Below are 72089 nucleotides of genomic sequence, written 5' to 3'. Positions count from 1 at the left end.
TTGTCGACTATATATAAGCATTTTATGTGAAATATCTTATTCAGGTCAGTACTAAACAAACAATAACATGTATTTTGTATGATCCCTCTTATTTTAGCAAAATAATTAACATTTTGCAGATTCTGAAAGGAGGATGTAAGCTTTTGAACTGTAAATGCTAATTTGCAGATCTGATTGCTCAAAAGTTGCTCTTTTGAGCTCACTTGCTCACCAATGGATCCTCTGCGGTGAATGGGTGCCATCATCAGAATGAAAGTCCAAGCATCTGATAAAAACATCACAATAATCCACAATTAATCCACACCACTCCAGTCCATCAATTAACATCTATTGAAGAGAAAAGTTGCATGTTTGTAAGAAACAAATCCATCTTTAAGATGTTTTTAACTTCAAAACGTTGCTTCTGAAGTCCATAATCCATAACAGCTGAAAAAGTGCTCTTGTTTGAATCAGGAGAGAAATCTGCAAACATCAAGCAACGTTTACAGGCCAAAACAGCTCTAAACAAATATTTGACCCTGGACCACAAAACCAGTCTTAAGTCGCTGGGGTATATTTGTAGCAATAGCCAAAAATACATTGTATGGGTCAAAATTATAGATTTTTCTTTTATGCCAAAAATCATTAGGAAACTAAGTAAAGATCATGTTCCATGAAGTTTTTTTTGTAAAATTCCTACTGTAAACATATCAAAATGTAATTTTTGATTAGTAATATGCATTGTTAAGAGCTCAATTTGGACAAATTTAAAGGTGATTTTCTCAGTATTTTGATTTTTTTGCACCCTCAGACTCCAGATTTTCAAATAGTTGTATCTCGGCCAAATATCGTCCTATCCTAACAAACCATACATCAATAGAAAGCTTATTTATTGAGCTTTCATATGATGTATACATCTCAGTTTTGTAAAATTTAACCTTATGACTGGTTTTGTGGTCCAGGGTCACATATGTGTGTGAATTTGGATGTGAGAGACAACAGGAGACGTACAGTATGGATAATGAATTTTAGCCTGAAACAATGGTTTTATGTAAAAAAAAAAAAAAAAAAATGTCTCAAATGTGGATTTGTTTCACATAAACATGCAGCTGTTTGCCTTTACAAGACTTTAATTGATGGACTGGATTGGTGTGGATTACTTGTGGATTATTGTGATGCTTTTATCAGCTGTTTGGACTCTCATTCTGACGGCACCCATTCACTGCAGAGGATCCATTGGTGAGCAAGTGATGCAACACTGCATTTCTTCAAGTCTGGTGAAGAAACAAACTCATCTACATCTTGGATGGCCTTATTGCAGTCTAGGAGAAACAATTGAGACATTAAGTGAGATCTCGACAGGTTGTGCTGACAGACGAGTGTGTTTCGAGTGTTTCCAGGTGAGGCATGTAACAGTAACTATAAAGAACACATCATTTAGTGAATGACTCGGCGGTTTACTAACAAGTAGCGAAGACGTCCTGTTGATACGCATCGTTAAATCATCACTCAACGACAGAAGAAAAAGCTGAAAGCTACATGCTGATCTCTCTAATGTTTCATCTGAGTGTCACTTACGGAACCGACGACGTCTCCGCGCTGATGTGATGCTGAGGGGAGCGATGCGTCTTTCAACACATTAAAAGAGCAGGATGAAATGAAGCCATGCCGCGCTGTCATAAATGAGTAACGGTCCTGTTAGATAACGCCCCGTGGGCTCGACTTTAGTTGACGGAGCGCCGGTGATTTGTTCACTGAATATCACCACACGGATAGTTTCTCATTCATGATCGTTAAAAATTCTTTGTTTGCATTATTTCATAAGGCAGATGTCAAATAAATCATTAATCCTGACTATTTCATGCGGCCTTAAAAGAGGACAGCTGCTGTAAAGTTAAATTAATCTCAAAGGGTAACACATTAACTTTCTAGTGCTTTCAAGCACCGTTTTAGTGCACTAAAATGCTCACTACAAAGACATTTTTCTGCCTTAGTGCAGTCTTTTTTTTTTAAACACATTAAATATTGATGACTTTTTAAAACTATAATGATAGATTAACCATAGATAGATATATCAAAATATAGTTAAATCTTGAAATATAAATACAAATGGTGAATATATAGAAGTAAATCTGAATATATATATATTTGCCTGAATATATAAATGCAAATCTTGAGTATGTAGTTATAATTTTGAATATAAATGTCAATAAATCTAAATAAAGTCAAAATTTATAGACACAAAACTAAATATATAAATGTGGATCATGAAAATATCTACAGAATTAGAATATAAATGTACAAATCTGAATATATAAATGTAATTTGTATGTAATTCTGAATATAGGAATAAAATCACTATACACACACACACACACACACACACACACACACACACACACACACACACACACACACACACACACACACACACACACACACACACGTTGGGTTTACATGTTTTATGGGGACATTCCATAGGCGTAATGGTTTTTATACTGTACAAACCGTACTTTCTATCGCCCTAACCCTACCCTACACCTAAACCTAGCCCTCACAGGAGATTGTGCAAACTTTTACTTCCTCAAAAAAACTAATTGTGCATTATTTATAAGCCTGTTTCCTCATGGGGACCTGAGAAATGTCCCCACAAGGTCAAAATTTACTGGTATTCCTATCCTCGTGGGGACATTTGGTCCCCACAACGTGATGAATACCAGGTACACACACACACACACACACACACACACACACACACACACATATATATAGTCTGAACATATAGATACAAAACTGTAAATCATAAAAATAGAGAGTTAATCTAAATATATAGAAGCTGAAAATATAGTTGTATGTTTGAATATATAAATGTAAATTGTGAATAGTTATAACTACATAATATAATATAATATAATATAATATAATATAATATAATATATGTAAGTCTGAATATATAGGTATGAAACCGAATATATAAATGTAAATTGTGAATATTGTTATAACTATATAATATAATACTACATAATATAATATACTATAGATATAAACCTGAATATATAAATATTAATCATCAAAATATTACTAAATCTAAATATATAGCAACAAGTCTGAATATAGAAGCCAAAAGTATAGTTGTAAGTTTGAATATATAAATTGTGAATATAGTTATAACTATATAATATAATATGATATAACATAATATATGTAAGTCTGAATATATAGATATAAAACTGAATATATTATAAATGTAAATCATGAAATAAGTAAATTTGAATATATAGCTATTAGTCTGAATATAGAAGCCAAAAGCAGTCCAATCAAAAGTTATAATGACAAAAAATAAGTATTCAAAATGTGCCATTTTAGTTATTATTAAACATAAACAATGTCTTAATCATTACTTCTATGTGAAAAGATAAGAATTGAACAAATAGATCAAAAATCCAAAGGCCAAAAATCATGTTCAATTAAGATTAAGAAATAAAACAAGACTTCTTCGCCATATAAATGGTTATAAAACCAAAAGCGTAATGCATAATTTTGTTTGATATACCAAAAGCAAAACTGACACTATTTTTATATTCAGCGCCTCAAAATCTTTTAGAAACAATCATTGGATTTGGATGATTGGATTTCATTCAGCAAATATAATGCAGGGCTTTTCAACCCAACACACTTTACAGAAAAAACTGCAACTTCATGTCATTTGAACAGGCTGCTGACCTCTATTTCAGGTCATCAGACTCCAGGAGTGCATGCATTATGTGACCCGTTAGTCCAGCATGGAGAAATACTGCCTGACCACCTCTAACCCAACAACGCTCTGACTTCACACCTATTGACTGACCTTGCTTTTGGCACAGACTCTCCCTCAGCGCTTGACCTGTTACTTCATTCTTCATATGCCTTCTGCTCGCCATCTGAACTAACTTTACCATAAAGAAGATACTTTAAAGGATAACTATTGCCAAAATGCAACCTGGGCTGTTTTTTTTTTTACTGTAAACGAGACAAACTTATATCTAAAAGCATAATTACGACAAACAAGCCGTTTTTGAGATTGACCGTGATTTCGTTTTGTGGTCAATGGCCGGTGAATGGGAATACTAGGGGCATACATTTGAACGCATCAAAATCGATATTTTTACAACACTAAGAAGGCTCAACACACCATGAAACTTTGCTCGAAGTATCGCCTGGGTCTCTGCACATGAACTCCAGCATTGAGAACATTGTTTGTGTACACAGAGTTTACTAAAAAGAAAGGTTTTGAACAACTCACTTTCACTGTTTGAGTTCTCGCGGCCGTCTTGCCAGTCAAGAAGTGTCGATCTCCGAATGCGAGGATGGATAGCTCCTAAAGCATATTTCCATATAAATGCACGGCTAATTCGTTGTTTTGTCGTAAGTGAAAAACAATATTAACCTTCTAGTTGTAAAAAGAGCCTCATATAAGCCTAATATTTCGTCCTATGGAGTCCATTCATTCGCATTCGGAGATCGACTGACTGGCAAGACGGCCGCGAGCGGAAACTCAAACAGTGAAAGTGACTTGTTCAAAAACTTTCTTTTTAGTAAACTCTGTGTACACAAACAATGTTCTCAATGCTGGAGTTCATGTGTAGAGACCCAGGCGATACTTCGAGCAAAGTTTCATGGTGTGTCGAGTCTTCTTAGTGTTGTAAAAATATCGATTTTGATGCGCTCAAAGTTATGCCCCTAGTACTCCCATTCACCAGCCACTGACCACAAAACGAAATCACGGTCAATCTCAAAAACGGCTTGTTTGTCGTAATTATGCTTTTAGATATAAGTTTGTCTCGTTTACAGTAAAAAAAAAAACAGCCCAGGTTGCATTCTGGCAATAGTTATCCTTTAATGGCATCTTTAAAATGTTAGGGTTTCATGCACTAAAAATGTTCTAATTTAATTTTGCATGTGAAAAAAAAAAAAAAAATCATTCTGAATCATTTAAAATATAAGCTTTACTCAGCAATATCTAGACAATTAATTTAAGTTTTGGAAAGAAATTAATATTTTTATACAGCAAGAGTGCATTTAATTGTCCAAATTGGCATTAAAACTATTTATGATATAACAAAAGATTTTTATTTCAAATAAATGCTGTTTTTTTAAACTTTCTATTCATCTGTGAATCCTGAAAAATAAGATGTATAATTGTTTTCCACAAATACATGAAACAATTCAACATTAATAAATGTTTTTGAGCAGCAAATCAGCATATTAGAATGATTTCTGAAAGATCATGTGACACTGAAGGAGTAAAGATGCTGAAAATTTAGGTTTGATCACAGGAATAAATTTCATTTTACAATATATTCAAATAGAAAACAGTTATTTTAAATTGTAAAAATATTTCAGAATATTACTAATTTTACTGTGTTTTTAATTAAAATAGTAAAAAAAATAATCAATTATTTTTGCAAAAACAAGAAAAATCCTATACTGGTCCTTAACTTTTGAATGGTGAAGTACTGTATATAAATAGATAAATTATTATTGTATTAGAATACATACATTTATGTAAAATACAAATGTTTTCTAACAATACAAAAAATGTTTTCTAAAAATAATCATTTTTTAAAATTAATTTAACACATTGTTGGTGAATGAAAGCATTAAAAAAAAAAAAAAAAATACTGACCCAAACTTTGAACTGTATATTGTTGCAAAAGATTCAGATTTTAAAGAAATTCTGTTCTTTTATCATTTTATTCATCAAAGAATCCTGAACACTCAGGACATCACAGGTTCCAAAACAATTTTTAGTAATGATGGTGAAAATTAAGCTTTGCATCACAGGAATAAATTCTATTTTAAAGTATATTAAAATATAAAACCACTTTTTCAAATTGCAATAATATTTCACAACATTACATTTTTTTCAGTAATTTTATTCAAATAATCGCAGACTTGATGAGCAGAAAAAAATATGAAAAATCTTACTGACCTCAAACTTTTGAACAGCAGTGTGTGTGTGTGTGTGTGTATAAAATTAAAATTTCATGATAATCCCAGGGTTTTCATGATTATTTTAACTCAATAAGTCTAAAAAGAGATGGAATAGAACAAGAAACATCCAATTTCCCATGACCTCTTTAAAATCACGACAATCAAAAAACAGGTTATTTTCATTCAGTTTGATTACTAAATTACACAAAATTACACTCTAGTTACAAAAACCTCTCAAACCTCAATTTCTTATGATGCTGCCCATTCAACACCAAAATTATCATAAACAGAAGACTAACAACCACTTGCAAATGTTCACAGACTTGTTCCTTATAAGGAACCACCTCGCTGCTTAGCATGCAGCAGTTCTGGCCGAAGCGTTTTCTGTCCCGTCCCTCGCAAATTTTATTCGTAATGAAGTCGGTGGACTTCAAAGCAACCGTTTGATACCACTCGCTTGTATGACTGCGAAACCAGCTCATTAACCGTGGCTTTGATAGGAATCAAGCAAGTTATTAAAGTGTTAACCTTGTAACCCAACAATGAAACATAGTGCGCCTCAGTGGAAGAGGAAACACTGTTATGAATCACACCTTTTCCTCAGTTAGAAAAACGTGATTCGTTTTCTAGTACTAAAGTAATGCCCACGGCAGAACACATGCTGTTAGAGATAAGAAGATGCTTGATCAAATGGATCTGTCCTATGAAAGAGCATCTATAGCCAGTGAAGTGTTTCCAGAAAAGCTAATAACCGTTGCATTTCTTCGGCAGGAAATCTTTTGATAAGCGTGATTAAACATGAACTGCATGAATACAGTCTGAACAATAGGCTGGTGCTAAAACCTTGATGTTTTTTATAATCAAAAGCAGTTTTGAAAAAAAAAAACAAGTGCTTGCTCATGCAAATCTCGCCATAACAATTCTGGTGTTTTGTAGGAGTATAAAGCATTTAAATGTGGTTGCTAGGTGGTTGTATAAAAAGTCTACATGCCTACCCTCATATCTTTGTAATATTTTGGTCTCCAGATATGGCTCAAGTCCCGCTTTCAATGCACGTCATTGGGATTTGCCTGCAAATCACACGTAGAAAGGTAATATCACACCTAAAACCTTTTTATAACATCTGCACAGTTTGAGGAAGATATTGTTATCACTAAAAAAAAAAAAAAAATCTAAAGCTATTAATAACAGAAAAAAAAATTCTGAAAATAACTTTGTTTTTGCTTGAAACAAGCTAAATAATCTGCTAATAGTGTAAGAAAAACAATCTTGTTTTCTGTTTGAAATAAGATTTTTATTTGCTTATCCCATTGGCGGATTATTTTGCTTGTTTGAAGCAAAAACATACTTAATTTTGACTTAGGGTCTAGAAAATCCTTCTTTATTTAATAATTTTTAGATATTTTGTCTGGAAACAAGTAAGTAAGAAAAACATTTTTTTACAGTGCATTGGGGGGCTCTTTTAAAGGTCCCATATCGTACACATTTCTGGAGGTTTATTTTATTTGTTGATGTCCTTAAGAATATATATTTGCGGTATAAGTGCCAAAATCCATCTCAATATATTTTTACAGCTCCTTTTTTATGAGCTCTGTCAAAAACATGTCGATTTTGGCCCATCTAATTAATATTCATGAGCCTCTCTTCTGATTGGCCTGTTGTTTTCTGAGTGACGCACAACCATGTATGCTGTAAGCGTAAGCGAGCTCAGAGCAATAGAGAGAGCTGATACTCAACAGGATATTTCAGAATGACCATTAATGTTTTTTCTTTTACAAACACCGAATGCAGTAGGCTACATAACTGTTGCTTTAGTAAAGCCCCTTTCACAATGCGCGCTGATTCTGGAAAATTACGGGAACTGTGTGAACCAAAGCCAGAACCTAAAGGCAGTGTTGTAGTAATGATGCACGTTATCAAGCGACTCTTCACAACGAAAAATAACGTTACGTGCAAAGTGGAATGAAGCAGCGATCATCAGGCAGAGCCAGCTCCTCACTATCAGCGCTGAAGCACAGTTTGTTCAGGTTAGTTTCAGTTTAGTGAAACGTACGCGTCGCATTACATCTCACATCCAAACGTCACATGTCTTTATGGGTTGTGTGTAAAGCACGCACAGATTCCGGAAAACAACTGTGAATGAACCAAATTAAACAATTCCGGAACAAATCGTGGGACACATTATCCGTGTATTTACCGGAATCGCTGTGTGAAAGAGGGAAAGTTGACGTGCCGCTGGTCTCTTATATTAACGTTGTTCTGAAGCCTGTGTAATGATCGTAGCTTGACATCTATCGACTGAACAGGGTTTTCTCCACTTGTTTTCCTGTTGTTGTTGCTCAATGGAATGGATGCGTTGTTGTCTGGGGGTTTGACAAAAGGAGGGTGGGATGTTGGTTTGTGACTGAAGGCGGTGACTTGAGTCGATCGGACGTCACATCGTTACGGAAGTCACAGCTGCTCGTGAAAATGAACAGCTACTTTAAGCAGGCTGTGTGCAGTTTACTGTGGATTGACTGTTTTGAAACTCATATGGTAGTTAGATAGCCCCTAGACCTTAGTTATCATGAAAAAAGCCAGGAAATTTTGATTTTGACGATATGGGACCTTTAAGTCTAACAAATGAAAAGTTCTGCAATAAAGTCTCTAACTAGAACTCTTGTTGCATAATACAAATCAATATTACATCATGCGGCGATGTTCAACTGGTTAACACAGCTTCACTGATTAAATTATTTGATTTAACCTGTAGTGCTTTGTGTGAACATTTTAAGACACACTTTTAAGTGTGCGCTAAAAACATAAGCAACATTCCTTCTATTTCACCGTAGAAATCCGAATCTGATGCAACCTGAGAAACAGCATGGCTATTCCTGAAGCCCGCACTGAAGGGAAAACCCAAGACAATGCGGGCTTTCAAGTGTTGTCAGATACTGTTCTTACTTCGCTTCTGTTGGCAAGTGCGGCTTTCTCACTGTCAGCGTCTGACCTTCTCTTAGCGCAGCCCATCAGGCAAAGAGCGGAAAGAGTAGCAGATGGTTGTGGAAGGTCCCTCAGGGACGTCTTCATATACTGTATATGAAGCTATTAAAACCAGCGTGCTGAGGAGGAGAGGATTGTTTTTGAAATGATATAGCTCATTTATTTTGTTTGTGTAGCTGTCTGGCAAATGCTAATGAGTGAGCGCTAACCAATAATAAACAACGATGGGATCTGCTGTTGCATTTGAGTTAGGACTGAAAAGCAACCTGTACAAACATGGCGCTGACAAAAAACTAATTTACAATACAGATAATGCATCCCATCTGATGGTACAGTAATTCATTTGTGAAATAAAATGTTTTTCATAAGAATACCAAAACTTTTTTGTCAGGCAAACCCATCTGATCTAAAATATTTACTGCAAGCACCCACTGAGATTTTATGTTAATATTTTAATAATTATTAATCAAAACATGCAAGTAAGCAAATTAAATATATTTAAATATTTCATATATTATAATATTTTTTGAGTGTTTAATTTTAATTGTACTTTTTTGTGAATTAATTTAATTTACGCACATAGAGCTGTTACAAAACCACAAACCCCATGCAATACACTTATCAGATTAGGCACAGAAATCTGGCCTAAATAAATTTAAAATTAATTGGATAATAACTTCAGCATTAAAATGAATTAAATAACTCATATTCAATTCCCATGTTTTCCTGCAATTTCCATCCTGCACAATTTTTTTTAAGTCAAAATCAGGGATTTTTTTAACAAAACCACAAACTATTACTTGAATAATAACTTTAAAATTAAATAAAAACAAATCATAAGCTTAAATCAGAGATTGACAAAACATTAATTTGTCAGTTAAACCTCTTTGACCTAAAGTATTGTAAGTTGTATGGTCACATGACATGCAATTAAGTAATTTTGATGTTTTTTAAAATTGCATTTTTTTTTATTATCATTTAATAATTTATTTATTCATATATTTTTTCACTTTTTTGTGCACATTACATGCACAGAATCCTGACCTTAAAATATATATATATAATAATGTAAAAATGGAAAGTAAAATAGTTTGGATAATAACTTAAAATAATAACTCGCCCTCAATTTTAATTTTGCCTGCTATTCCCTCATGTCTTTTAACCTCATTGTGAATGGGTCCATATGGAAATGTATAGTTTCTATTAACATTAAAACACAAATAGGCAAGCTGGTTTCTGTTGGTTTAGCAAAAATGGACCAGCACAGGTTCTCTCACCTTGGCCAAGTCTAGGAAACATTCAGAAATACTCATCTACGATCTGGATTCTTAGTTGAATCAAGCAGTCAAGACCTAAAATAGTAGAAAAGATCTACTCCATAAGACATTTTGTTGCCCGATTAACAAAAGTGTCACGTCAGAGCTGTTGAATGTAGTTGGAAAGGCTTTTTGAGAGGACTGAAAAATGCCTACAGCCAAAACAACCACGCAAGGCAAAAAGGAAAATGCTCTCCGTTTTTAAGTGTTTAGTGCCATTCTCTCAACATCATGATGTGCCTATGCATTAAGGAAGATATTGCAATAATTTCCCAGGAAAAAGCTTGCGGAGTGGAAAGCGAACGGTTGGGTCCATTAGCGGTGCGTTTCTTTAGGAATGCTGATTTTTAAAACATAATCACCTCATTCATTTACACCGCAGACACGTTTCAACGCCTGATCAAGTATTCCGAGCCGGTCATGGTTTGTAGGGAAACTCAAAGGGCATTAGCTCAAAGTGACTGCATCCAGAAAGCAAAACAAAGGGGGCAGCATATTTATCCCAGTGGTATTCCAGGCTGTGTTGTCCCAGACACAGTGAAGTTTCCAGCTGTGAAGAAGCCATCTGTTCTCCTCTCCTTCGTTTTTAATTAGCGGCGGTTCTTTCCTTTATCAGCACACGCCTGACTTTCTCTCCCGAGTCTCAGAACACAGGATTATGACAAACAGGTCATGCGATCCATCGAGGCCTCCACACAAACACGGATTAATATTTCAACGCCCCTAATTGTGTCGTCAATGGAAATGGAAAGGACACGCTCACCTTTTGTCCTAATTTGTATTAATGATGCTTATGCCGTTGGATGCATGTGTGGAGTGCAACAACTATATTGATTTAAATGATCGGAGGCGGCATGTTGGGATGTACTTGTGATGATCTCCTTTTAAAGGTTGGAGAGCAAAAATACCACCAAATCTGATCTGTTCTGATCGCGTACAGTAAGGAAAAACATTGGCAAAATGAAAGTTTACATTGCATACACAATATCAAATAAAAACAATATTTACACAACATTTTTGATCTGCATTTTGAATTGACTAGACATTTGCTGACTTTTCAACCATTTAAAGGTGAAGTTCACATTCAGAATAACAAAAAGTAGATATAGCAACTTATAGCAAATTCCTGTTTCATGGCGAAACATTGAAATTCAATGAAAACGCTAGATCTTCGCAATTTAACATCACAAAGGGCTTTAGATTAGACTGACCAAATTTGATGTTTCTCTGAATAAATCTCTAGGAGGAATTCATTAAAAGTACAACACCTAAAATGGAAAAAAAAAAAAATACACAAAATTTGCTGAGAAAATGAAAAATAACTGGCTTCCTGTTGGGTTTCGGATTTTGCTCCAAGAGACTTTTTTGTGTGCATTGGTGTCTTACATGTGTGTACCAATTTTTGGACATGTACGTGAAACATAGCTGGAGGGGCACTTCATTGAATGTGAACAAGTGGCGCTATTAGGGGCCTTTGAAGCTGCATTGGAAGTCCAAAGTCATGGGCACCATAGAAGTCTATTATATGGAGAGAAATCCTAAAACGTTTGCCTCAGAATACATAATTTCTTTACGACTAAAGAAAGAAAGACATGAACATCATCATAGAGGGCTTTAGATTAGACTGACCATTTATAATGTTGATGTCATTAAATCTATCAGAGGAGTTGGTTACACCTTAAAACATGTCACTACCTGTTGCCAGCAGGTGGCGCTATAACTATAACTGAATATGGGCATGTAGATGTTTTCAGGTCAGGAGTCTTATCAAACGTGAAGTTTGGGGCAGATTGGTCATTGTATGCCTGAGTCATAGCAACTTCCTGTTTCATGGTGAAACATTGAAATTTTTCAGGCCACTACGGACACCCCTTTCAACAAAAACTCTACATCTTCACAATTTAATGTCATAAAGGGCTTGGTTGGTGTTTCTCAGAATAAATCTCTGGAGGAGTTTGTTAAAGAACACCACCTGAAAATGGCAAAAACTGCAGAGAAAATTAAAGATAACTAATTTCCTGTTGGGTTTCGGATTTTGCTCCAAGAGACTTTTTTGTGTGTATTGGTGTGTTGCATATGTGTACCAATTTTCGTACATGTATGTGAAACATAGCTGGAGGGGCACTTTTTTTAATTGAAAGTAAACAGGTGATGCTATAGAGCCATTTTGTCACACCCACTTCTAAAACCCATATCAGACATGCATTTTCACCACTTTTGGTGTGTGTGCAAAGTTTCATGAGTTTTCAAGCATGTTTAGGCCCTCAAAATATGATTCATTTTGGAGATGAATATTATGAAGATTGCAAAACTAATGACAATCTTTATGGCCAAAAAAAAAACATCATGATATTATCATAATTTTATATCTCCAGCAAAATCATTGCAAATGTTCCATCTATTAAGGATTAAAGGATTCTGACTTAACTTGTGAGTAACTTGCAGTGCACCACCATGTTTGAACATCAGGTGGTCTAGTTTGGTCTGAAGTGTGTGGTGCATCATGCTGAGATTAAAAGAGCTCTTAGTGGCCCTTAAAACAGATTGCACATGAGTCTGGGAAGGGTTTTTTGTTTCCAAGTCATTTTGTAGTCAGTCCACTCAACATCCGATTTCCAACCACTGACAGTTTATCCAGGCCGTCCCAACGAATTCAGCCAGAGGGCTGAAAATAGCAGATTACCAAACACTGTTTATGACTCTTCAAACATCCTGTTCACACAACACAATACAAGAGCAGCTCAAATAATGTCAAAAACACTTTTAACAAACAAAATTGGGTGACATCCATTACCAGAAAGGACACAACTTGCACAACATTATTATTAAATGCATCCATGAAATCTTTACTAACTGATTGAAATCGTCCATGCATTTTATACTGCTCAACTTGAGCAGTGATCCATCAAATTTAAAATAAATTAACTGCAAATTAAAATTACTAAATATTTCTAAGATGATAACTTGGATGCAACTGCTAGATTACACAAGCAGCATTATGCATTCCATTTCACGATTTAAACATAGACAGAATTCTGTTTTAAATAGGAGGCAGTGTTGCATTCCGAACATAACCAAGGTCTTGAAGAACCCCAGGATAATGTAAAAGGGATTTATAAGCAAGGCTTGCCTCAGTTAATGTCAAATTGCATGAATCAACAATCCAAAAGAGACTTCATAACTTTGCCGAAGATGCAAGGTCAGACTCTGAGAATATAGATACACACTGGAGTGTGTCAAACAACATTTAAGATCAGATCAAGACTCAATGTGCTCTGAATATAAAAGGCGAAGAAATGAGTATGTCTACAATTGTGCATCATATTTAACTGGAGCATGTAATGCAACCACCTCAACAGAGCTGATAAATGAGCCTCGAAAGGCCAACCTGAAGAGTAATAGCTTTGAAGTTTGGAACTTTAAAAAATAAATCCTTTGTTTAGTTCTTGCTCAAATCTAGGGTTTGGGATTTGGGGGATATAATAAAGTATGTATTAAACATTGGCATCCACACTGTCTGTGCCACTTCAAATCATACTTTTCTAATATATTAGACTAACAGATCAGATCAAAAGAATATTACTTGAGACAAAAGACACCTGTCAAACATGCTAAAACACCACTTAAAACACATTTGCAATGACTTATGTACAGGAAAATACAGCACAATTCAAATTTTTTTTTGAAAATGTAGAAATCTACTTTGTTATCTTTTAAACCTTGATTTATCAATATGATTGAAATTGAGGATTAAAACACAGTTGAAGTCAAATGCAGAATATGCAAAATGTCATTTTAACAAAATAAAAGGGATCATACAAAATGCATGTTATTTTTTTATTTAGTACTGACTTGAATAAGATATTTCAAATAAAATGTTTACATAGTCCACAAGAGAAAATAATTGTTAAATTTTAAAAAAATGACCCCATTCAAAAGTTTACATACACTTGATTCTTAATACTGTGTTGTTACCTGAATGATCCACAGCTGTGTTGTTTTGTTTAGTGATAGTTGTTCATGAGTCCCTTGTTTGTCCTGAACAGTTAAACTGCCTGCTGTTCTTCAGAAAAATCCTTCAGGTCCCACAAATTCCCCACAAGGAACTCAAATGCAACTATTACAGAAGGTTCAAACGTTCACTGATGCTCTAGAAAGAAACCTAATACATTAAGACCTGGGGGTGAAAACTTTTGATTTCTTATTTTGCCTAAATATCAAATTTTTTCTTCTTCCATTTAGTACTGCCCTTCAGAAGCTACAGAAGATACATGTTTCCCAGAAGACAAAATAAGCAAAATTTACCTTGATCTTCAAATTCCAACAGTTTTCACCCCCGGCTCTTAATGCATTGTTTTTCCTTCTGGAGCATCAGTGAGCGTTTGAACCTTCTGTAATAGTTGCATATGAATCCCTTAGTTGTCCTTCGTGTGAAAAGATGGATCTCAAAATCATACAGTCATTGTCGGAAAGGATTCAAATACACAAAAATGCTGAAAAACCAAAGATTTTGTAAGACCCGGAGGATTTTTCTGAAGAACAGCAGGCAGTTTAACTGTTCAGGACAAACAAGGGACTCATGAACAACTATCACTAAACAAAAAAACACAGCTGTGGATCATTCAGGTAACACAGTATTAAGAATCAAGGGGATGTACATTTTTCAACAAGGTCATTTTTATAAATTAAACTATTATTTTCTCTTGTTGACTATATGTAAATGTCCTTTATGTGAAATATCTTATTCAGGTCAGTACTAAATAAAAACATAACATGCATTTTGTATGATCCCTCTTATTTCGGAAAAGATGCATGTAAACTTTTGACTTGACTGTACTGTTTATATCATGCAAATGTCTGTATTTGTGAATTTCAGCTATTATACACTTTAACTGTCTTAAGGTCGGAAACTCTGTTATGTTCCTGCATATTAGACTTTGTTGTGCTCCACTTTCTGTGTGTACCTGATAATAAATAGTGAAATGCAGCCAGCGTCTCTCTCCCATGGATGCTGTTTGAGTCCTGCTGATCTGGGCTCCTGAATGCTCGCATGGCCCACCAAGGTGCAGCTTATCAGTGCTGCAGGATTCAGGTCTGGGAGTCTGCGGCCCCTCGCTGGCCTTCCCATCATTCCAGCCTCTGTGTGAAGTCCCACAGACAGCATGACAAATACAGCCTGTCTGTCAAAAACTACTCTGCTAACTCTGAAATGCACCCAGCTAGTGGACATAAATAAGTGCAGATGCCTATGAGGGTGCATCATCAAACGAGTACTCTGAATTTTTTTTTGGTCGTAATAAATAATGCATCCCATAGCACCCAACAAGTATCCGTCGAGGTTTGTTGATATAAAGTTCACTTGTTGGGTACACCAGCAGGTAAGTGTGTGAAGTTGCTTGTTCTATGTCGAGCTTTTTCTTTCTCAAAGCCTTTTCTTATTAAAATTATATAAATCATATACATTTTATTACAAAAATCAAACTAAAAAAATATCGTTTTACATACTCTTTCATATTTGGCACTTTTTTTTTTGAGTGACATTTAATTGAAGCATTCTTTTCAACGTAAATAAGAAAAACATGAATGAATTTAGCTGCAAGCTGTGATTACAGGGGTTCAAGTGCTTTAAGGCATTTAAGCATATATGAAAAAAGACATTATGTACCAAGCCTTTTTATTAACCATAGATTATCATGTTTTATAACGTTATAGCTGATCAGCTGTGGTCAGATCTCCTTAAAATTTAGCATGCTTGTGTAGAATCACCTGTCGCATGTGCTGACCAGGTTTTGTGAAGTTTTGAGTTTTCCTTTAGGCTTTATAGGGTTTTGGGTAAATTCAGACAGGCCCCTTTTCCAAATAACCCCAATATAGTATCCCAAAGGGTAAATTCCAATTATGGACCTAGAGAATCAAGAGGACTGTACTGCAGTGCTTTTTTCCAGATTAAGCGAAAAACCCTTTGGGACTAGTTTGCAAAAGTATTTTTTTCCAATTATTTAACAAATGATTTGTTTTGACAACAGTGGTTCTAGAAACAAAGTTGCCCAGAAGGAGGTGTTCTGTCATATGATACGTTCCCGATTTATTTCAAATTTCTCATAGACCTTTAGGGCCATGAGTCAAACAGGCCCACCAAGTTTAGTCCCAATTGGCTTCCGTCAACCATGCCTAATAGGTGCTCAAACTTCATCCGCCAATGGCAGCCATGTTTTCTGTAAGGCCATATGCAAATTGGCACTTTCGACCAAGACCATGTGCAGCAATTTTCATGTTGATTGGATAAATGGTTGTGCAGCATTAGCAATTTTTATGTTTTTTTTTTATAGCACTACCAAGTGGTCAAGCTCTGCAGTTTTTGTCCTGCGAGTTCAGAATGAGCTCTTTCATACGTGTTCTAAGTTTGTTGAAGATATCTCAGTCCGTTCAGAAGTTATAGGCATTTCACTAAAAGTGCCCTGCTCCTTTCAAACATTTTGGCGTCCCTTTGTGACAGTGAGCTAAAAGTTTGACTTTTTTTTTTTTTTGATAATTATTGATATTCGCTCTCCAGAGAATCTTTCTGCACTGGTTTGGTTCAGATCGGGTGAAAAACCTAGTAGTAGTATGCAAAAGTACGTTTGCAAAAAACTCAAAATACCCAACAATTACACAACGGGATATAAGGAATTTCTTTTTCTCACTGTAGTGCCCTCGTCAGGCCGATTGGGGCGAGACTTGGTGACAATGTTGGCCGTGTGAGTACTACCATCCCTCCAAGTTTCAAGTCTCTACGGCTTAAGATTTGGTCTGCACGATAAGTTTTATGTGGGGACCGCTGATCCATGACTATTTTAACAATTACAACAGGGTTTCAGCGCTATGTGTTTGAACTCCCAATTATCAGAAAGTATGTTGAAGAATCACATTTACCTCAGCAAAGCCAATTTTATAAATAGTTAACTATAAAAGCAAACATAGAAAGAGCATATGCTAAAATTGCGATGTGTTGTTTAATCTGTTCTTTGCATCTCTGTTGCACTTTCCAGACAGACTTTCGGTCTACATGGTGTGGATATTAAAGTTACATAGTTACTACAGTAGGAGGCAAGTGACTGACAGGTTTATAGGTGAGTCATTGACTGATTTATTCAACTGATTCATTCAGACTTAGATTTATACAGCAACAACACGTTTAACTGGTTTTGAGTGAGTCATTAAATCATTTATTCAACCAATTTATTCAAAATCCAAACTTGCAATAAAGTCGAAATAATAATAGTCAATGTATAATTTATGTATATAGTGTATAGTTTGTTCTTATCTTTTAATAAAAAAAAGATAAAATAATGACAGAGATTTTTATATTCACCCACTTTGACCTAAACATCTGCCATTCTATTTATTTTATATTTTGTTACCTTGTAAGGCTTTGGTTTTAAAAGAGAGAAATTAGTTTGGCTGTTCTGCTCAGACAACTTGCAAAAAAGTAAAACCAACAATATGTCAGTAATATGACATTTTTGCCATTTCGCCCACCCCTATGACATCTTGAAATAAAACTTAAAATATTTTTGTCAGTCTATCATTAGTAATTTTAAAGGAATGCCATGAAACCTTGACAAATTCAGGCAAGAAATAAAAATAAATAAAACCTTTAAATTAAAAATTCTCACCTTTTTGCCAATGACAGTCATAGCAAGAAGTGTTGCATAAACAAAGATATGCAATATAGTCTTGCTGAAAAGTTCATAAAACTGAAACTGGAAAGGTCTTTTCAGATGACATTCTGTTGGACAGCAGACTATGCATTTCAATGTCATTTCAATAAGCTGAGCTGATACAGTGTCATAGTCAAAGATGAGAAATATGCATATTCCAAATGTACACCTACTGCTGTGGTGGAAGGAATGCTAGAATGGGAATGAAGTGGATGATGTATAGCCGTGTCACATTTCAAAAGGTGATGATAATTACATTTCCCACCAAGCGTTTATCATTGAACTTTAGTGGGAAGCGATTTAAGCAGATAGAATGGACTAAAATCAGACATTTTAGAAAGTAGGTGTGTGTGCATTATATGTAGAATACCAGTGCTGTCCCAGTTCAAAGTATTATTTTCTGAGCAATTGTTAATGTCTGACAAAAATTAGTTTGAAACTGAAAACTTTCTGCAAATCGAGGCCTATTGACACCAAGAGCAAATATTTTCCTTGACACTACGATTTTGAATTAAAACAAAGAATTTATGCTAGTCTATGAAGAACAGACGTGCAAAATAGGTTAGGATTAGAATGTAGGGTTAATGTGATCAGCTGACAAAATACATTTCCAGTGGACAAAAAACTGGGTGTGATCTTGAGATTACAAGGTTTTTACAGATGCATGATGGAGAGTCTTCTTCACCTCTTATTCATTCATCACAACAATCAAGGGCCAAGGCCTGTCGGCCTCACCCAAATGAAAGGCTTTGTTTTCATTTACGACCTTTTACACAAACATCACCAATGTTCTCCAGAGTGTCATGTGATGAAACCCATGAAAGGGCAAGGCTTGTTTAAATGGCATTTTGATGGCATTTGTTTGCCCCCTTTAACCTTTCGCCGAGTTTCGGCTTTATGCTTTGATTAAATTTCATCTTGGCCTGACCTTTGCCCCTAGACTCAAACCCCTGCTGATAACGACCATCATTGTCATTGTAAATATGGAAAACCTTCTTAAACAGACACATTTACCCATCCTGAAAACAAATACCCTAAAATGTGTCTCTACTTTCACATACAGTGATTAATAAGGCTCTGTTCTAGTGTACTGTTATATAAAGATGACTCCTAGCAAATGAAGTTAATCTTTAAGTATCATTGTAGCGACAGCTACTAAAAGGTCCCTCTAAACTTAGTCTCAGCCTCAGGCACGTCTAAACATGTTATCATTATCGTGTTTAAAATACTGTTGTTAAAAAAAAACACACACTGTACGCAGATGACAGTTTTGAGTCATTGGCTTGCTGGGTGTTTTTAAGTGCTGTTTAGAAGTTAGCAGGTTGTTACAGAAAGTGCTTCTGAAAAACAAGCGGCTGCTAATTTGTCAGAGTTTGCATGATTCATTGCATTGTGTCTTAACAATCATTTGTAGTTTTTGCAAAACGCTTATGCCTTAAATCAGGATTATTACATCTGAATGAAGAGAAAACTTTCACTTTCTGCCAATTCCTTTGTTGTTGTCGTCTTCAAAACAATGCTGGAATAAGCTTCCACTTTCCTTCAGAATAAACTGCAAAATGAATTACATTACTAAATAAAATTGTCATGTAACTTGAACTCAGTAACAGATTACAATTTTTTTTAAATAATCTACCCAGCTCTGTTAATAATGTATTCCATTACATTACACATTTCAGGTAATACCCAGCTAACAGAAAACATTTTCTAAAGTTTTCCAAAGACTAACGTTCTCTAAAGGTTCTCTCAAAGTTATAAAAAAACATTCTTCCAGTAACGTTTTATCAAGGTTATATGTCATTGATGAATGTCCTAAACACGTTAGCATAAAACTTTTTTTTGCATTGTTAGTGGAACATTCTAAAAACATTTTGAATAACGTTATTATAACCAAACAAGAAAGTTAATACAACGTCCAAAAAATTGACATTTTGAACGTTCTAAGAACCTTCAACAATAATGTTTTTATAACACACTGGGAACATTAGAGAAACATTCTTAGAACATTAATATAATGGGGAGTGGAACGTTTTAATAACGTTTTAAATGACGTTCGTAGAACATTAATAGAAGAGACTGAAATGACGTTCTTGTAACAAAAGAAGAACGTTAATACAACATCTAAAAAAAGGACATTTTGAACATTCTGAGAACATTAAAAAATAACGTTTTCATTACTTAATGGAAACGTTAAGGAAACATTCTTAGAACATTCATATAATGGCCAGTGGAGCGTTCTAATAACATTTTAAATTACATTCTTAGAATGCTTGTCTTTTGTTATATTAATGTTCTAAAAAAAGTTTTAAATAACGTTCTTATAACCAAACAAGAATGTTACTACAACGTCTAAAAAACTGGACATTTTGAACATTCTGAGAACATTGAAAAATAATGTTTTCATTACTTAATTTGAACGTTAAGGAAACAATCATATAATGGGGAGTGGAACGTTCTAATAACATTTTAAATAACGTACTCAGAACATTAATATAACAAGAGACTGACTTTTTAAAAAATGTTTTAAATAATGTTCTTATAACCAAACATGAACGTTAATAAAACATATAAAAAAAAGGAAGTTTTGAACATTACATTCTAAGAACTATCAACAATAATGTTTTTATAACGTACTGGGAACATTAGGGAAACATTCTTAGAACATTCATATAATGGGGAGTGGAACGTTCTAATAACAAGAAACTGAAACATTCTAAAAACATTTTAAATAACGTTCTTATAACCAAACAAGAACATTAATACAATGTCTAAAAAACTGGACATTTTGAACGTTCTGTAAACATTCAAATATAGTGATTTCATAACTTAATGGAAACGTTTCGGGAACATTTTTATAACGTAAAATTGTTAGCTGGAATATAATCAGACTACTTGTTAGGTACTTTTAGATTACTTTTGATCTAACTTGTTTATCACATTGATTTAAATAGAATAATGTTGTAGCACATTGATATATGTTCTAAATGTAGTTTATATAATTTAATAGTTAAAGATAATTTGCAAAATATATGCCCCCTTGATTAGCTTTATTTGTAGTTTCAAGCTTCTTCACTAACACTAGGTTTTGGATCAGAGTCTGTGTCCTTAATAGTGAGAGGAGGTTATATCTTTATCCATCACAGAAGACACAAGTTTAATTAACTCTAATTGTGTGTATATATATATATATATATATAAATCTGACTTCAGAGTTAATCAGTCTTTATTCCTGAGTCCAGCCGTGAATATAAACATAAGAGGAACTCGTCCGCCTTTGAATTTAGCAACTAATTACATACAGACGAAACTAAAAAAGTGGTTAACTTTCAGAAGGGAATCCTCAGAGAATAGTGCAATCCATTTTACATTTTTTATTTGAGGTTTTGATGTAGACCGTGGAGACTTAAGAACTGTCTGAGTTGGGAAGAAACACTAGTTTAGCTGAAATAAGCGCCATTGAACAACCATTGAGAATATAATATTGTGAAACACTGTATATTAATATTACTGTTGCTATTTTGTGTAAGGTACATTAACAAATCCCTAACAAAATGTATTATACTACAGAGTGTGACTCTGAAGTCCTTTATACTTGCATTAAAGAAAGCGATATGTGGAAACCAGAATTATATTTCAGAAACTTGACTCTTTTGCATTGGCCTTGTAATAAAGCACTTACTGTAATCACATAACATCCTAGCAACTACCTGTCACATCCTAGCAACTGCAAAAAGCAATGTGGTAAAACAGTTAGAGCATCTTAGCAACACCATAGCATCTACCCCATAACAACATCATCCTAATATTGCTCTAGCAACAAAAGCAACTCAGAATGCCCTAGCTGTCACGGATCAGACAGGAACACACGAACAACGACGTAAAAGTAAACGTATTTAATAAATCCAAAAGAATACAGGCAGACACAGGAACACCAGGGGATAACATCCAATGAACATCAAAGACCGACAGCAATGAGGTGAAAACACACACACACTATATACACAGACTAATTACACACACAGGTGCAGACAATGAGGGATAAACCAAAAACACTCAGAACTGCGGGGGAAAATGGAAAAAACCAACATGAAAGTCCGGGGGTGTGACATTACCTCCCCCTCCCGGAAGGCGTGTCCTCGCGCCGACAAACGGGAAACAGCAAACAGTCTTAGGAGGAGGTTTTGGCGGAGGACGGACTCCCAGGAGGAGGGCAAGAGATGGAGTCCAGGGTGGTGATGGAGGGAGGAGCCAAGGAGGTGACAGGAGGGGGCTGGAGCAGGAGAAGCCAGGTGAGAACCAGGCCGCAGCCAAGATGTAATCCCACGGTGGAGCCGATGGAGGGAGGAGCCATGGTGGAGGAGAGGCTGACGACTCCATGGGTCCGACCGACGGAGGCGGAGCAGGTGGTGGGAGAGCCCGATGCGGAGACGGAAAGCCGAAGATCTTGGGTGACACCGTGGATCCGGAGGGCCAAGGCGGAACCCAAGGCTCTGGCGACCAAGGTGGAGATGGAGATCCTGATGTCCGCGGCGGAGCCAGAGCGACAGCGTGCCGAGGCTGTGCCTGCGGGAGGGAGGAGGTCCACAGAGCCGGTGGGACGGAGCGACGAGGCACAGCCGGAGGAGTAGAGCCCATAGGCAAAGGTGGGGCGACGACTGACCAGGGCGGAGCCGGAGGGACGATGGAGCCCGGTGGAGCTGGTGGATCGACGGGCGACGGCGGAGATGAGGGAGCAGAGAGCCGGAGTGGAGCCGCAGGGTCGGAGGGCCGAGGCGGAGTCCAGGACTCTGAGGCTGGAGGCGATGGTGAGGGATCCTCCAGCCATGACACAGATGGATACTGGCAGACCCGCGGCGAACCCACCGCACAGATGGTGGGCTGAGGGTGAGCAAGGGGACAGACAGAAGACAGCGGGGATTCGGGAAGGCTGGGCGGAACCAGCGGAGATACAGGACGGCTGGATGTAACCAGCGGAGATTCAGTCATAGACAGAAGAGGGAGGGTGGGTGGGAAATCCAGGCAGACAGGTATATCCGTAAAACAGTCAATTAAGTCCCCAGAGTCTTGTTCCAGCTCACCCTCAGTGGTGGTGCAGTGGGCGGGGCTCTCTACCGCCCCTTCTTGCTCGACGCAGCACTCCACCGTTACAGCTGTGATAGTCGGCTCTCGCACCTGGTCGGAAGTTATGATCCTATCGGCGCTCCATACAGCTGTCGCTCCGGGCTCGGGCTTCCCGTCTACGATGGGCTCAATCTCGCAATCCGCGGGTCGGGGTGGCTGGCTGGGCTCTGGGTCTGGAGTGACACTGACAAGGTTCTCCTGGAAACGGGTGGGAAACGAGGGTTTGTTTCTTGCCAGTGTCCACTCCACAAACGTGGCGAAGTCCGCTCGAGGGCCGTCCTCGGACGACGGCGCTCTGCATGACGCGTTGAGTCTTGCATCATAGAACATACAGAGCGCGTCGTCCGGATAGCTGGTGGTATGAGCTACGAGCTGGAACATCAACGTGTAGCCCTCGAGCGGTAATTCCCCCTGCTTCCGCCGGAGGAAGATGAATTCTGGACGGAGGAAGGACTCCATAGAAAACACACGACGGAAACAAAAGACTGGGAAAAACGAACGGGAAACAAAACAGAGGTGAACACGCAAAAAAAAAAAAAAAACTGTGTTGGTCGGTTTTTCTGTCACGGATCAGACAGGAACACACGAACAACAACGTAATAAAAGTAAACGTATTTAATAAACCCAAAAGAATACAAGCAGACACAGGAACACCAGGGGATAACATCCAATGAACATCAAAGACCGACAGCAATGAGGTGAAAACACACACACTATATACACAGACTAATTACACACACAGGTGCAGACAATGAGGGATAAACCAAAAACACTCAGAACTGCGGGGGAAAATGGAAGAAACCAACATGAAAGTCCGGGAGTGTGACACTAGCAATGACCAATAACATCCTATCAACAGCTAAGCAATGTCCTTACAATTAGAAGATATCAGCAACTGCATAAAAACACCCTAGTGACCACCACCACAACAACATCCTAATATTGTCCTAGCAACATGTCAAAACTATCCCAGAATGCTCTAGCAATTACCAATAACATCCTAGCAGCTGCAATGTCCTAACAATGAGAAAATCTTAGCAACTGCATAGCAACACTCTAGCGACCACTACCACCACAACAACTTCTCAAGATTGCCCTAGCAACCACATAGCAACATGCTAAAACCACTTAGAATGCCCTAGCAACTGCATATCAACGCCTTAGGAATTACCAAAAACATCCTAGCAAATGCAAAACGCAAATGACCTAACAATTATAACATCTTCGCATCTGCATAGCAACACCCTAGCAACCACCACCACTACAACAACGTCCTAAGATTGCCCAGCAACCTCATAAAAACATGCCTAAACCAACTCAAAATGCCTTAGCAGCTGCAAAGCAATGTCCTAATAATTTGAAGATCTTAGCAACTGCCTAGCAACACCTTAGCGACCACCCCCACCACAGCAACATCCTAATGTTGTCCTAGCAACTGCATATCAACACATTAGCAACTACCAATAACATCCTAGCAAATGCAAAGCAATGTCCTAACAATGACATCTTAGCATCTGCATAGCAACACCCTAGCAACCACCACACCACAACAACATCCTAATTTTGCCATAGCAACCTCATAGAAACAAGCCAAAATCAACTCAGAATGCCCTAGCAACTACCAATAACATCATAGCAACTGCAAAGCAATGTCCTAACAATTAGAAGATCTTAGCAACTGCATAGTGACACCAGTGACCACCCCACCACAACAACACCCTAATATTGCCATAGCAACAAGCCAAAACTAACTCAGAATTCCCTAGCAGCTACCAATAACATCCTACCAACTGCAAAGGATTGTCATGACAATTAGAAAATCTTAGCAACTCCATATCAACACCCTAGTGAACACCACCATTACAACATCTTACGATTGCCCTAGTAACCTCATAGCAACATGCAGTGACATCCTAGCAACTGCAAAGCAATGTCTAAATAATTAGAATATCTTAGCCACCACCACTACAACAACATCCTATTATTGCCCTACAACCTCATAACAACATGCCAAAACCATCCCAGAATGTCTTAGCAACTACCAATAACATCCTGGAAAATGCAAAACAATGCCCTAACAATTAGAAGATTTTAGCAACTGCATAGCAACACCCTAGCAACCATCCCACCACAACAACATCCTAATATTGCCCTAGCAGTCGCATAGCAACACCCTAGCAACTACCAATTACATCCTAGCAAATGCAAAGCTATGTCCTAACACCTAGAACATCTTAGCATTTGCAAAGAAATCCCTTAGCAACCACCCCACCACAACAACATCCTAATAATGAGTTTTTCATTAAAAAGTGGTTTTAACCTTTTAAGAATGTTGTAAATTGAATTAAGATTTTATTTCAAAGATTTTAAATTGTCACAGTCTGAGCCTTACAGCATGTCTGATGCAATGAACTAAAAGCTCATACCTGTTCATTAGAAGAAGTCATGATCGTGGGCCGTGGGCCGTGATGAACATCAAAACTTAATCAGAGACACCGTGTGGGCTTCCTTTTGATTTACAGCTAATTTAGGCTAATTAAAAATTATCAAAGCTTTTAAGCTGCAAATATGCCACTTGCTGTCTATCATAAGAGTTTCTGTATTGGTCTGTATAGTGGGAAGAGATAAATATGCGCTAAGGAAGCGAACAACTGCCTCCACGGCATTCTGAAGCACGGCTACTCTAGTGGTGCAATCCCATAATTCTGAATTTTGCTTTGAGGTTAAAAGTTCAGCCCCTCATTCCTTATATTGTGAACAGTAAACAATAAACTAAATCATACATTTTATGAAAGCGCGGGCGGAAAGTAGTCGCACGCTTTTATACAGATGATCACAGAAAAGTTTCTGACATTATGTTGGAGATATTTGTGATCGAACCACCCACTGGCGACATTCTTCATTTACCATTTGAGCCCTGCCGCGGATGATGTTTTACTCCCTGCCTGCATCTACCTCTAGCCTGAAGGGCTGCTGAGCTTTGGGAAATCCAGAGCAGGTCAGGAGTTCATATGTGGGCTAGAGTAAAGATCTGATGAAGTAAACAAACATTCCCCCATGATTCACACCGAAAGAAATTGTAAATACTAGTCCAGCACGCTTGTTCTGAAAACACCTGCTTTTTCAATTGAACAACAGAATGAGATAAATGACATTGTGTCATCATAAAGCACATTACACAGTTGTGTGCCAAACTCGTCTCAGATCAGAGTTGTTTACAAATCAAACTGTGTCCCTGAAGTGGTCTCTTGTAAAGAAATACCAAAACTTTACTCACCCTTAGGTCATCCGAGATGTAGATGAGTAGCATTGCATCACTCGCTCACCAGTGGATCCTCTGCAGTACATGGGTGCCGTCAGAATGAGAGTCCAAACAGCTGATAAAAACATCACAATAATCCACAAGTTGTAACGTTCGGCCCTATACGCCTTATTCAGCCCGCTGCCATTTTGAATCGAAAACGAGGCTGTGAGGGATAGCAGTCCAGCAGCGCCCACTGTGGCGCGTTGTTGCTTACCGGGATGTAGATCGTATATCCGTAAAATAATAGGTCATTTCACATTTTTCCACAGGACAAAGAGCTCCAGAAGACGTGGATTGATCGACAGGACAAATAACCTAACTTTCAGGTAACAATATTGCATTTTTTTTGAGAAAATGACTGTGGAAAGACTGCTAATTTCTAATGGGAGCATGTTTATCTTCCTTTAAACGCTTACATAGAGTTTTTCAAATGATGTTATATAGATTAAAATGCTTAATGGTTTGTGTTAAGAGCCTGCAGCTAGGTCATAAGCGTCTTCCCGACCTTTATTATGAAATTACGATAAACATGACATTTTCCTTGTCTAAAGCAAGACAGAAACAAAAAAATAATGTTCTGAATATCATTTAGCGATTTTAAAAGGGGTTGACATCAAACACTACATGGCAAACTAATAAATAATTGTTATCTTTTGATCTCTTTGCATAAAAATAAACTTTCAACCCACTGTTTTTTGTATGACTTAACATGTTGTCTGAAAGAGGCTTACGATCTAACGTTAACTGCAGGCTCTTAACACAAACTATTAAACATGTTGATCTTTAAAACATCATTTAAAAAGAATATCTTTTTCATTTACAATCGCAAGGTTTTCTTTTCGTGAGGTCTTTGAGTCCAGGTAAACACAGACGGAGCTGAACCCTCCTTAAGCGTCCTAATTCCAGTCAGTGTTTTTGAAAAACAATCCTGAGTAAAATGTTGAGCACTCTTGTGTTCTTTGTAATCTATTTAGTTTAGTTGTTGTAGTAATACATCACATGTTAGCTCTGCGTAAACGTTTAAAGGAAGATAAACATGCTCGCATTATAAATTAGCAATTAGCCAACCGGCTAGTTTCCACAGTCATTTTCTTAAATAAATGCAATATTGTTACCTGAAAGTTAGGTTATATGTCCTGTCGATCAGTCCACGTTTTCTGGAGCGCTTTGTCCTGTGGAAAAATGTGAAATGACCTATTATTTTACGGCTATACGATCTACATCCCGGTACGCAACAATGCGCCACAGTGGGCGCTGCTGGACTGCTATCCCTCACAGCCTCGTTTTCGATTCAAAATGGCAGCGGGCTGAATAAGGCGTATTGGTCAAATTACATGGATTTAAAATGGGGTCAGATTATACTGTGAGTGTTTTAAAAAGATGAGACAAACGACAAAAGTAGAATAAAGAGTGCATTTACAAAATGCACAAGGAACTTAAAACAAAACAATAAAACTAACTTAGGCTGTTAAAAGCAGATTGTCCATTTAAATCATATTCTAAAACAGTCCTTAAGAATCCTAGTAGGTTGAAGTTCCAAGTTAAAATGGTTCACCGGTGTACATACAGTCCATGAAAGTGATAATCCAAGAGGAGTGAAACTGGAAAGGTAAATCCAAAACAACTCCACAATCCAGTGTGTTTGGTCAGTGACCCCGATTGTTTGTCATGCTGCTTGCTTTATACAGGTAAGCTTCCCGATTCCTGTCATGTGACTGATCACATGGCAGGCAGACCCAGACTTATTTAAAGACATACACTCATTAAAATAGTTAAGAGGATTAAAATGGTTAAAACAACATGTAAAACCATTAAAACTCAAATATATAGATATAAAAGCATCTTAATATGTGACCCTGGACCACAAAACCAGTCATAAGGTTAAATTTTACAAAACTGAGATTTATACATCATATGAAAGCTCAATAAATAAGCTTTCTATTGATGTATGTTTTGTTAGGATAGGACAATATTGGGCCGAGATACATCTATTTGAAAATCTGGAATCTGAGGGTGCAAAAAAATAGAAATACTGAGAAAATCACCTTTAAAGTTGTCCAAATTAAGTTCTTAACAATGCATATAACTAATCAAAAATTACATTTTGATATATTTATAGTAGGAATTTTACAAAAAATCTTCATGGAACATGATCTTTACTTTTTTTGGCATAAAAGAAAAATCAATAATTTTGACCAATACAATGTATTTTTGGCTATTGCTACAAATATACCACAGCGACTTAAGACTGGTTTTGTGGTCCAGGGTCATATATATGTTGAGCGGTATAAAACGTGTGTCATAACCCACACCACTCCAGTCTATTAATTAACATTGTGTGAAGACTGGGGTTCAAGCTCTTTAAAGCAAAAAAGACATTATTTAGCAAAGCTGTAACAACCTAAATTAATGATTGTGCAAACACAGGTAATTTGCCATATATATATATACAGTACAGACCAAAAGTTTGGACACACCTTCTCATTAAGAGTTTTCTTTATTTTCATGAAACTTTGCTCGAAGTATGGCCTGGGTCTCTACGCATGAACTCCAGCATTGAGAACATTGTTTGTGTACACAGAGTTTACTAAAAAGAAAGGTTTTGAACAACTCACTTTCACTGTTTGAGTTTCCTCTTGCGGCCGTCTTGCCAGTCAAGAAGTGTCGATCTCCGAATGCGAATTATAATTACCATTTGGTAAAAAACATTGAATAATACTTTTTATGTATGAGACTACCTCTTGAAGCTCATCAAGAGAATGCCAAGAGTGTGCAAAGCAGTAATCAAAGCAAAAGGTGGCTACTTTGAAGAACCTAGAATATGACGTATTTTCAGTTGTTTCACACTTTTTTGTTATGTATATATAATTCCACATGTGTTAATTCATAGTTTTGATGCCTTCAGTGTGAATCTACAATTTTCATACTCTTTGAATGAGAAGGTGTGTCCAAACTTTTGGTCTGTACTGTATATTTTACATTTATGTGTTTTTTATTTTTTTGACATTTATGACAGTTATAGTGATAACTGTGGTCTGATCCCCTGAAAACTTTGCATGGTAAACTTTAATGGTAATTACTTTTAAATTACCGATTTAAAGCTAAAAGATTACGTTTGCTTGTGCAAACTCATCCGGGACTTTTCACCGATTTCCCCTTACGGTGTTTGCGTATACTACGCCAGAGCTTGTACACGTGTACCGAGTCGAATGAAAAGCTTGTGCTCAGGACAGTTGGACGTGGCTGTGTATCAAAGGTAAAAAAATATATATAAATATTGTTCAGTTTCTCGTAAAAAACGATCGTTTCGTGGATAGAGGATGTATATTTTAGCCGGAAACAATGGTTTGAAGTTTAAACTTCTCAATGATGGATTCGTTTTTGGCTTCACATGGAAAAACTGTGTCCTTGAAGTGGTATCTTGTTAAAGATAATCAATAGCTACAAGCAGTGATTACCGAGGTTCAAGTTCTTTAAAGCATTTAAGCAAATATGAAAAAAAAGACATATTGTTAACAAACCTGTAACCACCAATCAATGCTTGAAAAAAGGCAAATACAGGTAATTTCCCATAGATTTTATTTCCATTTTTTTTTTGTTGACAGTTATGACTGTTATCAGCGATTTCATACTTTTAATAGCTGTAGCTCCCCCGTCAGGCCGATTGGGGTGAGCATTGGTGACACTGTTGACAGTGTGAGTACTACCATCCCCTACCATCAACGACTTACTGTTTGGTCTGCATGCTAAATTTTACTTGGAGATCACTGATCCATGAGCATTCTAACAATTACAATTGGGTTTCAGCGCTATACACTGAAACTTCTAATTAAGACGTTTTAGGTTGAAAGCATTGATTTTTAATCCATTTTAAAGCTTTCTCCACTGAAAAGTCCATATCCTGTTGTTCTCATATCAAAATCCACCCACTTAATTGTTTAGAGCTGTTTTGGCTTGTAAACAGTGTAGACTTCTCTCCTGACAACATTTTTCATTGGAGAAAGCAATATTTTGGATAGAGGACGTATATTTTAGCTGGAAGCAATGGTTTAAAGTTAAAACTTCTTAATGATGGATTTGCTTTTGGCTTCATATGATGCTATAACTGATGAACTGCAGTGTTGTGGGTTATTGTGATGTTTTTATCAGCTGTTTGGACTCTCATTCTGACGGCACCCATTTACAACAGAGGATCCATTGGTGAGCAAGTGATGCTACATTTCTCCAAATATGTTCCTGTGAAGAAACAAAATCATCTACATCTTGTATAGCCTGCGGGTAAGTAAAATGTCAGGAAGTTTCTATTTTTGTGCGAACTATATCTTTAAGTTGGCATCTTCTTATAGCTCAACTACTTTGTATTCTGTGCCGAGATTCACTGTCCTACAGAACCCTGATGGGCAGGCACAGCACCTCTGGCATTTTAAAGTGCTAATGCCTGTAACACGGCCCAGCGCAGCTCAGCGGACAACCCAGTGGAGAAAATGGGGGTGCTGAGACGGTAATTAACTCAAGATACGTGTAAGAGAAAACAAGACTCCCTATGAAATTAACAGAGTTATTACTGCCGCCCTGCTGTGGAATCATATGGCACTGGAAACATGAAGACAAAAACAAACTTCAGTGATTTATTCTGCTCTTGGATAACCAGTAGAAGTAGTGCTTTCAATGAATAATTCAATCCAAAATTATTATTTTTGTCATTGAAAAATTGTAAAAGCATTGTAAGCATATAAGCATGCTGAATCTCATCAACAAGCATGCATTACAGGCTTTTAAAAAGCATCATTAATGAATCAAACTATTCACTCATTGTTTAAAAAATATGTCACAAGTTTCACATGCAGACAGGCACAAAAAACACATTGTATTTAATGAATCTGACTAAATCCAGATGATTTAAGCAGCTTATACTGTAGCTACACTTTGGGGTTTGAGTTTTGTGAAGATTAATAACCATTTGCATGTAAATGTGATCCCTCTCCACATGTAAATTAAAATTAATGGAGATTAAGTTTGTAACAGCTCTCAATAGCTCACTTCCCATAATCATTTTATAATTTTTGGCCTATTTTTTAAGGAAATATGCAGTGTTATTGCCGTATCATTAATATATAGTAGTATTATAGCTGTAAAAGTTACAAAATATTATATTTTATTTGAAAGTTCATTTTCATATTAATTCTTGCTGTTTTTTAAATGTAATTTTTTTATTCATTATTATTTCAGTTTAAGAGTTTATTTTTAGTTAACTATAATAACTAAGCCATCTCAGCCACTAAATAAAAAATAAAAAAGGTAATTGTGGCTTTTTATCTCACAATTCTGACTTTTTTCTAACAATTTTGAGATATAAATGCACCATTGCGAGTTATAAAGTCTGGATTGCAAGATATAAAGTCTGAACTGCAAGATATAAACTTGCAATTGCGAGTTACAAAGTCTTTTGAGGAGAAAAAAAAAAGACTGATATGTTCTCAGAATTGTTAATGAGTTTATATCTCACAAATTCTGACTTAATAACTCGAAATTGTGAGTTTATATCACGCAATTCTGAGAAAAAAAGCCAGAATTGTGAGTTTGTATAATGCAATTCCAAGAAAAAAATCAGAATTGTGAGTTTGCATTATGCAATTTCAAGAAAAAAAGTCAAAATTGTGAGTCTGTATTATGCAATTTCAAGAAAAAAAGTCAGAATTGTGAGTCTGTATCATGCAATTCCATGAAAAGAGTGAAAATTGTGAGTTTGTATCACGCAATTCCAAGACAAAAGTCAAAATTGTGAGTTTGTATCATGCAATTTAAAAAAAAAGTCAGAATTGTGAGTCTGTATCATGCAATTTCAAGAAAAAAGTCAGAATTGTAAATCTGTATCATGCAATTTCAAGAAAAAGTCAGAATTGTGAGTTTGTATCATGCAGTTCCATGAAAAAAGTCAAAATTGTTAGTTTGCATCATGCAATTTCAAGAAAAAAGTCAAAATTGTGAGTTTGTATCATGCAATTCCATGAAAAAGTCAAAATTGTTAGTTTGTTTCATGCAATTTCAAGAAAAAAGTCAGAATTGTGAGTTTGTATCATGCAATTCCGTGTAAAAAGTCAAAATTGTTAGTTCGTATCATGCAATTCCAAGAAAAAAGTCAGAATTGTGAGTCTGTATCATGCAATTCCATGAAACGTCAAAATTGTTAGTTCGTATCATGCAATTTCAAGAAAAAAGTCAGAATTGTTAGTTCGTATCATGCAATTTCAAGAAAGAGTAAAAATTGTGAGTTTGCATCATGCAATTTTAAGAAAAAAGTCAGAATTGTGAGTCTGTATCATGCAATTCCATGAAAAGTCAAAATTGTTAGTTCGTATCATGCAATTCCAAGAAAAAAGTCAGAATTGTTAGTTCGTATCATGCAATTTCAAGAAAGAGTAAAAATTGTGAGTTTGTATCATGCAATTCCATGAAAAAAGTCAAAATTGTTAGTTTGTTTCATGCAATTTCAAGAAAAAAGTCAGAATTGTGAGTTTGTATTATGCAATTCCATGAAAAAAGTCAAAACTGTTAGTTTGCATCATTCAATTTCAAGAAAAAAGTCAAAATTGTGAGTTTGTATCATGCAATTCCATGAAAAAAGTCAAAATTGTTAGTTTGTTTCATGCAATTTCAAGAAAAAAGTCAGAATTGTGAGTTTGTATCATGCAATTCCATGAAACGTCAAAATTGTTAGTTCGTATCATGCAATTCCATGAAAAAAGTCAAAATTGTTAGTTCGTATCATGCAATTTCAAGAAAAAAGTCAGAATTGTTAGTTCGTATCATGCAATTTCAAGAAAGAGTAAAAATTGTGAGTTTGCATCATGCAATTTTAAGAAAAAAGTCAGAATTGTGAGTCTGTATCATGCAATTCCATGAAAAGTCAAAATTGTTAGTTCGTATCATGCAATTCCAAGAAAAAAGTCAGAATTGTTAGTTCGTATCATGCAATTTCAAGAAAGAGTAAAAATTGTGAGTTTGTATCATGCAATTCCATGAAAAAAGTCAAAATTGTTAGTTTGTTTCATGCAATTTCAAGAAAAAAGTCAGAATTGTGAGTTTGTATTATGCAATTCCATGAAAAAAGTCAAAACTGTTAGTTTGCATCATTCAATTTCAAGAAAAAAGTCAAAATTGTGAGTTTGTATCATGCAATTCCATGAAAAAAGTCAAAATTGTTAGTTTGTTTCATGCAATTTCAAGAAAAAAGTCAGAATTGTGAGTTTGTATCATGCAATTCCGTGTAAAAAGTCAAAATTGTTAGTTCGTATCATGCAATTCCAAGAAAAAAGTCAGAATTGTGAGTCTGTATCATGCAATTCCATGAAACGTCAAAATTGTTAGTTCGTATCATGCAATTCCATGAAAAAAGTCAAAATTGTTAGTTCGTATCATGCAATTTCAAGAAAAAAGTCAGAATTGTTAGTTCGTATCATGCAATTTCAAGAAAGAGTAAAAATTGTGAGTTTGCATCATGCAATTTTAAGAAAAAAGTCAGAATTGTGAGTCTGTATCATGCAATTCCATGAAAAGTCAAAATTGTTAGTTCGTATCATGCAATTCCAAGAAAAAAGTCAGAATTGTTAGTTCGTATCATGCAATTTCAAGAAAGAGTAAAAATTGTGAGTTTGTATCATGCAATTCCATGAAAAAAGTCAAAATTGTTAGTTTGTTTCATGCAATTTCAAGAAAAAAGTCAGAATTGTGAGTTTGTATTATGCAATTCCATGAAAAAAGTCAAAACTGTTAGTTTGCATCATTCAATTTCAAGAAAAAAGTCAAAATTGTGAGTTTGTATCATGCAATTCCATGAAAAAAGTCAAAATTGTTAGTTTTTATCATGCAATTCCAAGAAAAAAGTCAGAATTGTTAGTTCGTATCATGCAGTTCCAAGAAAAAAGTCAGAATTGTTAGTTTGTATCATGCAATTTCAAGAAAGAGTAAGAATTGTGAGTTTGTATCATGCAATTCTAAGAAAAAAGTCAGAATTGTTAGTTTGTATCATGCAATTCTAAGAAAAAAGTCAAAATTGTTAGTTCGTATCATGCAATTTCAAGAAAGAGTAAAAATTGTGAGTTTGCATCATGCAATTTTAAGAAAAAAGTCAGAATTGTTAGTTTGTATCATGCAATTTCAAGAAAGAGTAAGAATTGTGAGTTTGTATCATGCAATTCTAAGAAAAAAGTCAGAATTGTTAGTTTGTATCATGCAATTCTAAGAAAAAAGTCAGAATTGTTAGTTCGTATCATGCAATTTCAAGAAAGAGTAAAAATTGTGAGTTTGCATCATGCAATTTTAAGAAAAAAGTCAGAATTGTGAGTCTGTATCATGCAATTCCATGAAAAGTCAAAATTGTTAGTTCGTATCATGCAATTCCAAGAAAAAAGTCAGAATTGTTAGTTCGTATCATGCAATTTCAAGAAAGAGTAAAAATTGTGAGTTTGTATCATGCAATTCCATGAAAAAAGTCAAAATTGTTAGTTTGTTTCATGCAATTTCAAGAAAAAAGTCAGAATTGTGAGTTTGTATTATGCAATTCCATGAAAAAAGTCAAAACTGTTAGTTTGCATCATTCAATTTCAAGAAAAAAGTCAAAATTGTGAGTTTTTATCATGCAATTCCAAGAAAAAAGTCAGAATTGTTAGTTCGTATCATGCAGTTCCAAGAAAAAAGTCAGAATTGTTAGTTTGTATCATGCAATTTCAAGAAAGAGTAAGAATTGTGAGTTTGTATCATGCAATTCTAAGAAAAAAGTCAGAATTATGAGTTTGTATCATGCAATTCTAAGAAAAAAGTCAGAATTGTTAGTTTGCATCATGCAATTCCATGAAAAAAGTCAAAATTGTTAGTTCGTATCATGTAATTCCAAGAAAAATGTCAGAATTGTGAGTCTGTATCAGTATGAATGTAGTATAGCAAAAATCACTTTTTCTTTATTTTAGCTCACATCATGATAAACAAAGATATCAAAACAAGAATAAGCATAAATCTATTAATCACAAAGTCATTGGACGATGGACAGGCTGAGTTGTTTTTAAAACATGTTTCTTCAAGCGTTCATGAATTCTCAACAAGCTTGGTCCAGAATCTAATGCTAACGGGAAGTTTGTTTTGATATGATTCATGGCTCGATCAAGTTGTTTGAATATGATGTGAAGGCCGTGAAGCTCCTGATATTTGGTTTTGCTCGCTCTTTGTTCACACTCTCAATGAGGTTACGCTCAACTTACTCATTAGACATGTAAAAGGAATCATTTTTCAGAATTTGAGAGTATCTATGAATCTAATTTGAATGAGCAGACGTGTTGATGGTTGCGGGTGCCTATTAATATTCATGACAGATCTCAGCGATACTGAGAAAAACAGACTGTCAAATCATGAAATATTTAGCAGTTTTCAGCTTCGGGTAAGCAGACCTGGACTTCAGAACAAACATTGTCAGGTTTGGTTTTATGGGTCTCACCCTGAGGCTATGATGTGTCCAAATTGCTTGTTTTGACACCATCTGAATTTAGAGGTGTTTGAAGATGTTGCTGATTTAAATTCAATAGGGATTTACAGAGGAGTCCAAGAGACCACACCAGAAATCTGGGATTAAGAAAAATATTTTAACCTGGAAATAAGGTTTAAATTTTTGTGAGAAAGCAAGTAAACTGGATTATTGGTTATTGCATGGCAAATATATAAATAAATATTGGCTCATTATTGGATTATTATAAGGCAAAAAATAAAAAATAAAAATAAAAAAATAAATACATGCATACATAAAGTAAAATGCAGAATTATATTGTATTGTCCCTTCAGAAGACATCCTAAAATGGTTGCTGAAATGTAAGGGTTGTACAATTCAATTCATATTGCTTTATTGACATGGCATACTTAGGCACATATTGCCAAAGCATTGTATATAGCATATTAAAAACAAAACAAAAATACATATTATATAACTCACTCACTATAATGTACTCACTTTCTGTGTATATACTGTGTGTGTATATACTGTATATATATATATATATATATATATATATATATATATATATAGGCACCATACACAAATAATAAATAACAATAATAATAATAAAAAAATCTGTAAATAAATACATGGATAAATAATTAAAAACACTCATATTTAAGCACAAACTAAATAAGCATTGTTATGTAATATGTCTAAAAACATTTAATTTTAAGATCATGAGAAGTAACTTATTTTGTAAAACATCTTATAATATAATCCAAATACATATTATAAAAACATAAAAACATCTATCTATCTGTCAGGCATCATACACACACACATGCACAAACAAATAAATTAATAAATAATTAAAAATGAAGTAATATTTAGGCACCGTAAATGCATAAATCAATAAATAAAATGACAAAATAATTAAAAATGAATTAATGTTTATTAGCATTGTTATGTACTATATCTAAAAACAGTTTTTTCCCCTGTTCTTTTGTAAGACATCCTATAATATCATCTAAACTACAAAAAATATTTTTTTTTTACTTCAGACTCTCACCAAAACGCAAATGATTAAACCCTGCCGTAAATATAAATTATTTAAAAATAAATTCATAGAATAAATAAATAAATAAATAACTATATATATATATATATAAATATAAATATAAATATATATATATATATATATATATATATATATATATATATATATATATATATACAAAATCTGTAAATAAAAAAAATCAATAAATGACAATAATAAAACATGAATTAATATGAATAAATATTATGTCTACATTTGTCTAACATTTTTTTTTAGAAAAGCTCTTTTGTAAGACATCATATAATATCTTCCCAACTGCAAAAAAGGTAGTTTTTGACTTTCAGACTCTCACCAAACATGCAAATGATTAAACCCAGACGTGCCTGATTACGAATCAAATCGGATTCAGCTAAACGCAATCTTTTGACCCCACTTTTTAGGCAGCACATCTTTAAATTTTTAATTGAGCGAAACTCAACAACTTTGTTTACTGCCAAGTCAGCCCTAATCAACATAATTATCAGGCAAAACTGCATTAGCCGACACGAGACGTTCTGTAAGAAAAGCGCCAATCTTTCCAGGTTCTGTCGGGCACATTAGAAAGCAAAGCTGCCGGAAGCGCATGTTAAAGACGGCTGGCAGGCGGCCTAGTTTCCCACTCCGACCCTGACAGTCAAGCCTCAGTGAGTTACATGACATTAGGGCACCACAAGGAGAAAAACAAGCTGCCTACAGAATGTTGCCGCCACTTTTGAGGACACACTCAAGGGGAATTCTGGGAAGGGAAGAAATGTTTGACACGGAGCTCCTTTGGGAGAATAATGTGAGTTGTTGTAACGCTGCCGGAATACCGTATTAATTTTGGGGGAACAGTTTAAGGAATACAAAACAAGAATCACAGCAACTTTGTCTTACAGACAATCTTTTCTTCCGGAAAAATGATTTGTGTGGGAGGGTTTTCCGATTTGCATAATATTCAAATTCAACAGCTTTTGCTAAAAATAAGACACAAGACATCTTTGACTTTTGAAGGAAACTATGTAAATGTGTTTATTGATTTATTTCCTATAATGAGACATACATTGGGTGACCTAGAACATTTTATGTTTAAAACATACTGCTTACATAATGCATATTACACAAACATACTATTTACCTTGAGTAAAACGTATGTACATAAAAACCTTGAGTTAAGACTTAACGTAAGTGTAGAAAAATAACACTATTGCATACTGGATTATATTTGGAGTCTTTCTGGCTTCTTGGCAACAATAAAATTTACACAGATAATATTAATGTCTAAATTATTACTAAATAAATTCATATTTAGGCACAATAAATAAAAAAATAGAATGACTAAATAATTTAAAGTGAATTAATTTATAAGCATCGTAATGTATGCTTAAAAACTAATTTATATATATAATTATTAATATTTAACAAACCACTCTCTCTATATATATATAAACACTATTTTGAGTCTTTCTGGTGTTTTTTTGGAAATAAATAAATTATATAAGTGTATAAATTGTTCGAAAATAAATTAATATTTAGATACAATCAATCATCAATCAAACAATCTATATCTATCTATCTATCTATCTATCTATCTATCTATCTATCTATCTATCTATCTATCTATCTATCTATCTATCTATCTATCTATCTATCTATCTATCTATCTATCTATCTATCATCTATCTATCTATCTATCTATCTATCTATATATATATATAGGCACCATACACAAATAATAAATAACAATAATAATAATAATAAATCTGTAAATAAATACATGGATAAATAATTAAAAACACATTCATATTTAAGCACAAACTAAATAAGCATTGTTATGTAATATGCCTAAAAACATTTAATTTTAAGATCATGAGAAGTAACTTCTTTTGCAAAACATCTTATAATATAATCCAAAGACATATTATAATATCATCCAAAAACTAAGAAACATAAAAACATAGTTTATGTTTCTCTCTTCTCTAAGTCAAATTTAGTCATAAATTAATATTAACTATTTGGAGTCTTTTTGGCATCTTGGCTAAAATAAAAATAATTAAATATTATAAGCGTATATATTAATATTATTATTATAAACAAACAAACAAACAAGTAAGTAAGTAAGTTGATCAATAAATAATAAAAATGTATGAATTAAATACATTAATATTTAGGCACCACACACACACAAAACAACCAAAACAAAAACAACCAAACAAATAAATAATCAATGGAAAAAAATATATATATACACACTGAATAATTCAAATTGAATCATTTCTAAACGTTATTATTTAGCATGTAAAATTTTTTTTTTCAAACTTTTTGAAATGAATTGTGCTAATTAACAAAAATGCATAAAAATAAAGGATTTGAGTCAGTCTCTCTTATATTTGTCCATTTATCTCACCTGTTTGTAGTAACTCCCTACAAACAACCCTAAACACTGGAAATACTGCCTAGCAATGCCTTAGTAAACACCCACCACTCCCTAACAAGTACAAAGCAATGCCCAAAGGGTTCTTAACTATACACTGTGTTTTAAAGGTTTTTGAAGTGCAATACTCCACAAATACATTCTCATTCCAGTCAAACAATCAATATAAGACCAATAGCTTTGATTTGAAGCCTCTTCATTGGTCAGCAGGTGTTCTTGTCTTTCCACAAGCGAACTTCTCACCCGACCCGTCTTCATCTTCTTCTGGCACCTGCTGATTTAATGTGTTGTCAGTGGTGCAATCTCTGACTCAATTTCTTAGACTCACTTCAGCGCTAAAGCCGACACATGGAGAATCTGGGACACATTAATGTATGGAGGAGATGCCAGTCCTCTGGCTAATGACGGGGAAAAAACTCAAACGACCTCTGAGGTGGCACCGCAGTCATTATTAGCTGGCAAGAAAGTGATGAAAGCCCTGGGAGATGTGACATCGCCTCCTCTTTTATCTGCGAGAGGATGATAAAGGAGAAAACAATTCAGAACTCAACTCACCTCTGCAGGGGGACAAAATAAAAGCGGGCCGCGAGGGTCTGTCGTGGAGTGCTGTGCGTAGATCGTAAACAGACAGTTTGTAAAAGTTGATTAATGAAGTACGTGACCGCATTGTTCACATGTGGCCTGATTGTGGATCATAATTAGCGTTGCATGATGTCTTTGTTACCTTAAGTCAGATCTTTTAAGCACACAAAATGCTTAAAGCACACTTGACTTGATTATTTGGTGCAAAACAGAGTTTGAATTCACCTGAACACCTTATTGATTTCTTGGCAATTAATTAATTAATTAATTGAAAACCAACAAATGAATAACTGGATGGATGGATGAATTAATCAAGAGTTAATTTGCAAAAAAGAAAAAAAAGAAAAAATCTGTGAATTTCAATTAATCTCAGTCAAACTGCAGTTGGGTTATTTTGATATAAAGTACAAATAACTCAAAATACAGCCAACTAACACTATAAAATAATAAAAACATGATGACATAATAAAAACATGTTTTTTTACGTAAAAAGAAGTTATCTGTTTAAATTCAAAATAAATAAATAATAAATCTTAAATCTTAAATTAAACAATATTTAATACAAAATTAAACACAATTAGGCACATGAAAAAAAAAACAAATAAATATACCTATAAATAAATAAATAAACAAATAAACCAATATTAAATTAAATAATATTACAAAATTAAACACAATTAAAAGCACTATGCACTATACACAGAAAAAAAACTCAACTTAGTTTGAATTGATTTCATAATGGCATAAAACAAATAATAAATAAATAAATAAATAAATAAATAAATAAATAAATAAATACATAAATAAATATTTAGCAAAAATATAAATTATTTAGTAAGGAAGCCAATAAAACAAATACATTTGAAATAAATAAATAAACCAAAAAATATTAAATTTAAAATGAATCAAAATTAAACACAATTAGGCACATAAAAACAAACAAATAAATATATCTATACACTAAATTATAAAATTAAAAATAAACTCAAAATAAAACTAAATAATTTTTTTTATAATTGCATAAATAAATATTAATTTATCAAAAAAAATTAAGGAAGTCAATAAAACTAATAAAATTTAAATAAATAAATATTAATTTATCAAAAAATAAAATTAATTAAGGAAGTCAAAAAAACAAATACAATTTAAATAAATAAATAAATACATATTATTTTATTGAAAAAAAAAAGCAAGGAAGTCAATAAAAACCTAAAATAAACAATAAATAAATTAGTAAGTCAATAAAACAAATAATATTGAAAAACAAATATTTAGCAACAAATAAAAAATTATTAGTAAGAAATTCAATAAAACAAACAAACAAATAAATAAATAAATAAATATTCATTTAGAGAAAAATAAACATTAACTAGTAAGGAAGTCAATAAAACTAATTCAATACCTTTGGGTTACAATCCCAACTCTCTCACCATTAGGCCTTACAAATGTAAGAAGTAAATTAAGAAAGGGAAATAAATAAATATACTTATAAAAAAAAAAAAAAAATTATATATATATATATATATATATATATATATATATATATATATATATATATATAATTATTTAGAGAAAATTTACAATTAAACAATTAAAATTGATAAAAATGGATACAAGAAATATATAATTAAAAATAAATTCAGATTTAAATTAAAATAAATAAAGAATACATATTAATTCATATTAATTTATAGATGAAAAATAATAAATAAATCAGTCATATTTAAGCACCATTATAAAGCAATCAATTATATTTAGGCACCATTATATGTCTCCTATACTATATTTTTAAAACTACGGCCAAAGTTTTTTAAGATCATAAGAAACATAGATTAGATCAAACCTACGTATCGACAGATTTTTACCAAATTCAAGATTTGAGAAGAATTGTTATAAAACAAAAAATCAATTACTTTTATCCAATCTACCTCTATGTCTGTTAACTAATCTATTCAGATAAGTCACTCCTTGTGTTCTTTTCAAAACCTTTCAAAGATTTCATTCACGTACCATCTCGATATTAGAGCAGCTGCTTGTCATTGCTCCTTCCAGAGATTATTGGCCCCCGCTGCACATTTCCCATTAGAAAGCAAGTGATCAAAGATGGAAATATGTGCAATTACAGCAGGCACAATAATTGAAGACGAATGCTGATGTTCTGCAGGGATTTCACAGTGAAATTGCTCTGGCAATCGGCACAGATGTTTTAATCAGGGTGCATTGGCCCATGAAACCCAACATGTCTTACACAGACAATCAAAAGGGTTTTTCCTGTCATAGATGGAGCGCGTCATTAGAATTATTGTTCTGGCAAAGGCGGATATTGTTTTCATTTTGCCCATTAAGAATGATTAAGGTACAGGCTGTTATTAAAGCCTGTAAGAGACACTTTTGAATTTATATCATGCCAGAACAAGACAAAAGCAGCAGATTATTCAAAAAAATCTAAATGTTTTCATTGCAGTTAAGAGGTTTTAGGCACAACATAAAGTAGGATGTAACATGCAGCCTCAAGTGGCTCATTGCGTTCAAACAGACATCAGTGTTCAACAAATGCTTTTCTTAATCACAAACAATTCCTCTGAGAAATAAAATACATTAGGGCTGCCAAGCAACACAACACAGAATTCAGCAGATGTGAGGTGTGCGTATCTACTTTACAATAGCTCTGACCATGGATTATCCAACATTACACTATATATATATGTATTATTATTTTTTTATTCATCAAGGATGTTTAAACTGATCAAAAGTGACAGTAAAGACATTTATAATGTTACAAAAGATTTCTATTTTAAATAAATTTTCTTTTGAATGTTCTATTCATCAAAGTATCATGAAAAACAAAATGTATCAAAGTTTGATTTGATACTTCGAGAATACAGTTGAAATACTACGAGAATACAGTCAAAATACAATGAGAATACAGTCGAAATACTACGAGAGTAAAGTCGAAATACTACGAGAATACAGTCGAAATACTACGAGAGTAAAGTCAAAACACTACGAGAATAAAGTCAAAATACTACCAGAATACAGTCAATATACTACGAGAATAAAGTCGAAATACTACAAGAATACAGTCGAAATACTACGAGAATACAGTAGAAATGCTACAAGAGTGAAGTCAAAACACTACGAGAGTAAAGTCAAATATTACGAGTATAAATTCAAAATACTACGAGAATAAAGTAGAAAGACTACGAGAGTAAAGTCAAAACACTATCATAATAAAGTTGAAACACTACGAGAATAGTCAAAATAATATGAGAATACAGTCAAAATTCTATGAGAATAAAGTTGAAATACTACGAGAATACAGTCGAAATACTACAAGAGCAAAGTCGAAATACTACGAGAATACATTCAAAATATTACGAGAATAAAGTCAAAAAACTATGAGAGTAAAGTCAAATATTACGAGGATAAAGTAGAAATACTACGAGAATAAAGTAGAAAGACTACGAGAGTAAAGTCAAAATACTACAAGAATACAGTCGAAATACTACAAGAGTAAAGTCGAAACACTACGAGAGTAAAGTCAAATATTACAAGAATAAAGTCGTAACACTACGAGAATAAAGTCGAAACACTACAAGAATAAAGTCGAAACACTACGAGAATGTAGTCGAAACGCTACGAGAATAAAGTCAAAATACTACGAGAATACAGTAGAAATACAACAAGAATACAGTCAAAATACTACAAGAGTAAAGTCGAAACACTTCGAGAGTAAAGTCAAATATTACAAGAATAAAGTCGAAACACTACGAGAATAAAGTCGAAACACTACGAGAATAAAGTCAAAATACTACGAGAATGCAGTCGAAATACTACGAGAGTAAAGTAAATTATTACGAGAATAAAGTCAAAATACTATGGGAATAAAGTAGAAAGACTACGAGAGTAAAGTCAAAACACTACGATAATGAAGTATAAACACTTCGAGAATAAAGTCAAAATACTACAAGAATACAGTCGAAATACTACAAGAGTAAAGTCGAAACACTACGAGAGTAAAGTCAAATAATACGAGAATAAAGTCGAAATGCTATGAGAATACAGTCTAAATAATACAAGAATAAAGTCGAAACACTACGAGAGTAAAGTCAAATATTACTAGAATAAAGTCGAAATACTACGAGAATAAAGTTGAAAGACTACGAGAGTAAAGTCAAAACATTACGATAATAAAGTCGAAACACTACGAGAATAAAGTCAAAATACTACGAGAATACAGTCAAAATACTACAAGAATACAGTTAAAATACTACGAGAGTAAAGTCAAATATTACTAGAATAAAGTCGAAATACTACGAGAATAAAGTTGAAAGACTACGAGAGTAAAGTCAAAACATTACGATAATAAAGTCGAAACACTACGAGAATAAAGTCAAAACATTACGAGAGTAAAGTCAAATAATACGAGAATAAAGTCGAAATGCTATGAGAATACAGTCAAAATAATACAAGAATAAAGTCGAAACACTACGAGAGTAAAGTCAAATAATACGAGAATAAAGTCGAAATGCTATGAGAATACAGTCGAAATAATACAAGAATAAAGTCGAAACACTACGAGAGTAAAGTCAAATATTACTAGAATAAAGTCGAAATACTACGAGAATAAAGTTGAAAGACTACGAGAGTAAAGTCAAAACATTACGATAATAAAGTCGAAACACTACGAGAATAAAGTCAAAATACTACGAGAATACAGTCGAAATACTACAAGAATACAGTTAAAATACTACGAGAGTAAAGTCAAATATTACTAGAATAAAGTCGAAATACTACGAGAATAAAGTTGAAAGACTACGAGAGTAAAGTCAAAACATTACGATAATAAAGTCGAAACACTACGAGAATAAAGTCAAAACATTACGAGAGTAAAGTCAAATAATACGAGAATAAAGTCGAAATGCTATGAGAATACAGTCGAAATAATACAAGAATAAAGTCGAAACACTACGAGAGTAAAGTCAAATATTACTAGAATAAAGTCGAAATACTACGAGAATAAAGTTGAAAGACTACGAGAGTAAAGTCAAAACATTACGATAATAAAGTCGAAACACTACGAGAATAAAGTCAAAACATTACGAGAGTAAAGTCAAATAATACGAGAATAAAGTCGAAATGCTATGAGAATACAGTCAAAATAATACAAGAATAAAGTCGAAACACTACGAGAGTAAAGTCAAATAATACGAGAATAAAGTCGAAATGCTATGAGAATACAGTCGAAATAATACAAGAATAAAGTCGAAACACTACGAGAGTAAAGTCAAATATTACTAGAATAAAGTCGAAATAATACGAGAATAAAGTAGAAAGACTACGAGAGTAAAGTCAAAACATTACGAGAGTAAAGTCAAATAATACGAGAATAAAGTCGAAATGCTATGAGAATACAGTCAAAATAATACAAGAATAAAGTCGAAACACTACGAGAGTAAAGTCAAATAATACGAGAATAAAGTCGAAATGCTATGAGAATACAGTCGAAATAATACAAGAATAAAGTCGAAACACTACGAGAGTAAAATCAAATATTACTAGAATAAAGTCGAAATACTACGAGAATAAAGTTGAAAGACTACGAGAGTAAAGTCAAAACATTACGATAATAAAGTCGAAACACTACGAGAATAAAGTCAAAATACTACGAGAATACAGTCGAAATACTACAAGAATACAGTTAAAATACTACGAGAGTAAAGTCAAATATTACTAGAATAAAGTCGAAATACTACGAGAATAAAGTTGAAAGACTACGAGAGTAAAGTCAAAACATTACGATAATAAAGTCGAAACACTACGAGAATAAAGTCAAAACATTACGAGAGTAAAGTCAAATAATACGAGAATAAAGTCGAAATGCTATGAGAATACAGTCAAAATAATACAAGAATAAAGTCGAAACACTACGAGAGTAAAGTCAAATAATACGAGAATAAAGTCGAAATGCTATGAGAATACAGTCGAAATAATACAAGAATAAAGTCGAAACACTACGAGAGTAAAGTCAAATATTACTAGAATAAAGTCGAAATAATACGAGAATAAAGTAGAAAGACTACGAGAGTAAAGTCAAAACACTACGATAATAAAGTCGAAACACTACGAGAATAAAGTCAAAATACTACGAGAATACAGTCGAAATACTACAAGAATACAGTTAAAATACTACGAGAGTAAAGTCAAATATTACTAGAATAAAGTCGAAATACTACGAGAATAAAGTTGAAAGACTACGAGAGTAAAGTCAAAACACTACGATAATAAAGTCGAAACACTACGAGAATAAAGTCAAAATACTACGAGAATACAGTCGAAATACTACAAGAATACAGTTAAAATACTACGAGAGTAAAGTCAAATATTACTAGAATAAAGTCGAAATACTACGAGAATAAAGTTGAAAGACTACGAGAGTAAAGTCAAAACATTACGATAATAAAGTCGAAACACTACGAGAATACAGTCGAAATACTACAAGAATACAGTTAAAATACTACGAGAGTAAAGTCAAATATTACAAGAATACAGTCAAAATACTATGAGAATAAAGTAGAAAGACTACGAGAGTAGTCAAAACACTATGATAATAAAGTTGAAACACTTCGAGAATAAAGTCAAAATACTACAAGAATACAGTCGAAATACTACAAGAGTAAATTCGAAACACTAGGAGAGTAAAGTCAAATATTACGAGAATAAAGTCGAAATACTACGAGAATACAGTCGAAATACTACGAGAAAAAAGTAGAAAGACTACGAGAGTAAAGTCAAATATTCCGAGAATAAAGTCGAAAGACTACAAGAATAAAGTCAAAATACTACGAGAATACAGTCGAAATACTACAAGAGTAAAGTCAAAACACTACGAGAGTAAAGTTAAATATTACGAGAATAAAGTCGAAATACTACGAGAATAAAGTAGAAAGACTATGAGAGTAAAGTCAAAACACTACGAGAGTAAAGTTAAATATTACGAGAATAAAGTCGAAATACTATGAGAATAAAGTAGAAAGACTACGAGAGTAGTCAAAACACTATGATAATAAAGTTGAAACACTTCGAGAATAAAGTCGAAATACTACAAGAGTAAATTCGAAACACTAGGAGAGTAAAGTCAAATACTACGAGAATACAGTCGAAATACTACGAGAAAAAAGTAGAAAGACTACGAGAGTAAAGTCAAATATTCCGAGAATAAAGTCGAAAGACTACGATACTAAAGTCGAAACACTACAAGAATAAAGTCAAAATACTACGAGAATACAGTCGAAATACTACAAGAGTAAAGTCAAAACACTACGAGAGTAAAGTTAAATATTACGAGAATAAAGTCGAAATACTACGAGAATAAAGTAGAGAGAGTAAAGTCAAAACACTACAATAATAAAGTTGAAACACTACGAGAATAAAGTCAAAATACTACAAGAATACAGTCAAAATACTACAAGAATAAAGTAGAAAGACAACGAGAGTAAAGTCAAAACACTGCGAGAGTAAAGTCAAAACAATACGATAATAAAGTTTAAACTACGAGAATAAAGTCAAAATACTACAAGAATACAGTCAAAACTAAACACCATCGTAGAAAGCTGTTATTGTAAATAGTAATAATATTTCAAAATTGTTCAGTTTTTACTGTATTTTTTGATCAAATAAATACAGCTTTGGTGAACACAAGAGAGGTCTTTAAAAAACATATAAATGTATGTGATGACATTTTAAAGGCCTTAATACTGGTTAGTGAAGGACAGGTGTCTGTCATAAACCTCTCGATTTATAAATCTCTCAGCTGCCTGAACTGCAGAATACAGCCGTCAGTTTTCAAAGTCGAGAATGATGACAGATTTCGACACAGCTCTAAAAGTAGCTGTCTGGTTATTGAAGAAGTCTGCTTGAGTGAAGACATCCAAGCAGAGAGAATCGCGAAACCAAGTGGAGCAGCAGTAGTATATAATTAAACACTCCATTTCAGCTGACTTCTATTTTTAATTAGTAGTGTTTGCTAATCCAAGCATCGCTACTACAATTTTTCAACTGAGGGTTTGTGATTTGAACAAACCTCCAACACTGAGTATTACAATTCTGGGGTCAATTCGACCTGCACTGTTTGTGCTTCAGACATGAATGATTCCTCAAATTGTGCAGCTTGATGAAGAGAGGCGTGCTGAAGTAATACACTACAGGAGGTCATGCATTACAGTGATTTTATCAGCGGTAAATTGAAGGATATTCAGATTAAATTGCTCAAAAGTCACAGTAAAGACATTTATAATGTTACAAAAGATTTCTATTTCACATAAATTATGGTCTTTTGAACAATCTATTCATCACTGAATCTTGAAAAATAAAATATATCACAGTTTCCACTGAAGGATTTTTTGAAGGATCATGTGACACTGAAAACTGGAGTAATGATGCTAAAAATTCAGATTTTATCATAGAAATAAATTACATTTTACAATATATTCACATAACAAGCAGCTTTTTAAGATTGTAATAATATTTCACATTTTTATTGTTTTTATTGTATTTTTATCCAAATAAATGCAGACTCAAAACTTTTAAACAATTCGTTTTAGATTTATCTTTTTGGCTAAGCATAAAAAAATGATTAAAAAAACATTAATACTCAATACAGATTGCCATTTATTATTCATAACTATCTGCATGAACAATTTATCTGCCAAGTGTTCACTTTACTATGGATGCAACAAGACAAAATACAAAGCCATGTTTAATAGCTACTACAAAAAGTCAAGCATAATAAATGCGTTAGGTTAAGCTGGGGCTCTTAATTTTAATAACGGACAAGCAGTTCCTTATCTCCACAATGCCCTGAGTATATTACGACTGTGTCATTCTGGCACATCTCCCAGCAGTGTCCTAGTTTGACATAGTGCATATTGGATACTTAATTTATGGGCATACTTTATAATATTCACATCTAAGTCTCAAATATGAACCACTTCATTCCACTTTGTAGTCCACTGTCTTTTCATTTTTCAATATTAAACTGATGCTACATCAGTTCTAGTTTCTCTGCATGCAAGCATCAATAGCAGCACTGACATAATACTGATTTTAAGAATATTCTTGAGTTATTTAATCAAACTAGATTCAAGTCAGAATTTTCAGATATAAACTCACAATTGCGAGTTATAAAGTTTTTTTCTGGCAGTTGCGAGTTTATATCACACAATTCTGACTTTATAGCTTGAAATTCTGACTTTATAACATGCAATTCTGACTTTATAACTCGTAATTGCGAGTTTATATCACACAATTCTGACTTTATGGCTTGCAATTCTGACTTTATAACTCGTAATTGCGAGTTTATATCACACAATTCTGACTTTATAACATGCAATTCTGACTTTATAACATGCAATTCTGACTTTATAACTCGTAATTGCGAGTTTATATCACACAATTTTGACTTTATGGCTTGCAATTCTGACTTTATAACTCGTAACTGCGAGTTTATATCACACAATTCTGACTTTATAACATGCAATTCTGACTTTATAACATGCAATTCTGACTTTATAACTCGTAATTGCGAGTTTATATCACACAATTCTGACTTTATGGCTTGCAATTCTGACTTTATAACTCGTAACTGCGAGTTTATATCTCACAATTCTGACTTTATAGCTTGCAATTCTGACTTTACAACATGCAATTCTGACTTTATAACTCGTAATTGCGAGTTTATATCTCACAATTCTGACTTTATAGCTTGCAATTCTGACTTTACAACATGCAATTCTGACTTTATAACTCGTAATTGCGAGTTTATATCTCACAATTCTGACTTTATAGCTTGCAATTCTGACTTTACAACATGCAATTCTGACTTTATAACTCGTAATTGCGAGTTTATATCTCACAATTCTGACTTTATAGCTTGCAATTCTGACTTTATAACATGCAATTCTGACTTTATAACTCGTAATTGCGAGTTTATATCACACAATTCTGACTTTATGGCTTGCAATTCTGACTTTATAACTCGTAACTGCGAGTTTATATCACACAATTCTGACTTTATAACTCGTAATTGCGAGTTTATATCACACAATTCTGACTTTATAACATGCAATTCTGACTTTATAACTCGTAATTGCGAGTTTATATCACACAATTCTGACTTTATAACATGCAATTCTGACTTTATAACTCGTAATTGCGAGTTTATATCACACAATTCTGACTTTATAGCTTGCAATTCTGACTTTATAACTCGTAATTGCGAGTTTATATCTCACAATTCTGACTTTATAACTCACAATTGCGAGTTTGTATCTCACAATTCTGACTTTATAGCTTGGAATTCTGACTTTATAACTCGTAATTGCGAGTTTATATCTCACAATTCTGACTTTATAACTCACAATTGCGAGTTTATATCACACAATTCTGACTTTATAGCTGGCAATTCTGACTTTATAACATGCAATTCTGACTTTGTAACTCGTAATTGCGAGTTTACTGTATATCACACAATTCTGACTTTATAGCTTGCAATTCTGACTTTATAACATGCAATTCTGACTTTGTAACTCGTAATTGCGAGTTTATATCGCACAATTCTGACTTTATAGCTTGCAATTCTGACTTTATAACATGCAATTCTGACTTTATAACTCGTAATTGCGAGTTTATATCACATAATTCTGAATTTATAGCTTGCAATTCTGACTTTATAACATGCAATTCTGACTTTATAACTCGTAATTGCGAGTTTATATCTCACAATTCTGACTTTATAGCTTGCAATTCTGACTTTATATTATGTAATTCTGACTTTATAACATGCAATTCTGACTTTATAACTCGTAATTGCGAGTATTTCACACAATTCTGACTTTATAGCTTGCAATTCTGACTTTATAACTCACAATTGCGAGTTTATATCTCACAATTCTGACTTTATAGCTTGCAATTCTGACTTTATATTATGTAATTCTGACTTTATAACATGCAATTCTGACTTTATAACTCGTAATTGCGAGTATTTCACACAATTCTGACTTTATAGCTTGCAATTCTGACTTTATAACATGCAATTCTGACTTTAAAACTCGTAATTGCGAGTTTATCTCACAATTCTGACTTTATAGCTTTCAATTCTAACTTTATAACTCGTAACTGCGAGTTTATATCTCACAATTCTGACTTTATAGCTTGCAATTCTGACTTTACAACATGCAATTCTGACTTTATAACTCGTAATTGCGAGTTTATATCTCACAATTCTGACTTTATAGCTTGCAATTCTGACTTTATAACATGCAATTCTGACTTTATAACTCGTAATTGCGAGTTTATATCACACAATTCTGACTTTATGGCTTGCAATTCTGACTTTATAACTCGTAACTGCGAGTTTATATCACACAATTCTGACTTTATAACTCGTAATTGCGAGTTTATATCACACAATTCTGACTTTATAACATGCAATTCTGACTTTATAACTCGTAATTGCGAGTTTATATCACACAATTCTGACTTTATAGCTTGCAATTCTGACTTTATAACTCGTAATTGCGAGTTTATATCTCACAATTCTGACTTTATAACTCACAATTGCGAGTTTGTATCTCACAATTCTGACTTTATAGCTTGGAATTCTGACTTTATAACTCGTAATTGCGAGTTTATATCTCACAATTCTGACTTTATAACTCACAATTGCGAGTTTATATCACACAATTCTGACTTTATAGCTGGCAATTCTGACTTTATAACATGCAATTCTGACTTTGTAACTCGTAATTGCGAGTTTATATCGCACAATTCTGACTTTATAGCTTGCAATTCTGACTTTATAACATGCAATTCTGACTTTATAACTCGTAATTGCGAGTTTATATCACATAATTCTGAATTTATAGCTTGCAATTCTGACTTTATAACATGCAATTCTGACTTTATAACTCGTAATTGCGAGTTTATATCTCACAATTCTGACTTTATAGCTTGCAATTCTGACTTTATATTATGTAATTCTGACTTTATAACATGCAATTCTGACTTTATAACTCGTAATTGCGAGTATTTCACACAATTCTGACTTTATAGCTTGCAATTCTGACTTTATAACTCACAATTGCGAGTTTATATCTCACAATTCTGACTTTATAGCTTGCAATTCTGACTTTATATTATGTAATTCTGACTTTATAACATGCAATTCTGACTTTATAACTCGTAATTGCGAGTATTTCACACAATTCTGACTTTATAGCTTGCAATTCTGACTTTATAACATGCAATTCTGACTTTAAAACTCGTAATTGCGAGTTTATCTCACAATTCTGACTTTATAGCTTTCAATTCTAACTTTATAACTCGTAATTGCGAGTTTATATCACACAATTCTGACTTTATAGCTTGCAATTCTGACTTTATAACTCGTAATTGCGACTTTATATCACACAATTCTGACTTTATAACATGCAATTCTGACTTTATAACTCGTAATTGCGAGTTTATATCAAATAATTCTGAATTTATAGCTTGCAATTCTGACTTTATAACATGCAATTCTGATTTTATAACTCGTAATTGCGAGTTTATATCTCACAATTCTGACTTTATAGCTTGCAATTCTGACTTTATAACATGCAATTCTGACTTTATAACTCGTAATTGCGAGTTTATATCACACAATTCTGACTTTATGGCTTGCAATTCTGACTTTATAACTCGTAACTGCGAGTTTATATCACACAATTCTGACTTTATAACTCGTAATTGCGAGTTTATATTACACAATTCTGACTTTATAACATGCAATTCTGACTTTATAACTCGTAATTGCGAGTTTATATCACACAATTCTGACTTTATAGCTTGCAATTCTGACGTTATAACTCGTAATTGCGAGTTTATATCTCACAATTCTGACTTTATAACTCACAATTGCGAGTTTGTATCTCACAATTCTGACTTTATAGCTTGGAATTCTGACTTTATAACATGCAATTCTGACTTTGTAACTCGTAATTGCGAGTTTACTGTATATCACACAATTCTGACTTTATAGCTTGCAATTCTGACTTTATAACATGCAATTCTGACTTTGTAACTCGTAATTGCGAGTTTATATCGCACAATTCTGACTTTATAGCTTGCAATTCTGACTTTATAACATGCAATTCTGACTTTATAACTCGTAATTGCGAGTTTATATCACATAATTCTGAATTTATAGCTTGCAATTCTGACTTTATAACTCGTAATTGCGAGTTTATATCACACAATTCTGACTTTATAGCTTGCAATTCTGACTTTATAACATGCAATTCTGACTTTGTAACTCGTAATTGCGAGTTTACTGTATATCACACAATTCTGACTTTATAGCTTGCAATTCTGACTTTATAACATGCAATTCTGACTTTGTAACTCGTAATTGCGAGTTTATATCGCACAATTCTGACTTTATAGCTTGCAATTCTGACTTTATAACATGCAATTCTGACTTTATAACTCGTAATTGCGAGTTTATATCACATAATTCTGAATTTATAGCTTGCAATTCTGACTTTATAACTCGTAATTGCGAGTTTATATCTCACAATTCTGACTTTATAGCTTGCAATTCTGACTTTATAACTCGTAATTGCGAGTTTATATCTCACAATTCTGACTTTATAGCTTGCAATTCTGACTTTATAACATGCAATTCTGACTTTATAACTCGTAATTGCGAGTTTATATCTCACAATTCTGACTTTATAGCTTGCAATTCTGACTTTATAACTCGTAATTGCGAGTTTATATCTCACAATTCTGACTTTATAGCTTGTAATTCTGACTTTATAACATGCAATTCTGACTTTATAACTCGTAATTGCGAGTATTTCACACAATTCTGACTTTATAGCTTGCAATTCTGACTTTATAACTCACAATTGCGAGTTTATATCTCACAATTCTGACTTTATAGCTTGCAATTCTGACTTTATAACATGCAATTCTGACTTTATAACTCGTAATTGCGAGTTTATCTCACAATTCTGACTTTATAGCTTTCAATTCTAACTTTATAACTCACAATTGCGAGTTTGTATCTCACAATTCTGACTTTATAGCTGGCAATTCTGACTTTATAACATGCAATTCTGACTTTGTAACTCGTAATTGCGAGTTTATATTACACAATTCTGACTTTATAGCTTGCAATTCTGACTTTATAACTCACAATTGCGAGTTTATATCTCACAATTCTGACTTTATAGCTTGCAATTCTAACTATAACTTCAATTCTGACTTTGTAACTCACAATTGCGAGTTTATATCTTACAATTCTGACTTTATAACTTATTATTGCAACTTTTTATCTCACAATTCTGACATTATAACTTACAATTGCAAGTTTATATCACACAGTTGTGAATATTTCTTAGAACTGTGAGATATAATAGTTCACCAAAAATGTTGGTAGCACATCAGCCATTGACCAAACGTACAGAGAAAAAAATACTATGGAAGTCGATTAAACAGAAGAATGAAACTCATACATGTTTGTAACAATTTGAGGTTGAGTAAATGATGAAAGAATTGTAATTGTTGGATGAACTATCTCTTCAATGTCAGCCTATAGCCCCGTTGTACCCAACCGTTTGACGTACTGTACGATCTAAAAAAAGGCAGTATTCTATTCCGGACATGGCCATGAATACCTGCGACACCTTTGGCAGCGCTGCAACACTCAACAGCTCTGTTGGGCTGAGTGTTGACATCTGCTGAACCAGGGTCAATCCATGATGGACTCGTCCCTGTCACAGTGTCCCGCTCTGAAGGAAGTGGACTAATCACCGGAGCAGGGCTCAGGGCTTTGAGAGGAGAACAGTGGGAATTCACTAAAGCCCTATTTGGCTAAGACTAAATCTGTGGCTCTCCATCACTGCTGTCAGACAGCCTGGAGGATGCCCGTGTGACTAACCGCTCTCTGTGCACACCTGGAGCTGTGCCGATCGGCCTCACGGCCACGAGCGAGAAACGCTGACAAATGATCACTGCATTTTCTTTTGAATGGGAACACTAGGCAGAACTGAGAGTTTGATATTTTCATATCAAGCGCCCTATTGTAACAGCATGGCTGTTTTACTCTTGCTAGGTAGAATAAATAATATTTTAAGAATTAAACTCAAATCATATCTTGCAATTCGGAGTGTTTTGTTCCTCAGAATTATTTTTTTCTTGCAATTCTTGTGTAAAAAAAAAAAAAAAAAAAAAAATAGCCTTTATAAATAAATAGAATTTATTTATTTTAAAAAAGTGTTGTACACATAGCATATGTTTCAAAATTTAATTGCATATGGACAAAAATGTATATTTAATTGCTGAAATTAACTTTTTTCTCCATAATTAATTATGTGAAGTATGTGAAGAATTAAAATTAAAGTCATGCATCTAAATATCTTCGGACATTTTTTTTTCAGTTTTTATTTTTCTCACATGGAAAAAAATCTATTAATTTGGCTTTTTACAGACAGACAGGTCATAAAAATAGAATTTATTTATTTATTTAGAAAGAAGTGTTTATACTGCATGTATAAACAAGTGAGGAGATAAATGCACCACTGTATGCCTTCCAAATTAATTTAAATGATACGAACTACTGACATTTTATATTTACTGTTAAAATTAATTACAAACAAAAAAAATGTCTAAACTTAAGTTTTGACTGATATTTATTATTTGTTGTGTCTTTTTCTTGCACAAATCTGTAAAAAAAAAAAAGATCCTGAGGCAAAAGTAAATTAAAAATTAGCATTTTTGTCCTTAATTATTTTTAAAACATATGCACAAGTTCACAGTCTATTTAATGTATTATTATTATTATTTACATTTTTAATGTATTTATTTATTTATTTTACCTGTGTTACTAAGTTCAATTTTATTGTGGTTTTGGGGTTTAGATAATAAAGAGAGACAAAAATAATGATTGAAGACATGTCTTTTCATTATATTTTCAACACAGTCTGCATAGTAACGTATATCCCAATGCAATGACTTGCCCCATAGACTTTCATTGTAAATGCATTACTATAAAAGACAAATTTAGTGTTTTTATATGCAAATCCAAAATATTTTCTTTAATTATCAACAGCATGTCACGGATGCACATTAACACTGCTTTGAGACTGCTTTAACAAATAGGAGCATTTGGCTCATAACAACTGAAATAACATGCCTGAAAGTTGTTTCATTTCTACAAAGTTAGATTGAATTAAACTAATTTATACAACCTAAATGACACAGAAAAATTATAAATGTGACATTTAAAGCATGTCTCATATGTTAATAATTTTACCATGAATGATTTCTCTGAAGTGGTAAAGCATTTATGAATGAGCACTATAGTGAATGCAACAGGTTTGCGCAGTTTGCATTCACCGCTCTTCACAATAAATGTTTCAAAGACACATTTGTTATAGTTTGCAGTGTTTCATTAGAAACAAATTCTTTGCACTCCCATTGCAGTCCACTTATTTTTACCTTTACAGCAGGAAGTCATAAAATAGTGTATTTATAATACAATTAAGGTTGTGAGAAATACTGTGAATGGCGTTATGGTATAACCAGCGGTTATTTTGCTGATGCTGGGACTTCACAGACACTATCATAACCTAAAAGCATGAAATCATATCAAGACCCTCCAAATAGTATCATTTCGAACTCATCTTTCCTTCAAAATCTGCAAGTTTGACAAATTACACATTGAAGATTTTGCTATCAGAAAACAAGCTAACAAGGTTTCATTTTTCTTTACTTTCATACAATTTTTCATAAAACTTTTATACAAAAATGAATGCATAATGTATCAAAAAGGGCTTATCTTACTTAGTATTTTGTCTTGTTTCTTGTGAAAATATCTAAAAATTCTTAAATAAAGATGCATTGACTAGATAAGCAAAATGTTATGTTATGTTAGATATTTAGTCTTGTTTTCAGTAAAAAAAAACCTCTTGATTTAAGAATATAATACTTAACACACTCGCGGATAATTTTACTTGTTTCCAGGGGGGAAAATTAATTAATTGCATTTTGTTTAAAACAAGACTGAATATCATGCCATTTTACTTATCTAGTAAATGCATCTTAATTTAAGAACTTTTTTAGATAATTTGACTAAAATTGCATGCTACTATTATTGTTTCGGTCATATTAAGTCAAAAATAGTATGAGTTGTAAACCCAGTGTGTTATTCTGTATGAAGCATGTTTTTGAGATACTTTTATTCTGAGTATCAGCGCTTTCTTTTGTGTTTAATACCTTTTGAATATGTTTGCACTGCATTTGAGTCTTTGATGTCAACTTGAACTGTTGTTACAATGACTAAACCATGTAATTTCCTAATGCTAGTTGGTAACAGATGTTATTAAAAGGACGTCATTATTCTAGACAGTGTTTGTTGGCCAAATATGTCTGTAAAGTGCTGCAAACAACATTAGTCTTTGATATTTTCAGACCATTTTCTGAGAATGGACATTTTATAAGAGCCAACTAGAGTACACTCAAAAAAAAAAAAAAAAAGAAAGAAAAAAAGAAAAAAGCTGAGTTAAAAACAACCTAACTTGGGTTTTTTGGCAACCCAGTGTTGCACTCTTAAAAATAAAGGTACTACACGATGCCATAGAAGAACCTTTTCTGTCTAAATGGTTCCATAAAGAACTTTTAACATCTAAAGAACCTCTCTTTCACAAAAGATTCTTTGAGTGAAATTCATATTATAAAAAGGTAAGAAAGAGATGGTTCTTTGACTGAATGGTTCTTTGTGGAAGCAAAAATGGTTCTATTGCATCATTTGAAGAACATTTTAAAGCACCTTTATTATTTTTTTTTTTTTAAGAGTGTAAGATAAGCTTTTTTTTTTTGCATTGTGAAATTGCATGCTACTATTATTGTTTCTGTCATATTCAAGTCAGAAATAGTATGAGTTGTAAACCCAGTTGTGTTTAATACCTTTTGAATACTTTTGCACTGCCTCCGAGTCTTTGCAGTCACTTTAACCAGAGTTATGATGACCAATAGCTCATGTTTCTATGCAGTATTACAAGTGGTTTCTAGGTCATTCCTAGCATTGTTTATTATCATCTTAGAGTGAAAATAGCACATCCTTAAGTCTCTGTGATGTACAAATATATGGGTGAACCGTGTCTTTGCTGTTTTTGTTGTCTGCCTGTCAAAAGTAATAACTCTTTTAAGGAGTAGTTCACTTTCAGAACAAAAATGTAAAGAAAATTTACTTCCCCCTTGTCATTCAGGATGCTCATGTCTTTCTTTCCTCAACTGATAAGAAATTATGTTTCTTGAGGAAAACATTTCAGGATTTCTTTCCATATAATGGACTTCAAAGGTGCAAAATGATGTTTGAACTTCTAAAATGCAGTTTAAATGCAGCTTCAAAGGGCTCTAAACTTCCTTGCTGAGGAAAAATTTTCAATTTTCATTTTCAAAACAAACTCACAATTGATGTACTTTCTAACCTCAAGAGCTTGTCTTGTCTATGTCAACGTAAACTCTGTTCTTTCCGGTTCAAAACAGTTAGGGTAAGTCGAAAAACTCCCATCTCGTTTTCTTCCCCAACTTCAAAATCCTAGATCGCTGCAGTGACCCAGTGTTTACAAACATGCAAAGAAGATCAAACGGCTTTTTCCAAAAAAAAAAGTAAATCAAAGATGAAGGACACTTTTGAAATTGAAGGAGTAAATGAGATTGGAGTTTTTCGACATACCCTAACTGTATTGACCCAGATTACACAGACTATGCATTCGCATGCATTTGCGGTTAAAAAGTATATAAATTGTCAATTAATCGTGAAAATGACAGGTCGTTTCACTAGACAAGACCCTTTTTCCTCGTTTGGTAATGTTTAGTGCCGTTTGAAGCTGCATTTAAACTGCATTTTGGAGGATTAAACTGGGGGCACCACTGAAATGTTATATATTGAGATAATTCCTAAGATGTTTTTCTCAAGAAACATAATTTCTTTACGACTGAAGACAGAAAGACATGAACATCTTGGATCTCAAAGCGATGAGTAAATTATCTGTACATTTTTGTTCTGGAAGTGAACAAATCCTTTAACAAGTCATCCCATGTCTGTAGTTATTGCACCAGAGAAGATGAGCAAACCGCCTTAACAAGCAAACCTAATATTGTTGAATTCACTTTGCAAAGCGCAATAAAGAAATCTGAATCAGTCTAATTGAACATGCAAAGCACAATCTGGCCCTAGAGTCATGACCGGTGGCGAGTGCAGTAATCATTTGAGCTAATGCGTGCATTAATAACGCCGCATCTATGGACACTCTTGTGTCCCACCCAATCTTCGCTTTTCCCCGGCACTTTGGAGACAGTAATTGAGGAAGGCGCCTGGCCACGCTGCCTCCGGATCGCATTGCCTCCATTAGACGCACTGATGAAGTTTTTTTCCTTTGTCGCCCAAATGAAGGAGAGCATTTCCATACCACGAACCCAATGTCCTGTGGTGTGCTGTTTTACACCGGCTTTCCTAATGGGAGACTATCAGTGTTCTAGCTTACCTTCAGCGATCTGCATTCAGAACGGTGACTTGGCAATTTGCTCGCTGCTCACTCATGCTAATGAGCGCTCTGAAGAGACACGGGCGAATGGGGAAATTCAGTTCCCACAGCTTCCAGTGGTGTTGAATATGAATGCCAAGCCAAAGGTGGCGTCTTTGAAGAGCAGGCTGTTGGCTCGCAGGCCGAGAATACTTGGCGAAACGACTGAAGTTGTTGTGTTTGCATGATATTTGGTCTGACAGGGTGAAGGTCTAGTCCAGTTCACTGCGAAAAATGTCCTTAATCAGTATTTTGGTCTTGTTTTGCAGTGAAAACATCCTTATGCCACTGGCAAATAGTTTTTCTTGTTATTTTTTTAGCGTTTATTTACAATTTTGTAAGTTTTATGCTCAAAACTGAAAAAAAGATTTGCCCCTGTGGGGAAAAAAACTAACAAAACAAAAAAACTTAGTCTGAAAACAAGTATTGTTATGTACAGGTCCTTTTCAAAAAATTAGCATATTGTGATAAAGTTCATTATTTTCTGTAAAGTACTGATAAACATTAGACTTTCATATATTTTAGATTCATTACACACAACTGAAGTAGTTCAAGCCTTTTATTGTTTTAATATTGATGATTTTGGCATACAGCTCATGAAAACCCAAAATTCCTATCTCAAACAAATAGCATATTTCATCTGACCAATAAAAGAAAAGTGTTTTTAACACAAAAAAAGTCAACCTTCAAATAATTATGTTCAGTTATGCACTCAATACTTGGTCGAGAATCCTTGAGAAGCGGCGTGGCATGGAGGCAATCAGCCTGTGGCACTGCTGAGGTGTTATGGAGGCCCAGGATGCTTCGATAGCGGCCTTAAGCTCATCCAGAGTGTTGGGTCTTGCGTCTCTCAACTTTCTCTTCACAATATCCCACAGATTCTCTATGGGGTTCAGGTCAGGAGAGTTGGCAGGCCAATTGAGCACAGTAATACCATGGTCAGTAAACCATTTACCAGTGGTTTTGGCACTGTGAGCAGGTGCCAGGTCGTGCTGAAAAATGAAATCTTCATCTCCATAAAGCTTTTCAGCAGATGGAAGCATGAAGTGCTCCAAAATCTCCTGATAGCTAGCTGCATTGACCCTGCCCTTGATAAAACACAGTGGTCCAAAGTACTTTTTTCGGATGAAAGCAAATTTTGCATGTCATTCAGAAATCAAGGTGCCAGAGTCTGGAGGAAGACTGGGGAGAGGGAAATGCCAAAATGCCTGAAGTCCAGTGTCAAGTACCCACAGTCAGTGATGGTCTGGGGTGCCATGTCAGCTGCTGGTGTTGGTCCACTGTGTTTTATCAAAGGCAGGGTCAATGCAGCTAGCTATCAGGAGATTTTGGAGCACTTCATGCTTCCATCTGCTGAAAAGCTTTACAGAGATGAAGATTTCATTTTTCAGCACGACCTGGCACCTGCTCACAGTGCCAAAACCACTGGTAAATGGTTTACTGACCACGGTATTACTGTGCTCAATTGGCCTGCCAACTCTCCTGGCCTGAACCCCATAGAGAATCTGTGGGATATTGTGAAGAGAAAGTTGAGAGACGCAAGACCCAACACTCTGGATGAGCTTAAGGGCGCTATCGAAGCATCCTGGGCCTCCATAACACCTCAGCAGTGCCACAGGCTGATTGCCTCCATGCCACGCCGCATTGAAGCAGTCATTTCTGCAAAAGGATTCCCGACCAAGTATTGAGTGCATAACTGAACATAATTATTTGAAGGTTGACTTTTTTTGTACTAAAAACACTTTTCTTTTATTGGTCGGATGAAATATGCTAATTTTTTTAGATAGGAATTTTGGGTTTTCACGAGCTGTATGCCAAAATCATCAATATTAAAACAATAAAAGGCTTGAACTACTTCAGTTGTGTGTAATGAATCTAAAATATTTGAAAGTCTAATGTTTATCAGTACATTACAGAAAATAATGAACTTTATCACAATATGCAAATTTTTTGAAAAGGACCTGTATTATGTTTTTATTGCATTAAAAAAACAATTTCATGCATTTTATCTGCTTTTAGCCATGTATAAATAATTTTATTGGAAAACAAGGAAAAAAATATATAATAAATAAATAATTAAATTAATTAATTGTTTATCTCAAAATTCTGACTTTTTCCCTTGCAATTCTGAGAAAAAAATCTGTATTTTAAAAATTAAACTTAGAATTGCAAGAAACTCATAAATGTAAGTCTATATATCTTGTAATTAAATTTTTTTTTCTTAGAATTCTCTCTCTCTCTCTCTTTTTTTTTTTTTGCAATTCTGGTTTTGTTTTTCCACCATGGAATAATAATAATAATAAAAAAGAAAAGTTAAATGTTAAAAAGTTTGAACCATTGGGATGTAAAAAACACAATTAAAAAAACACAAATTAAGACAAGTTGCTATTATTATTATTAATAATAATAATAATAATAATAATAATAATAATAATAATAATACTAATAATAATAATAATTATCATTATTATTATATATATAAAATAATGAACAACAACATTTCTTAATATCTTAATTTTAAAAATGTGACTTCTGAAACTTTCAGCTCTCCTTATTTTTATTAAAACAAATAATCACAATTTATTATAATCATTAGTCTGTCAGTATGTTTATAGCTACTAAATTATTAAATTATTAGTACTAAATTATTATTATTAAATAATAAATGCTAAACTCTGTGCTACAAACCAGTGTGTTTAGGATTCTTATAATAAATTAATATGAACAAATACAGGTTTGTAGTATCAAACAGCATTGCGGTCTGTATTTGAACAGCAAATATAACTGGGATAATGGCATAGACTTTTTGAAGTTAACTTGAAATAGTGGCTCTTACAAAATATTTGAACATCCAAAATATTACACAGAAACAGGGACATGAACCATCACGCCCACCGACACAATCTATTCATTCTCAGAAGGTCATGCTTTTAGTTAAAGAAAAAAGAAATTGACATCTCAGTTGTTTTTCTTAGTCACAGAGGGTGCATATCCCAGAATGCAGCAGTGCAGAAGTTAAAGTTACGAGACTCTCAGCGGTATTCATTACCGTGGCCTGCCTTAGGGACATGCTTCCCATGTGCTCAGCCATCTGCAGATTCCCATGGCTACTTGATGACGGAAGTCTCAAAAATCCACACAATATTAGCACACAATCCCACACGGATTTTCAACTTTACACTTGCATTGCTTTTCACTGGCTGTCATAGTTAGATTAAACATCTTTTGCTCAACAGATGTCATGTAATACCACAATTGCAACAAAGGATTTGAAAACATTAGCTACACTTGTGTAAATGTCATTGCATTTGAACATGAAATATCAAAGTGCCATTTAAAGGAAGTTTTCACTAGGGCTGGATTTATCTCTTATTGTGACATAGACTAAAAAAAATTGGGCACCCTTTCCTATTAAAATATAATATTAACACTCCAAAACAACATACACAAATATATTGCAATCCATATAAACTTGTACAGTGTTTGATATCACAGTAAGTGTGCAGTCTCTTATAATATACAGTTGACGTCAAAATACACATACACCTTGCAGAATCTTCAATGTTAATTATTTTACCAAAATATGAGAGATCATCCAAAATGCATGTTTTTTTTTTATGTAGTCCTGACCTGAATAAGATATTTCACATATTCTAAATATAGTCTACAAGAAAAAAATAATAGTTTAATTTATAAAAATGACCCTGTTCAAAAGTTTACATATATATATATACACACTGAGCCATATCTCCACTTCAGTAGCGCTTACACATCAAACTTTACATTTTTATTCCTGTCTATAACCTGAAAGTTTTTGCAGAGGGAATTGTTGATATATAATTTGCTTGATTTTATACAACATTTGATTCCCTCCAAAACTGTTCTAAGTTTATTCTGAATTATGGAGCGACAAAATGAGACCCCAAGTTCCCTCTGTAAAAACTTTTAACTCTAAAATGTAAAAAAAAAAAAAAAAAAAAAAGAATTTTGAAACTGATTAGTGTTTAGATTTTTTGTACTAGAAATGAATGCAAATTATATTAAATAATGCCTCATTTGCATATAGTTAGACCTAACATTTGTGACCCTGGACCACAAAACCAGTCATAAGGTTAAATTTTACAAAACTGAGATGTATATATGATATGAAAGCTCAGTAAATAAGCTTTCTGTTGATGTATGATTTGTTAGGATATGACAATATTTGGCCGAGATACATCTATTTGAAAATCTGGAATCTGAGGGTGCAAAAAAATCAAAATCCTGAGAAAATCACCTTTAAAGTTGTCCAAATTAGGTTCAATGCATATTACTAATCAAAAATTACATTTTGATACATTTACAGTAGGAATTTTACAAAAAATCTTCATGGAACATGATCTTTACTTTAATTTCCTAATGATTTTTGGCATAAAAGAAAAATCAATAATTTTGATCCATGCAATGTATTTTTGGCTATTGCTACAAATATACCCCAGCGACTTAAGACTGGTTTTGTGCTCCAGGGTCACATTTTAGAAAACTTGTAATACCAAAAATGTTTGCAATTATCAATTTAATCAATCAACTGGGTAAGTAACGTGATAACTGTTAGTTAATTTTTACCTTATTCACCTGCAGTGTCTCGCCTTAAGCATTAAACATGTACCATTAAAAATCTTGTATACAAATGTTATTGCATTTAAAACTAAATATCACAATTTAAAGAAAGAAAACACTTTTTTAGTTGCCAAGATGAGTCTTGCATCAGTGTTCACAAGTAAAATGGCAGAGATGCTTGATTCGTTCCCAAGCGAGCTGGTGAGGATGATGCTTTTGTCCGTTCAGACTGAAGGCTCATTCATCAGCGCGGATCACCTGAGCCTCCAGAGCCGTGTACAGTCTGTGTGGTTTCCGCTCTGGCAAAGACGGATGAGTTTGGGAAAGCTGAACCTCAGCTAATTCTATGACTAATCAACGTGTCGGCCTGCCCAGACCAGTGTTTTCACACCGGCCGCAATAACACAGTCAATAACCAGTCGCTCTAAATGAATCACCTTCACTGCCATTGATCTGCTGTCACATTCATTTACACAAATCGCTAGTTGCGAGTATCTGCTTGTCAGTGTTTGCTAGATAGTATTTTGCAACAAAAACTTGTTATTGTTGGCTATTTGTTAGGCATCCGTGCAGCTTACATTGCATTGGTTTGAAGCATATCCAGTCCGAATTACGGAAGTGAACCGATTTTTGTTTTTCCTCAATCAATTGATTTGGAGCAAATAAAAAACATGTGCTTTAACGGTTTCAGGGTTGGCAGTCATTTACTGTGAATTAAAGCATTTGTGTGAATAAACACACAGAGTTGAGTTATCACCATGAAACTGACCTTGCATGTTTTTATTGCATTTTTTTTCTGTATTTTTAAAGAATGGTTTAGTGTTTGAAAATTAAGATATTTAAATTTGAAATTAAATATAAATAAAACAATGTATTATATATTATTTATAATTCAATGTAAATGTGATTTTTTTACATTGTTAAAATATATTTCTTATTTTGTTTTTATATTTTTATTTCATGATATAACAGTAATTTCAATATTATAACTAATAATCACAAAATAATCACAATAATTATTATTATTTTGTAGCAAAACAGTGGAAATGTGGTATATGAATCTTAAGTCTCTGAAATGTGTATTTATAAAAATAAAATAACATAATAATGAACACCCAAAATTTTAGATTTTTTAATTTTATTTTGTATTTTTTTTTATCACAGTATAAATATATTTATATAATATAATATAATGATTGCACACTCTTTATTTATTTATTTTATTTTTAGGTGCACTCTGTTAATTTCCTGTTTTTTTTTTTTAAATCAAATTATGAATATATATATTTTAAATCTCAAAGGACTAAAAAGATTGCTCACTCAAAATAAAGGTTTTTATTTTATTTTTATTTATTTTAGGTGTTTTTTTATATCACAATATAAATATATTTTTTTTAAATCTAAAAAGACTAAAAAGATCGAACATCCAAAATTTTTGATTATTTTATATTACACACTCAAAATAAAGATTTTTCTTTTTTAATTTAATTTAATTTAATTTAATTTTATTTTATTTTATTTTAGATGCACTCTCCCAATTCCTGTATTTTTTTATATCACAATATATCACAGAAAAAAAAACAAAAACAAAACATAAAAACATATTCTTCTACAAATAAATACAAGGAAATAGCAAGTAACATATTGAATTAAACAGGAAATTTTGACATAAAAAACTGAAGTAGAAATTGAACTGAACTGAACTGAACTGAATTTAATTTAATTTAATTTAATTTAATTTAATTTAATTTAATTTAATTTAATTTAATTTAATTTAATTTAATTTAATTTAATTTCATTTCATTTCATTTCATTTCATTTCATTTCATTTCATTTCATTTTAATTTATTTATCTCCCAATTCCTATATTTTTATATTTATTTTTATATCACAAATTGATTATTTATACCTTTTATTATTTCACAATATATCGCAGAAAAACTAAATATTACAACTTCAAAAACAATGTTTTTTTATGTTTTTTTTTCTCTTCACAGTGTATTTGCAATTCATCAGCAGCAGATTCTGTAAACAAATGTGTTGCAAAAGTTTTGTTGGTTAATCCAAAGGGATACTTTCAAGGTCTCTTTTACATTTTGTGTGTGATATTTGGAGGTCTCCTGACTGGCGAGTGTTTAATCATAAGCAGTAATAGCAGACTCCATTATCTTAAATGATGATACGGTTCAGTCGTAAATGATTAACAGCCAGTGTTGAAATAAACAAACATAAGGCCGAGACTGTGGCTGAGCTGTAATTTGCATGCCGTAGGTCTGGTCTCAGCATTAGGGATGAACTGTCTTTCTGAATTACACTGTGCGTTCGCTCAGCTCTATAATTGAGAACGGGCACAACGTCTTACACTCCATCTCTCTAACAAAGGCCTGTGCCATTGAACCCATGCAGCTTTTTCCTGACAGTTTTTTTCCATAAACTGAATTTGTTTATAGTATCTTATGCAACTGAAAATTAAAGTATTGTTCAAGAAAGTGTTTGACTAAAGTCAAAACATTGCCAGTGTTTTATGTTTTTGCAGTTGCTAATGCAGTGGTTCAGTTTTTATTTTATGTATGTACACTACCGTTCAAAAGTTTGGGGTCAGTACATTTTTATTGTTTCTTTTTTTTTTTTTTTTAAGAAATTAATACTTTTTTCACCAAGGATGTATTAAGTTAATAATTAAAAGTTTATTAAAAGTTGATAATAAATAATTTACATTGTCATAAAATATTTATATTTTGAATAAACACTGTACTTTTTAAACTTGTTATTCATAAAAGAATCCTGAAAAAAAAAAAAAAAAAAAATTACAGGTTCCAAAAAATATTTGGCAGCACAACTGTTGATATTATGCAACATTGATCATTCTAAGAATAAATCGGCATATTAGAATGTTTTCTGAAGGATCATGTGACACTTAAGACTGGAGTAAAAGCTGATAAAATTTCAGCTTTTCATCACAGGAATAAATTCTATTTTAAAGTATGTAAAAAAACAACAACAAAAAAAAAAAAACATTTTATATTGTAAAAACATTTTGCAATATTACTGTTTTTTTCTGTATTTTTAATCAAATAAATGCAGCCTTGATGAGCATAAGAGGCTTCTTTAAAGACTATCACAAGTCTTACTGACCCCAAACTTTTGAACGGTAGTGTATGTATTGATTGATTGATTGATTTAATGATTGTTATTATTATTATTTTTTTTGGAAATGTTATTCTTTGCTTTTGTCATTTTTATCGATGGAATTTATATTTAATTTATTTTTAGGTTTTCAGTTTTCAGTTTTACTTTTGCATTTTTTTCTATTCTTTTTTTAATTCCATATTTAGTTCTATTTAATTTTACTTCAGCTAATTTACAAGGTAACTTTTCAAATTGATGTAATATTTTTATTTTAGCTATATTTCAGTCAGCATTATTATAATTCACTAAACTACTTGCAATTAAATAAACAATAGCTGAATAACTAAACAAAATATAAGAAACTAATATTTTTTATAACTATAGTTCAACATTTAACACTGAATTACAAATTAATTAGTTAAATATATTTACAGTAAATAAGTAAAAAAATATTATTTAATATTTAATACTAATAATATAATATAATATATTTATATAACAGAAAATAAATCTTAATAAAAATTAAAAAAATTGCATTTTTATTTCAAGTTTTAGTTTTAAATACATCAAGGCAAAATAAATAAAAATGATAAATGTTGTCTTATTATAATATATATAATTATATATTATAATAATATAAAATATATGATTTTTAAAATATTAAATGCTATTTAAAAAAATATATATTATAATAATATTATAAAACAACTCTAAACCAGAAAATATAACAATAAAAAATATTCAAAATGTTATTAAAAACTAGGATCTCAGTGATTTATTGACAATTTATATAAAATAAGTGTCTAACAGTCTTAGCATTTGTTGTCTCCAGAAGGTTAAGAGTGTTTCATCAAAACTTTCCTAGTGTTTTTCTGTGAGTTTGCTAATGTGTTTGCTAAATAAATGTTTAAAGCTCAAAGGCCTTTCGTCCTTGAACCCCTGTTCAACCGCACGGATTGTAAACTTTGACAAACAGCTTGAATGACAACTCTGGAGAACAATCGACTCTTTCTTTATGCCGATATGCCTCATGTGTTCTTGCCAGCAATAAAAGGCTTGGTCAGCGCTGCTCTTTGGAGCAGGAAAATGCCAGTATGAGCGAGGGTTTTTAACCATATGGATGCATGTTAAGGAAGTCCTCAGAAGACCTCCACCCGGATGCTCACCGTTATTTTCCATGCCAAAAAAACCCAACAACAGCTTCACTTACAATCTCCAAAGTCCACTGGCACTTTCCACAAATAGGCTTTGAAATAGGCCAAAACAGACAATGAAGTTAATCTCTAAATGCTCTTTTTCTGTTCCCACAAGTGACCAGTGAATAGAGGGGCTTTATCCTCAGAAAAATTAAATATTCATTTGATTTTATTTTATTTTGCAGCGTTAAACTTTTTTTTTTTTTTTTGCTTTTTAAACTTTTTTTAAAATTTGTTTTGCAGTTTATGTAACCCTTTAACTTTCAAGTTTGATAATTTGCTTTAATTTTAATTTCTTTCACATTTATTTTTGCAGCATTAAACATTAAATAAATAATTTTGATCCTTTTTTCATTTTACTTTTTTCTTTTTTGTTTTGCTTGTTTTTTAAATGTATGTAATCCTTTAACCATCAAAAAATTATTTATTTTAATTTAAACATAAAATTTTATTCTTTCATACGTCAGGACACTTAATAGTTTGATAATTTGATTTAATTTATAATTTATTTTAATTTTGCAGAATTAAACATGACATAAATAAATTATTATTTTAAATGTTTTAATGTAACCCTTTAACCATGAAGTCTGATTACTGAGACTTTATTTTATTTTATTTTATTTTGCAGCTATAAACATTACATAAATAATTATATATTTTTAAAATTATTATTTTTTGAAACTCCTTATTTTTGTTTGTTTGCAATTTATGTATTCCTTTATCCATCAAGTTTGATCATTTAATTTAATAAAAATTTTTGCAGCACTAAAAATGAAATATGTATATATGATTTCAAATGTTTTTAATTTGTTTTGCAATTTATGTAACCCTTTAAACATCAAGTCTAATTTTTGAGATTTTTTATTTTATTTATTTTTATTTTGCAGCATTAGACATTAAATAAACCATTAGAACTTTTTTGTTTTACTTTTTTTTTTTTGTTTAGCTTGTTTTTCAATTTATATAATCCTTTAACCATCAAATAATTAATTTAATTTAATTTAAACATTAAATAAATATTTTTTTATTTTTTTATTTATATTTTAAATGTTTGTTTAATGAATGAATGACTTCATTAGTGATACTTTTTATTTTGTTTATGTTGTTGTTCTTTTTTTAATTTACAATTTATGTAATCCTTTAACTATCAAATAATTTAATTTAATTTAATACATTAATTTAATAGTTACATTTTATTTAAAATTAAATTAAATTTTAATTTAAACATGAAATTAATATTTATATAATTTTAAATGTTTATTTAATGAATGAGTGAATGCATTAGTGATTTATTATATTTAATATATATGTATATGTATATGTATTATTAAATATTTAATATTTAAACTAAATAAACAGTTACATATTTCTGGAAGGTTTTTAATATTTTAGATTTTTAAACATATTTGTATTTAACATTTTATTAATTTTTTTTTTTTTTTTTTTAACTCTATAACAATATCATTCGCAATGAGAAAGTAAACAGTGATCTTTTGATTTCATGTCGATTTTAACACTCACTCAGACACTTTTAGTAGTTTTGGTCAAATGGCCCTGAACATTAATTAAAGGTCACAATGCACTAGTAAGTCTTTGCGATACATATCGTGGTGTGGCGATTCATTGGAGCAGGAGGTTTGTGTGAGCCCGCGGCCACTGTCGCCGGTGATGCATACTGGTCATTAAAACAGAGCCACCTTTTGGAAAGCTTTATGTCTCCATTAAGGGAAGTGTGGAGTTCTTTTATGTGGTGTGGACAGGCTGTAAAGCACGGAAAACACACGCTGTAGTCTGCTTACAAAGAGCCGGCGAGAGCCCAGAGGACCGTAACTCTCTCACCGTGACAGAAAAACTGCATTTTATTTCTTGGAATAATGCTAATTTTACATGAGTCCTTTTGCTCTGTTTCTGAAGTTTTGTATTCACCCAGATGAGACCTTCATGACTCGGATGTTGCTCTTTCATACGTCAGGACACTTAATAGGTGTCCATTTAATATCAACTTTGTCTCAGATTCTTGACAGTAAGTCTTATATGTGACCATGGACCACAAAACCAGTCATAAGGTTAAATTTGACAAAACTGAGATTTATACATCATATGAAAGCTCAATAAATAAGCTTTCTATTGATGTATGGTTTGTTAGGATAGGACAATATTTGACTGAGATACACCTATTTGAAATCAGAAATCTGAGGATGCAAAAAAATCAAAAAGACTGAGAAAATCACCTTTAAAGTTGTCCAAATTAGGTTCTTAACAATGCATATTACAAATCAAAAATTACATTTGGATATGTTTACAGTAGGAATTTTACAAAAAACCTTCATGGAACATGATCTTTACTTAATTTCTTAATGATTTTTGGCATAAAAGAAAAATCAAAAATTTTGACCCATGCAATGTATTTTTGGCTATTGCTACAAATATACCCCAGCGACTTAAGACTGGTTTTGTGGTCCAGGGTCACATATAAGATAAAAAAATAAAATAAAAAAATTGCAGCACTGAACATAAAATACATTTTTATATATCATTTCAAATGTTTTAAATTTGTTAAGCAATTTATGTAACTCACTATCCATCAAGTTTGATTATTGAGATTGAGAATTTAATTTAATAAAAAAATATTTTTTTAGGTTTTATTTATTTTTTTATTTTACAGCATTGAACATTAATTAAATATTTTTTGTCTTTTACTTTTTAACACATTTTTATTGTTTGTTTTGCAACTTTGATCAACTTTGTCTCAAATAGACACAAATGAGTCAGAATCAGTATAGAAATTTTTTCAGCATTAAACAAAATATTGTTTTATATATTCAATTTCAAATATTTTTTACTTATTTGTTTGATTAATTTGATTTAATATTTCTTTGCAGCATTATAAATTAAATAATATTTATATATCATTTTAAATGTTGATTTGTTTATGTTTAGTATCTTTATTTTTAATTTATTTTTATTTTAGTTTTTTTTTGCAGCAGTAAACATTAATTAAATACTTAAATATTTTAAAAACATTCTTATTGTTTTTTTCGGAATTTTTTTTTTTTCAATTTATGTAATCCTTTAACCATCAAGTTTCATATTTTAATTTAATTTAATTTAGTTTAATTATTTTTTTTGCAGCATTATAACATTAAATAAATATTTATATATCATTATATGTTATAATTATATAAATTTAATATTTTAATAACATTTTTGTTTCAGCATTAAACATAACATATTTTTTTTTGTATACAGTTTCAAATGTTTTGCAATTTATGTAACCCTTTAAGTTTGATTATTGATATTTTAATTATTTAATTATTTTTTTGCAGCATTAAAACATGAAATAATTATGTATATATCATTTTAAATGTTTATTTATGTTTATTATCAGGACACTTAATAGAGGTACCAACATTTTATGTAGTTTAACCATCAAGTTTGATTATTAACTATTTTATATCAAAATTTTATGCACTTTAACCATCAAGTTTGATTATTGAGATTTATTTCATTTTATTTTATTTTAATTTGTAATACAAATAAATGTATTTAATGATAAGATATAAAACGAACGTGGATCAGCTCAGATC

The sequence above is a fragment of the Garra rufa genome, chromosome 6, assembly GCF_049309525.1.
Source record: "Garra rufa chromosome 6, GarRuf1.0, whole genome shotgun sequence".
NCBI classification, from domain to species: Eukaryota; Metazoa; Chordata; class Actinopteri; order Cypriniformes; family Cyprinidae; genus Garra; species Garra rufa.
This window is presented reverse-complemented; position numbering follows the sequence as displayed.